At 44.6% G+C, this 71,892-nt stretch overlaps 3 protein-coding genes and 2 pseudogenes across 5 annotated transcripts; 1 reads left to right on the top strand and 4 right to left on the bottom strand.

Moving 5' to 3' along the window:
* Positions 1-7,081: 7,081 nt before the first annotated feature.
* On the bottom strand, positions 7,082-11,419 carry LOC109785318 (cell number regulator 2). The gene is made up of 3 exons (XM_040397529.2): positions 11,338-11,419; positions 7,705-7,776; positions 7,082-7,611 (listed from the first exon to the last, which is right to left on the bottom strand). The coding sequence occupies exons 1-3, from the start codon at positions 11,417-11,419 to the stop codon at positions 7,325-7,327; spliced, it is 441 nt and encodes a 146-aa protein (XP_040253463.1). The 3' UTR covers positions 7,082-7,324.
* Positions 11,420-32,215: 20,796 nt separating this feature from the next.
* On the bottom strand, positions 32,216-33,790 carry LOC109783632 (cell number regulator 2-like; annotated as a pseudogene).
* Positions 33,791-37,277: 3,487 nt separating this feature from the next.
* On the bottom strand, positions 37,278-44,629 carry LOC109783605 (uncharacterized). Of its 2 annotated transcripts, XM_020342204.4 has the most exons (5): positions 44,318-44,559; positions 41,796-41,857; positions 38,163-40,021; positions 37,998-38,081; positions 37,278-37,573 (listed from the first exon to the last, which is right to left on the bottom strand). In XM_020342204.4, exons 3-5 carry the CDS (start codon positions 39,964-39,966, stop codon positions 37,473-37,475), a joined length of 1,989 nt encoding a protein of 662 aa, XP_020197793.1. In that variant the 5' UTR covers positions 39,967-40,021; positions 41,796-41,857; positions 44,318-44,559; the 3' UTR covers positions 37,278-37,472. The 2 variants fall into 2 exon arrangements, with proteins under 2 accessions (XP_020197793.1, XP_020197786.1); XM_020342197.4 differs by lacking the exon at positions 41,796-41,857 and having other exon boundaries at positions 44,318-44,629.
* A 671-nt stretch (positions 44,630-45,300) lies between these two features.
* Positions 45,301-53,324, top strand: LOC109783620 (protein DA1-related 1). 2 transcript variants are annotated; one of them, XM_020342213.4, is made up of 12 exons: positions 45,301-45,843; positions 46,822-46,975; positions 48,409-48,499; positions 49,210-49,417; positions 50,244-50,364; positions 50,439-50,522; positions 50,820-50,939; positions 51,058-51,270; positions 51,357-51,419; positions 51,505-51,620; positions 51,968-52,026; positions 52,716-53,324. In XM_020342213.4, the coding sequence occupies exons 2-12, from the start codon at positions 46,856-46,858 to the stop codon at positions 53,033-53,035; spliced, it is 1,515 nt and encodes a 504-aa protein (XP_020197802.1). In that variant the 5' UTR covers positions 45,301-45,843; positions 46,822-46,855; the 3' UTR covers positions 53,036-53,324. The 2 variants fall into 2 exon arrangements, with proteins under 2 accessions (XP_020197802.1, XP_020197806.1); XM_020342217.4 differs by having other exon boundaries at positions 45,319-45,829.
* Positions 53,325-54,599: 1,275 nt separating this feature from the next.
* LOC109783595 (disease resistance protein RPM1-like) lies at positions 54,600-58,042 on the bottom strand (annotated as a pseudogene).
* Between the last annotated feature and the right edge of the window lie 13,850 nt (positions 58,043-71,892).

Raw genomic sequence — 71,892 nt, 5'->3', positions numbered from 1 at the left:
GGCCCAGGTGAACCAGGACTAATGCCTTAGCCGCACGAACCGGGACCAATGCTCACGTTAGTCCCGGTTCGTGACTGAACCGGGACTAATGTGAATATTGCCCTGTGACGAAAGCCCTGTTTTGTACTAGTGGGTTCCGAAGGCCTGCTCTCCCGTCCGGCCGTACACGCGGTCGATGGAATGGGATCGCCGTCCGGCAGCACAACGCTTGAAATAGTAGATGATGTCTAGGGTTGCACATCCATTAGTGACGCATAATTAATCCAAATTAATTGGAATTGTAGATGACGACTCGTCTCGGCTCATTCACGAAACGTGTGCAGGAGGGTTGCGGAGATGGAGCCCGCACAGGGCCGAGCCGGCAAAATCGGAGGCCCCGTGCAAACCTCTAAAATGGGCCCTATCTTGCAATACTAAACGCCTAATAGATGAGAAGAATATAATCAACTTCAAGATTTTAGTATGACTAAATAGCGGGCGTAAAGAAAAACTCAAAGTAAAGGGATCACAGGATCACCGGTTATTGACGCGAAGACGCTTAAAATTCGGAGATCGAAAGATGGCATGAACTTTCCTTGCCTTCAGAGTTCAGATGAATCAGGTCCTCCCTGCCGGCTGTTCTTTGGTCGGTCCCGCCCTCCTGTGTCCCATCTCCTGACTCTTGAAAAGGATCTACCAGGTTGGATTGAAACTGAAGTACGATTACTGAACCGCTCGACCATGGATTCAACACCAAGGAAAGAGGACTGCACGATAGCCCTAACCTACCGCGTCGAGTGTTAGAGTAAACCACGTTAGGTGACGTTCAGTACGGTACTAGCTAGTCAGGTGACTCGGTTAGTTAGTTAGTGCATGGATGAGTCAGTGTAGTTTGTGGAATGAGTCCAAGCCGGTGGCTCTTGGCCGTGTGTTGGTGGCGCATGGATATGAGTGCATGGCACAAGGTGCTTGAGTCCTGTATATATATACTGCTCTCAGTCAATGAAATGGAGGCTGTGAGGGCTGAGAAAAAAGATGCAGCGCCTGTGCTCTCACCGGGAGATATAAGCAAAGCTAGTAGTCTCCAGGTGAGGTGCGTGTGCGTGTGTATGTCCCCTTGACATGTGTTCTTAGAGAAACCATAGAAAAGATAAGAGAAAGCTGTGCGAGGCAGCTCGAGGTAGAAGAAGATCGGCGCCGGGAGGAGGCGGCGCCAACATCGAGCAATGGCCGCCAGCGCCAGACGAAGAGAGGAAGGAACCCCTCGTCGCTTCGCTCGTCTAGATCGAATCGAGGGATGGCCAGATCGTGGCTTCTTCACGCGGGCCAGACACAGGCTACAGAGGCCCATATCGAAGACTAAATCACTTAAAAGGCCCATCTATACAGAGGAGTAGTACATGTGCATAAAAATTTTGGGCCCTTGAAAACGGGGGGCCCTGTGCGGGCGCACAGGTCGCACCCCCTTGGGCTCGGGCCTGAGCCCGCATGAGCAACGGCTCTTCCTAAGCTCTCAATGGCAAGTGAAAAAGCAACCCTTATAAAAGGGTCTCAACTCTCATCAACTAATGAGGTGGTACTAAACTTTCCTCCACTTGTCATACACCTACATGGGCCTTAGAGATTAAACAGGGATTGTTGTTTATATGGGTCCCATCTATAATCTAACGGAAAGACCTATCTATAGTGATGTCCAGGCACGGGTGAGCATGATTATCACATGATTTAGTTTGCAAGAGCTTCACTTTCCCACTCTTCTGGAGTTCACGAGGATAGAAAATTTTAGAAGCAATATGCTTCGTAGATTACACTTGACATAGTCATTTGCATTTGTGTGAACTGTTGTCGTTTTGCCGAGGGAATATTTTCCTTGGATAGTGGGGAGCTTTAGTGGTCGATGGAGAACCTCAAATGTCTGGAATCTCTGGCTAGGCAGCCGGCCACATGTCGTTGCTAGCTACAGTATTTTCAGACAGATCATCATATCGTTACTAGACGAAAGCAAGTCCACTACAACTCCATGAGTACCTGGCAACAGGGTGTTTTTTCCTATCAGGATTTCCAGTAACCGACAAAAATGAAAACCATTTGAAATATTTGAATTTGAACAATCCGAGTAATGGTCAAATAGGCTGCGTATAAATGTCATACAGCGACCATGCACTTGGCCTAGTGGTAGGGCGTGTACCTATCAGGAGGTTCGAGTCCCAGTTTCAACAACAGGTATTTTTTTTGCCTTATTCAGCCTTACAAAAAAAAATTAACCCGCGACTTTCTGGTGTTTACCAAGCTCATAAAAAGATGTTGGTAGCGGTGCGGTGACATGGAGTCGAACTCGTGACCTCCTAGTTTTTTGCCTTATTCCATTATTCGAGCTTACTAAAAAATATTAACTCGTGACCTCCTGATGTTTACCAGGCTTATAAAAAAGATATTTATAGCGATGCGGTGGCATGGAGTCGAACTCGTGAGCTGCTAATGTTAACCAGGCATACTGCCCCATTTTTTTTCCGGAAAAACTACCAATCTATTCATCTTCAATCATGGTAGTATAACGAACACCAGAAATAAAAATTACATTCAGATCCGTAGACCACCTAGCGACGACTACAAGCACCGAAGCGAGCCGAAGGCGCGCCGCCGTCATCGCCCCTCCATCGCTGGAGCCGGGCACAACTTGTTGTAGTAGACAGTCGGGAAGTCGTCGTGCTAAGGCCCCATAGGACCAGCATCCCAGAACAGCAACCGCCGTCGATGAAAAATAAAGTAGATCGGAAGGATCCAAACCGAAGACACACGAACGTGGACGAACAACGACGAGATCCGAGCAAATCCACCAAAGATAGATCTGCCGGAGACACACCTCCACACGCCCACCAACGATGCTAGCCGCACCGCCGGAACGGGGACTCAGCAGGGAGACCTTTATTCCATCTTCAGGGAGCCGCCGCCGTCTCGCCTTCCTGAGTAGGACACAAACCCTAACAAGATTGAAAAAAATGACTAAAAACAACATGACCTAAAAAAATTATTGCTTGTGGTGTAGTGGCATGGAGTCAAACTCGTGACCTCTTGATGTTTACCAGGCTTATTGCTCATTAGACCAGAAGCAAATTATTGTCCGCGGTGCAGTGGCATGGAGTTGAATTCGCGACCTCCTGATGGTTTATGAATCGTACTGCACACTAGACCAGAATCATTTGAACAACATGTTTTTGTGCCTTATCCAGGCTTGCTAAAAAATATCGAAATATGTATATGGCAACCGTGTGGCAGATTGCGAAACTGCCACACTCTCCCGATTTCTTTCCTTTGCCGCACGCCTCCGGTCTCCTTCCTTTCCCGCACGTCCTCCCCTGATTTTTTTCCTTTCCCGCTCGCCCTCCTCCCCGATTTTATCGGGCACACCCGCTCGTGCCTTCCTAATTTTCGTAATCGTCAATTATGGCCCACGCGCCTTCCCGATTTTCGGCAAAAATAATGCTTGGGCTAGGATTTGATCTCTAGTCTGCAGGTAAACAACAAAGGGAGCTAACCACCTCACCTATGACACTCATTATTGAGCAAGCTAAGGGAAATACTGTTTTTGACATGTTCGTGGTAACTTTGATCATTGGAATAAATTTGTTGAACCCGCCCCCCGGTAATTTCTGTAAATAGCACGATAACATTCACGCCATAGACCTGATAATTTAGATACAAACATCGTGGTAACTTTAACCATTGGTGAAGACAAATGTGAAAAGATACCCGATAATTTATGTGTAAATAGATGGTAATATACGGAGCGCACATCTGATAACTGAGGTACAAACACCATGGTAACTTTGACCGTAGGGAATTTTTTTCCTGAAAAGATACTCCGGTATCTTCTGTGTAAATAGCACGGTAGTATACCTCCCTCCCCTGGCATTTTTATGTGTAAATAGCATGAAAACATATGCACTGCGATAACTAAACACCATGATATGTTTTTGACCCGTGGAGGGGGGGGGGGGGATTTGCTCAAACATACCCCTAATAAATCTTGTGTAAATAGCATGATATTTTAAGCACTACGGGCTTGATAGGTTACCTAGAATCACCATGATAACTTTTTGTCCCGGGAAAAAGTTGTTCAAAACATCCCCAATATTTTTTGTGTAAATAACATGATAATATAAGCACCGCATAACCGATAACTTGCAATATAAACATGATGGTAACTTTTTTACCAAAGGAAACTAAGTTGTTAAAAACATACACTCGCCTCGCGCGTGGGCCTCTTGGATGAACACAACACATGGCGTGCCACGGGAAAGTCACATAATGTTTAGTGTCATGAGGGGCACACGTGCTATAGGTGTGATAAGTTACGCAAAAACATTGTGGTAATTTTTTTACCTATGGAAAAAGCTATCGAAACACACCCAGGTTTTTAGGTGCAAGTACCATGATAATATACGAACTGTAGACCCGGTAACTCATGTACAATCCCTCATGATAACTTTGACCGGGGGGAGGTTGATGTACATATACCCTGATAACTTATGTGTAAGTACCACGGTATTTTACACATCGAAGACCTTATATATAACTTGTGTACAAAACACAGTGGTAACTTTGAAGGGATGTAGTTGTTGAAGCATAGATACCTGGTACGTTCTATGTAAATAGCACGGTAAGTTATGCAACATAGGCTTGATAACTTGCATACGAATACCATGGTAACTTTGTCCTGAGGAGAAATCATGTGGTAGACGTGAAGAAGTGGCAGTTTTCTCGGGGGTGGGCGCCCGAAATGTGCGGGAGAAGCAGGTTTCTCGGGCGAGCCTGCGAGGTCGTTTGGGAGGAGGCGAGGTCAAAGGACGAGGGATCGTGTGGTACTTTAAAATGAAAGAAGTGGAGGTGTGGCAGTTTTGCTTATATGGCACACGTGTGCCAAATATCACAGTCCAAAAAATATTGGTCACCGTGCGATGGCTTGGAGCCAAACTCGCAACATCCTGATGGTTATCGTGGGTACTGCCCATTAGCCCAGAACCATTTCAACAACAGTTTTCTTTTCGTTATTCAGGCTTACTAAAAAAAAGTATTGGTCATGGTGCGGTGGCATGAGTCAAAGTTATGGCCTCTTGATGGTAACGAGGCATACTGCCCATTAGACCAGAAAGTAGTTGGTGTGCACAATGTGCTAAAAATAATATATTTTAATCCTACATATTTTTGATTTTAAAATCCATTTGAAAAAATTGAACAAAAAAATCCAGAATTCCTGAGATTTTTCTCAAACCAGATGTTCCGACCATTCCCAAAAAAACCTGGAATCAGAATTAAGAAAAAAAATACCTTGACCGTCAGCCTAGCACCGGGCCATCCAGTTGGATTTAACTTCGACCTGGAGGCACATGATTTCTGTACTTCTTCCATTGCATATATTGTTCTATAATTTTGGAACCATGACAACAGGTCACCAACAAGATAAGAAGAATCGATACTCAACTAGGAAGATGGCACAGGCATTGCCATTTGTCAAAGGAATTGATTGAGCCCACCTAGGGAACAAAGCTTATTGCCTGCGGCTAGCTAGGCTTTAAGCACAAGAGAATATACTACCGATTCTATTTGCTTTAACGAGCGGCGAGTATGCTGGTGCTCATCCATCTCACGGTGCTGCCGCTGTCTTTGAGTGCATTTCGCAATACTTTGCCAGTCTTTTAATGGTGAAAAGAGGTACTCGCTAGCTGGTGGCCGGTGGGGAACAAGAGGTCGTTCCCACCCTGCCATTATTTTTCTTGGTTTTCAGGTAGGAGGTCTACCATGATAATTATTGATAGCAAAATTACTATCTTAACTCATATAAAACATTAGTTTATGATAGCAAAATTACTACCATGACAAATTTTTTCTTTGTCGAATATTGTTGGAACCTTAACGGTAAGGTACTTATCTCCTAGTTTCCTGACCACTCTCAGTCTTTTACCACTTTCATAATTTCATTAGAATTCTGCCAAGAATCAATGCTCAACTGTGAAGATGTCGTCAATTTAGGGAACAAAGCTTATTGCCTGTGGCTAGCTAGGCTTTAATCAAAAGAAAATATGGTAATGTTCCTGGTTTCTTAACGACCGGTGAGTAAGCCGGTGCTCATCCATGTCATGGTGTTGTTGTTGTCTTTGTAGCTTTTTGTGATACTATTGTAGTCTCTTTGCAGTGAACAGAAGCACTCGCTAGCTGGTTGCCGGTTGAGGAACAAGACGGCTGTTCCAATTATAATGGCTGATTTCCTCTTTGAATAGAACGTTCAATAGGCGCACCATCAAGGAACCCAATATGTATGGAGGGAAACGTGTAAGCTCTTTATTGTATGCTCTTTTCATTGTCTTCTCTTGTGAACTCAATTCAACTTATAAAAACTCTCCATCTCATGGCTTTTTATAGCCTAGCCCACCATGGGCATTTTAGTGATAAGCCTATATTTAACCTTTCGATATGTTGCAAAGGTTTCATGACATACTAATAATGACGCTAATTAATGTTTCTCTCACTCATAGAAATTGGTTGAGTAACATGCAACGGTTAATTTTTTTTAACCCCCTCCCCCGGCGTTTACTTTCAAACCCACATGCCTTGTTGAAAACGCCATACGAAAACCCAATATAAGAAAAGGGATGGGGAAAACAGTGCATTGCATGCATACATCTAGTTGCACTTGTTGCCTCGTCAAAACACCACTTGAGAAAACCCCTTGTCAGGTCGCACGAGTTGTCTTCGAGTTGGGTCCACACTATACTTGGCTGGCAGATTTACCGTGAACACACTGTTGGGCCTGGTGCAATTCACAACATACATTTTTGCACCTATGGCGCTCAAATATGGAACTTTGGGTCCCAAAACTTCCTCGCTTTTAAGCTTAGAATGGGTCTTTATTCAGTTAGCCGGTCTTACGCATCCGACAAGATCCACAATTTTCAATCCTTCAGAGGCTTTCATGTCAATGTCCAAGTCAAGTCGTCTATACAAATATGCGGTCACAACACCCATTAACTGCATTGAAGACTTAAGCTAGCATTCACGGATACAGTAACATGATTTCACTCATTACCGGCCGGGAGTATGTGTCTATTATTCCACACAAAGTTATGATAATACATCTTGTTATAAGTTGCACATAAACTACATGCCACATGGTGTGAGGTGGCAGGCTAGACGAAAAACGTCTTGCAATAGGAAAACACACTTGCACACTTTTTATTTTGATTTTGAGGGTTCACTAACACATATTACAGGGATCACAAGAAACAAGACTAGAATAGAAGCTGCATGTTGACTACTTGAATAGAAGTGTGCACTGCATTTGGATCGACTAACGAGTCATCCCGGAGTTCACATAGGGCGCGGCGGTCTTCCCCATCCTCTCCGCATTGGCTTCCCATCCCGCGCTCATGTCGAAGCCGCGGTTCTTGAGCTCGTGGTACTCCTGGGAGAGGCCGCAGAGGCCGCAGAAGAAGTGGACGCAGCAGTCGCCGCAGGGCTTCTCCGCGAGCCCGTGCTCCTCCCGCAGCTTGGCACGGTAGCAGCAGGAGTAGAAGCTGGTGCCTATCCCCGTCGTCATGGCCAGCAGCATGTACAGCGTCCCGCTCGCACAGCATGCTGGGAAGTGAGTAGGTAGTGAGTTACTCCTCCTTCGGCTACTATCAAGTGCAGAGACAGAAATTTAAAAAGATATAGAAATTAAAAACTCACATGTCGCCCCCTTATCGACGATCTCGGCGATCCTCCCGAAGGCAACGCACGGGCAGAAGAAGGTCAGGCAGCCTGCAGCAAGGTACGGTCTTACCACTACGCCAAGACTACTTATCTTACATTATGAGAGATCGATGCTACGATATTTGAACTACTTACTACTACAGGTCTAGTGTTTAAATTCAAATTTTGAACTACTATAGCTTGGAAAAACATCTTGCATTATGGGACGGAGGGAGTACAAGTTTGGCATTTAAATTTAAAATTTGCAAAAAAGAAAACATTGTTTTGCTCGGTATCTGCTTTTACCGTGGGGTAGCACTAGCAGTGAGGTCCGGACGTCCGGTTACCGGTCGATAACCAGATTTACCGCCGCGTAATGAACCAACGTGTGTGTTTGAAAAACCACTTTGTGCTGCTCATCACAAGCACCATATATAGCAGTGTCCTGTTTCTCTACTTGATCAGTAGGGTGGGAGGGAGGGATGAAGTTATAAGCTTACAGCCGCCGAGCGTCGTGGAAGCAGCCGCAGAGGCCGGTGGACCACGACGCCATGGGGACGTGCCTTGCCGCCGGTGCTGGGAGAGACTTGCGGTTTGTAAGAGCTCGCCGGACTACCTGCAGAAAGGAGCTCACCGACCGGACTTGTGTGAGTGGCCGTGTGTCCGGTGGGGCGCCTATTTAAGGACGGCCGGAGCAGGGTCGTCCCGGACTGTTTTTCAGGCGCGCCAGCCACAGATGTCAGGTGTCACGAGCTAACGTCATGGGTTGTGCATGCTGTCGCCTCTTGAGTGCGATGGCCGTGGCTTCACCACGCACTAGTAAGGAAGGAGTCACCGTCGACGTCTCTTTCTGCTGGTACGCTGGCTACCTAGCTACTAGCAAGGAATCTTCTTTCAGAGATGCCGACCCGACGTGTCGCTACAGGCTCTCCGTTGACATCAACAGCAACGACTCCCCATTAGTGGCTAAATTTCGTGTTTCGACCCTTTTTCAATACCTATTCGAAATTTGACCCTAGTTTTCGAGATCTGACCCTTTTGCTATCGTCAGGGTCCATGGCGGTAGGGTATAACTGCCTACCGCCAAGGTCCCTGGCGGTAGGGTTGCATGCCCTACCACGAAATTTTGCTAAGTATTGAACACAGTGCGTACTCGTGCCTACCGCCGAGCACCTTGGCGGTAGGGTTGTATATGCTACCGCCATTCTGGGATGCTTCCTACCGTCAAGGTCCGTGGCGGTAGGCTGTTACACCCTACCGCTATGGACCCTGGCGGTAGCAAAAGAGTCAGATCTCGAAAAAATTTCAAAGTAGGGTCAGATCTCGAATAGATATCAGAAAAGGGTCAAAACACGAAATTTTGCCCCCATTAGTAGTGCGTGGAGTCACTTTCAGACAAGGCACGGCCTTGCGTTCAAAAGGTTAAAGTCGTGGCCTTTTTTATGCTAGGAACATGTGCAAATATAGCCCGTCCAAACAGTATATTGGACGGTTCAAATTGATCGATACAATGCGACAAAAAAATGCAGTGTTCTTTTTTAAGTAACGGGTAAACTAGCAAGGTGGCCCTCGCAAATGTGAAGGCATCGAGTTAAATGCACAGAACCACCACATTCATGTCATTTTTTTAGAAAAGGAGGAGGAACTCCGGCCTCTGCATCTGAACGATGCATGCAGCCACTTTATTAATTATTCACATAAGACCTTACACATTCATGTCATGATTAGCAAAAAACCACTACTTTACAATTTGTGACATTTCACATCGAACCAAAATTCTGATGGTCGTGGATGAGCTCTTAGCTCAGTGGTTAAGTGCAGTGTTGCCTCCTAGCCGGCGTGGGTTCGAACCTCGGTTCTTACACAGGTCTCACATCTGCTTCTTTATTAAAAATCTGTAGGGACTTCTCCATCTACTGGTCTAGTTTTAATTTTTTGAAATTCTGACGGTGGCAAAAAAACACTGAGCCATTTTTTGAGCACGTTTTGACGTGGCTGATCCCTCACGGTCCGACAGCGGTGACGGCTCTGTCCGAAGTGACTGGGCTGGCCCAACCCAACGCCATTAACAACCATTAACGGCTCTGTCCGAAGTGACTGGGTTGGCCCAACCTGAGTGCTCCCTCAGCCACTCCCCTCCCTCTTCTCTCTCTCTCGCGCGGACATGGCGGCGGTGGCGGCTCGGGATCCATCGGTGAGGGCGTGGCGGGGACAAGGCATGGTGGACAGAGCGTGAAGCGTGGTTGGCCGGTGTGGCGGGGGGTACCTGCGGTGATGAGGAAGATTGTTGCGGCCACAACATATTCATTTCAGAGTATTTCACCATCGCCACTGTCGACGGCGGCAGATGTTGCCTGCGCCCTTACGGTGGTGGTCGAGCCCCTAGGTGAGTTGCCAGCCTCTTTGTATTAGCAAATTGCATTGCTGGAATTTCAGGGTTTCAAATTTGGAAACTAGGGTCTGCTGGAATTCTAGCAAATTTTGTTGTTGGTACTAGGTTAACTTAATCTTGTTGTTTCTGTTTGTGACTGAACGAACTGAAGTACTAAATTTAGGAATCTAAATTAACTAAATGTCCATGTTTCCTTTGACTGAATTTTAGGACTCTGAACTAACTGAAACATGTCCCGTTTAACTGAATTTAGGGTTCTGAAATAGAGTTTCAGTCTATCTAACTAGAGTACTCATCTAACTGGGTGCCATCAAATTATTAATTATTCTAGGGTTAGTTACTCTACTGATTGATAGATGTAGTTTGCATTTGAATTATTCTTGTGCAATGCAACTAACACTAAATGCCACTTCTGAAATTTGCAGGGTGTTGTGCAGTGGGTACATGAGTTGAGTTTGGGTTGAGTGGTGCAGTGGACAAGTTGACCACAGAGGACCGAGTCAGTGTACATGGTTTTAAATGATTTGACTGGTGCGAAGTGTTAGTATGTATGCTCAATTTACTGTTCAAACTGGTTTCAGAATTGTGTTGATTAAAGACAAGTGTAACTAACTAGGAGAGAGACAACTTGCAATATTCAGACTTGCAATGCTCAGATTTGCAATGTTCAGACTTTATTCAATCAAACTATGAGACACTACAAAATAGAAGAATTCTCTGTTTCATAACATTTTATCTTTGCATTGACACCTAGAGCACACATATAATCCATGGTAAGCTGACTGAAGAAAGTCTACACCTGTTCTTTACATTGAAACCTAGAGCACCAAAGTTTGACATTTAGATAATATGACCACCAAAGTTTCATCAGACATAACTATCTTACAATATTCAGATAATATGAGCACCAAAGTTTGACATTTATTTACATTACTATCTTGCAATATTCAGATAAAGGAGTTTCGTCAGACACAAACACACATGGTTGTTCAGACGCAAACACACTATAAAGTTTCATGAGACTCAAACATTTAGATAGATAGATAGATACATAGATAGATAGATAGATCTCATATATAAATGGGTTCTCTAGATAGATAAATATCATAGCACCATTCAGATAGAAAGCACACATAATTCTTCAGACACAATTAAGTTTAGAAACTAACTGAACCCATATATTGGTTCAGATCTTGCTGCAGAAACTAACTAAGACCTAGGTGCTGCGCTAAACTCACTCTTGTGGCAGCTTGAGAAGACGGAGTGATTGGCGGGCTGACCCCAGGATACAGGGCCTGTCTCCACCTCCTGCTGCACCATCTACGGTGGCTCCACCTTCTGCTCCATCTATGGCGGATCCATCTCCATCAGAGCGACAGGTAGCACCGGCACCACCCTATCGAGCTCGTAGTCCAGGCCGAGTTGGTCGCAGTTCTGGTACATGTACCAGCGTGACTGCTGGAATGGATCCGAGGAATCCCTGGCCTCCTTTGTCGCCCAGACCAAGTTCTCGATGAGTGGGCAGTGGAGGTCTCACATTTATGACCTCTCCTCATGCCTGGCGCATGCCCTCACAGTGCGTGTATGATTTTTCAGGATTTCAACGCCGGTGTACCAGATGCTCTCCTCCCACGCATAGGAGAGCTTGGTGATGTCGCCATCGAAGATCTTCTGCAGAGCCTGGTCCCATCCAAGGCCAAGCGCCATTGCGCGATGGAGATTTTCTTGTGGTGGCAGTGGAAGAGGGAAGTTGGATGGAGAGGCTAGTGGTTATCTGAGGGGAGAGTGAATGAATGCAATGTGGAAACTGGGGTTTTCTGGAAGGAGAAGCCGAACGTGGTAATTAATCTCTCGGACGATCATTTGTTTTTTTAGAAGAATAGAACGACTTCTTGGTTGGGTTTTGAATTGAGCAGACTGAACGCACCAGCCCAGTTGACGAACAAGCCCCGTAAACGAAAACGAGCGAACATGCTGGCCCGGGCCAGCGGCCTCATTCCGCGAGCTGAGATAAAAATGATGGCGTTAACGGACGTTAACATCGCGCCATCACCGCTGCCTGCTGCCTCGGGATCGGCCACGTCAAAATGAGATCATCTTTTACTTAGTGTTTTTTGCCACTGTCAGGATTTCGATTCGGTGAGAAATGTCACAAATCGTAAAGTGGTGGTTTTCCGCTAATTGTGACATGATTGTGGTAGTTCTGTGCATTTAACTCGGGGGCATCATGTTTTATCCTGTTGAAAGTGTTAAGCATTTTTTCGTCTTGTGTGATATATTTTTTAATTCATATTTTTTCTTTCTAAATACGCACAAATATGTGTATTATATATTTATGGAAGAGAGGGTAAAGACATGTTTTCTCATAAGTGTTGCATAGATTGAAGAAAAACGGGGAAGAATAGTGACCTTGCCTAGATGTACCTTCAACGTTTAAAGAAAAGATGTAGCTTCATTTTTTTTGAGAATCAAGGGGGGGGGGGGGGGGGGGGGGGGGGGAGCTCCCCACCTGAATATATTGCCCAAAAAACTGCCGGAGCAGCAGTACAAAATTACAAAGGCACGACGCAGCGTGCAGAGAGGTAGGACCGCCACGAGGAGACGTCCTCCTTGTCACATGTATCCATGAGACAATGTGACCAAAGGTCTAGGTCAGCTATGAGGGCTCTGAGGGTTATTACAGAACGTTGATCAATGTTCCTAAACAACATATCATTTCTCGCAGCCCATATCTTCCAGAGAAGAGACATGAGAATAAGAGGCCAGGCCTTGTGTGGCAGACGGTGAGGAATCGGCGCGTCCCAAAGGTCGATGATGCCTTCTGCTTGAGGTAGGATGCCAAGTCGTTGCCAAACACGGTTGGCAACGGGGCAGGCGAGGAAGAGGTGTATGGAGTCCTCTGGTAGGATAGCACAGCGAGGACTTTAAATTTTTTTTTTTTGAGAATCACGCGGGGGGGGGGGGGGGGGGGGGGGAGGGGGGGAGCTCCCCACCTGAATATATTGCCCAAAAAACTGCCGGAGCAGCAGTACAGAATTACAAAGGCACGACGCGATGACGGGTGCTCCAGAGGAGGATAACAACGACGTCGTGCTTCGGGCGGTAACAACTGCTTTGTGGTAGGGGGGTGCTAACAAAGTGTGTGGATGGAGATGACAAATTATTTCTAGTAGTTAAGAGATGCAACAATGACATCAAGGGATGCCGAGGATCTTGGTGGTGGTTCCGGGGCCAGGTAGAGGCGACAACTCTGATGGGAGAATGGTGAGGTGGCATGGAGGGAAGCTGGCGGCGGTTGGAAAGATGTAGGGTGGCGACGATTTTGTAGAAGAACGAGCGTTACTGCATAGCTCGAGGATGGAACTTCAGGTCGGGGTGCCACGAGGATGGGTGTGGCGACAGGAACATGACGTACGAAGGGGTTGGGAGGGGTACACGGTTTCGGGAAAATTGGCTGCCTAGCCGAAAAAGTTTTGTCTTTCACGCCCAGTGAAATTTTCCCACGGTCACGTTGCCACAAACGTCAGCTGTCACGGGCTAGCATTCTCCAGTCCGACATGCAGCCGTGGCATTACCTGATGATTCTGCTGATGCGACTCTACGCACTATATCGTAGTGCGGAGTCGCCGTCGACGTCGAAAACTATTCGGCCAGTCCGCTAGCTTGCTGGTAGCTAGGGTGAACCATGGACGTGTGACCAGGTGACACCAACGGTTAGTGCGTGGGGTCACTTCAGAAAAGAGGTATTTCATGACAGGGACGATGAGCAAATGTAGTCCGTCCAACCAGCAGATCCTATGGACCAGATTGATCGGTACTAGGTGGCCAAAGAAGTAAGACTACTTTTTCCTTTGCAGGGTGAATTTGGTAGGCAAAATCCACAATCAAATGAGAATCTGATTGCCTATGCACGCACAAAGATCCAACGACAGAGCCACACGTCCACTGCGTGCCCTAGCTACTCCCTCCGTTTTTATTTACTCCACATATTAGATTTGGTCAAAGTCAAGCTTTATAAACTTTGACAAAGTTTATAGACAAAAATATTAACATATACGATAACAAATCAATATCATTAGATTCATTATTGAATGTACTTTCGCATCATATAGATTTGATATCGTAAATATTTATATTCTTTTCTATAAACTTGGTCAAACTTTATGAAGTTTGACTTCAATCAACTCTAATATGCAGAGTAAATAAAAACGGAGAGAGTACTACTCTCTCCGTCTCGAAATAAGTGTCTCAACTTTGTACTATAAGTTTAAACAAAGGAAGTACTAGCCCCGCAAAAAAAAAACAAAGGAAGTACTAGGTAGCTAGCGCACTGACCTGAATATATACCTCCTGCCAAAAAAGAAAACCACATATTTCCAAGCCAGGCAGGTTCACCTGGCAGAGATCCACTGTTCTCCAACTCACCGTTTTTCAATTGCACTGGCGGCAGGAGGTTGTCATGAAGCATGATGGCTTGTCCCGATTATCTAATCTGTGTGGTTTCTGGAATGTGCATGTAGACTCGTAAAATTCCGCTAGAAAACCATCTGATTGGGGTGCTCTGTTATGTTACATTTAGAATCATGTTTCCCTCACTTATTCCCGTCATTGAAACCCAAACAATTCCATGTGTTTGGAATCCATGTTCATGTATGATTTGCAGTTTCAGGGTTGACTTGTTGGCGGCTTGACTTTGTCTATTGTTACCTACTAGATGATGCTCCAAAAAGAATATCACTACTCGTAAAAAGTGAATGATGATATTGATTTTTCTACGCCACACACGCCTAGCTCTAAGTCGCGGCTATATTTGCGAGCACACGCGCTGTATGAATCCATGGGTGGTGTAACGTAGCATGGTTATCCAAAGGGAGCATGAGAGCTCCCCTTATAAGATGGCGCAAACCGTTGTTCATGGGCGGAGTGAGAATAAACTCTACACAACCTCCACTCTCATTCTCTGAAATTCATGTGTGCCGAATTCAGTTGTGCTAAGACCAAAAGGGCCCATTAATTCCAGCATCACTTCATGGTCTCATGCATGCTCTGATTGGCATAATGTTGTGGCTAAAACTGACGTGAGGTTTGTGCATGGATCTAATTCCACCATCACTTCTTGGTCTCATCGATACTCTGCTCGGCAGAATGTCGTGGCTGAAACTAACGGTTTTGCATGGAGCTACTTGTTGGACATAACTAGGTGTTGCGCTAATCAAGGTGTTATGCATCCACTGTAGCAAGGCGCTTGTTTAAATAGTGACAAAATGAGATATACTTGTGTGTTATACTCTGACATATTACATTCTACTATTTTATTTTATTTTTTGCGGTTGACATTCTATTAATGTTGGAACTACTTTATTACTATTATATATAATAGATAATGAATGGCGCGCGTTGCTGCGCCCGTCTATTTTTCAAGTAGAATGATAGTAATTTCTACAAATATATAGACATGGAAGAACTGAATTCCTATTTCCAGTGAAAAACTTCTGAACCATCAGGTAGGCAAACCAAATATTCATGTAGGCAGACCAAATATTCATCATTTAACGTAACTGTCATCTTTGTCAAGTTAGCCATCTTCTTAGTATTATGTGTATCAAGATCCGAGTCCATTTCTTGGATCCAGGACTACGCTTGTTGTACTGATGTCATGATGTTTGAGATGACTTGTACTGACTTGTAGATCATTGACCCTTGATCTGGTCAATGATCTTGTTTTCCCTCTCCTTGCACCCATTCACTTATGTCTTGTTATCTGAAATATCTGATGTTATTATTGATTAGTCGATGTCACTAATTTTTATACCAATGGACATGTCAATATGCAAGGAGGGGCGGTTAGAAAGATTTAAGTGAAAAGAATCAATGCAGAGATATAATGGCGCGCGTTGCCGGACCCATCTGTTTCCCCAACAGGATGACAGGATCTTACGCAAATATACGGAGATACGAAGTATTGAAGTTGCTAAATGTTTGCTTTCTCAAATGAGTGTTGAAGACCCTACAAAAAAAACAGAAGTGTTTTAGGACAACAACGTGGGAAATGCAGGTTATCAAACCTATTGACATTCTTCTTCCTACGATGACATCATCAGCACCAAGATATTTAATCTAACCCAGACCTAGAAAAATTCAATTACACAAAAAAGTAAATAATAAGAAGAGAATGAAAGTAGTAATTTGAAGTACAAACAAATGATCATGGTCATGCATCATCCTAAGACAATGGTAGTCTTACTGATTTCAAGTTGCAATTGTATTGTACCTATCCCATATGATGTTGTTGGGCGAACTCCCTGCACTTTGGCGAACTAAATAATAGACTGAAAGATGATACAAGTCTCACCATTGTGGACAATAACATCACCTAATTTAACAAAGAATGGATGTCATGGCATGAGATGACATAACACCTACACTTGGAGCTAGCTTGACGATACAGAAGTACCAATTATTTATGTTTCATATTCTCAAAGCTAGTCATCTGACATGTTTTTTCAGAAATCTAACAAACCATGCTGAACTCCTCAACAGTTGGTTAATCAGGATAAAAATATAGAATCATTTATACGATGTTAAGTACGGAATGGACCACATCTACCAGAGCTTTCCTACCAAAAACAAATACATAGAATGCAACCAAATACTCCATGTTTTAGTAATAAAATTATTACCATGTAGAAAACTGAACAGACCCAAAATGGTGATTATGCATATCATTGTTCGCAGCAGAGGTAGATGCCTAGGTGGCAATGAGTGGATCCTAGTTATGGAGGACGTCGCCGGGGGATGGCCTTGAGCTGGCGAAACATCAGTCGGTACTGTCTTAACCCACCACTACTTGCACTCCTCCCGCCTCTTCCTCGACTCCACTACGGACAATTTTGTCACTGCATTTGGTAAAGTAACCTGGTATGCAAGTGGACAAAATCATTTGAAAACACAAACTCACTGATTTGGAGGATGAAAAGGGGATTCTCTGAAGTAAATAGTTTGTCCCTTCTGAACTTGTCTATTCTTAATGGAAGTAATGATCTTTTGTTTTGATTTCGTACCACTTCGTAACATTGATCTTGCACCAGCAGCAGTAGGAACCCTTTTCCAAAACCAATCTGAAGTTTAGAACCAAAACCTGATTAGAAATAAACATATAATATTTTATTATCGGATTTGGTGTTGATCTCTGCTGCCTTACATGATCCTAGTTGAGGTCTTATCTCTCACTGTATCAATGCTTCCTCATGCATCTCCACTCTCCAGGGATGCCTCCTGCATCTTAGTCCTCCATATTATTGCCCCTATTGACAACACAATAATTAATGATACAATGGTGTGAATGATACATATATAAAAATTGTGTTCGTGCTAAACTGAGGGATGCCTGAGAGCACAGAACTTCCTTGTATCTTCCAATTTGTCTCGGGGCAACTTCAAATTTGATAAGCGATTGCAGCAGAGAGGCGTTGAGGAATGTCTCACACTTGGGCAGCAGAACTTGTCCGGAGCAACGGCGGCCTGGATGCAAGGAATTACCTGGCAGCTTGATGCTGGCGACCAATGCCGTTGTGGCGCACGCAACTGCTAAGCAAAAACAATTCCAGTGCCATGCTCCAAAATGAAATCAATCGAGCACAGCTAGTATGAACGTCACCTGTACACACAATTTTTGGCATAAGAGGATAATCTACTTGCTTCGCACAAAAATGAATCATACAAGAAACAAAAAGAAATAGAAGGAACCCTACCAGAGCATGATGCCCAATCGGCACCGGAAGCTAGAGAGGATGAGCGAACAGTGTGGGAGGAAGAATATATAGACGTACCACTCTCGGCACCGGAAGGATTGGCACATCAATCGCCATGAATGCGTGCATAGAAACTGAAGTATGATTACGAGCAGTTTCCAGTAGATGAGGCGTCGGCCGGCCATCATCACCCACGTCCCCCCTTTCCACTTCGCAGGCGGATCGACCGCGGCGGCTGGATCGGTCGGCCCCTTGTTCATCCGCATCCTGCGAGTCCGCTGGATTCCCTCATCGACTGGACCAGCTCCCCTCGCGCGCATCGGCTGAACCCGTGTGGCGCTGGATCCACTCGCGCGCCTCCTCGCTCGCCTCCTCACTCGCCTCGGCTGGATTTGCTAGCGCTCGATCTCCTAGCGCGATTGGTCTCCCTCGAGCGCCTCCTCTGTTCGAGTCCCGCGCGTCCTACCGGCCGCTTATGTTTTTACGTACAAGGGACAGCTGCAGCGATTCAGAGACAGATCGGAGTGGAAATGGGCTGCCTCAAGCGGCCTAATTAACCAGAGGCCTTGGTTTTTTCTTCCAGAGTACCGGCCCCTAAGGACAGTTGGGCCAAGACGCTACATCAAGTAGATCTGACGGCCAGGAATGATGAAATCAGCAAAACGAACGGCCACAAAGCCTAATGGCGTGAGAGAGCTCGCTTTAGGCTCGGTTATACTGTCCTTAAATAAATACACGTCAGAGCTATTATGTTGCTACTCACAAAATATTACTCCCTCATTTCCGGTTTATGGGGTTTAAATCTGAAATCTCATCAACCAAGATAGATGGTCAGTGGAGGAATGTATCTCATAGTTTACAAAATTGCTCAAACTTTAATCTGCGTTAATTATAGTGTATGAATGGATGACCACTAAATGAGTAGGAATGTTACATACAATGGTTGGTTTCTTTTAATCCTCTCATGCATCAATTTTGATGCACCTTGAAATGTGAACATGTGGTGGAAAGAAGTGAAAATGAGACTTGTAATATGGAAAAACCGGAAAGGAGGGAGTATTATGTTAATAGCGTCGAACAGTCTCTGCCTTAGTACCTGAACTGAATCTGACGAAACATTAACTTTTGTGTTTTTTTGTCCGAACAAAGCATGTAATATACTGTTGGAAAGCTGTGCACAAGGTGATCACTTCTCATGTTGATCGGTTTTGCAGAATCCTCACGGGTTAAGAGCAGTTTTAGAAATGTGCTTTTCGTATTAAAAAACAAGAACTGTATTTTTTACCTCATTTTCTAATGGTTTATCGGAATGGCACAAACGACATGTCTATGGAAAGCTACTTCAAATCCACTCCTTTTTCATGTAGAATTTGTTTCCAACATTCCATATGGTTTAAGTTCAAATAATATTACCGTTGAAAAGACATGGAAATGTGAACCTTATTTATAAATATGTATTCTACATTATCTATAGCCAACCTTATAGTTAGCAAGTATAATAGTTTGATATAAACATGTACCATTTTATTGATACATGGCCCACTCCACTCTCTCACATAGTCCCTAGGAGCACATGCTGCAGCCGGCTGTTGATATGTAGCCCGCTTCTCTTCTCTCTCCTCCAAGTAAGCAAAAATATAATATTTAATGTCTTACAGCCCGCCTATGTCACCTTATTATACTTGCTCCAATGGTATCTTCAACGTGGATCACTCGGCGGGGCGGAACAGACAAAACAAATATGCTGCTCGACAATGCACAAAAATCTAAGCACAGATTTTGTTATTTTGTGTAGGGAACTCTTCAGGTATCTTTTGGCCACAAAAATTTGCAAGAGCCTACAACATTTGGTCATAACCGAAACTACAAAGTTTCAGAATTTAAAATATATTTTTATGCTATTTGTTTTAATTGTGCTGTTCATCATGGGGGTACCTGAGTGGAGAACAACCCCATTCATTACATATTTGTGTGTGTGTTTTTTTTGCGTAAAATACACAATTGTCATGCTATTGACACTGTTATGTGTGAAATGTTGTCTTTTTGTTAGGGAATATTTTCATTGGATAGTGGGGCGCTGTAGTGATTGGTGGAGAACCTCAAATGTTTGGAACCTTTGGCCACGTGTGCTTTCAGCATCATTGAGGTCGTTGCCAGCTACTGTATCTTCCAAAAGATCATCATATTGTCGTCAGAAGAAAGACAAAGTCCACTACTACCGTATACTCTCCGAGTACATGGCTCATGGCATGCATAACCCGTCAGCCTAGCGGTTGGCCATCCCGCTGGATTTGTCTTTAAGCTGGAGAGATTCCGTGGCACATGATTTCTGTACTTCTTCCCTTGCATATATTTCTGAATACATTTGAAACAGTAAGTCACAGGAAGATCAAGAATCAATACTCAACTATGAAGAATTTTTTTCCTTTCAAAAAGCTCAACCATGAAGATGGTAAAGCCATTGTCATTTGTCCAAGTGATTGATTGAGCCCACTTACTCCCTTCGTCCGCGAATAAGTGAACATCTTAGCTTTTGCTTTAAGTCAAAGTTTTAAAATTTTGACCAACTTTATAGAAAATAGTAGTAACATATATGACATCAAATTGATTTATCAAAGTACATTTCAAAACGAATCTAGTGATACTAATTTGGTGTCATAAATGCTTTTACTTTTTCCTAAAAAGGTGGTCAAAGTTTTAAAACTTTGACTTAAGACAAAAGCTAGATGTACACTTATTCGTGGACGGAGGGAGTAGGGAGCAAAGCTTATTGCCTGCGGCTAGCTGTAGGCTTTAAGCACAAGAGAATATGTTGTTGTTCCTATTTGCTAAGCGAATGGTGAGTACGCCAGTGCTCGTCCATCTCATGATGTTGATGTTGTCGTTGAGTGGATTTCCCGACATTTTGGCAGTCTTTTCATGGTGAAAAGAGGCACTCGCCATGTGTTTTTTTTTCTGGTTTTCTAGAAGGAGATCTACCATGACAATTCTTGATAGTAACAAAATTACAATGTTGACTTATTAACACCTTTACTTAATGAGAAGTGAGTAAGGTTTTTTTTGTCACGATTTCCAGTAATTTAACAGAAATCTTGTTGAACCATGAGAAACTATACCGGAAATATCATTGAACCTCGAGAAACTTTGGTATAGTTCAAAAAGATTCGGATAAATTTGAATCTAATTGTGTTCAGATAGTATAAAATAATACTTGCATGACTAAGTTAGAACAGCCCAGCTCTTGCCCTGGTGGAAGGGCTCATCGCGCTTAGAGAAAAAGAATTAGTTAGCAGTTTGGAGGGTTTAAACTCACACCCTTGGGGTATTAGGGCATCTCCAAGGCGGACCTGTAAACCTCCCGCAACCGTTCGCACCGAGCTGTCCCGACATGTATCGATACCTGGAGCGGTCCGGACGCGATTTCTCCCGCAAACTAGAGACAAACTTGGGAGTGGTTTGCGGGAGTAAGGACCGATCCCAAGCCCGTTTACTGACCGCCTTGGCCACCAAATTGTTGGGAATCGTAGCATAATTTAAAATTTTCCTACGCTCACCAAGATGCATCTATGGAGTCTACTAGCAACGAGGGGAAGGGAGTGCATCTACATACCCTTGTAGATCGCAAGCGGAAGCGTTCCAATGAACGTGGATGACGGAGTCGTACTCGTCGTGATCCAAATCACCGATGACCGAGTGCCGAACGGACGGCACCTCCGTGTTCAACACACGTACGGTGCAGCGACGTCTCCTCCTTCTTGATCCAGCAAGGGGGAAGGAGAGGTTGATGGAGATCCAGCAGCACGACGGTGTGGTGGTGGATTTAGCGGGTCTCAGGCAGGGCTACGCCGAGCTTCTGCGAGACGGAGAGGTGTAACAGGGGAGGAGGGAGGCGCCCAAGGCTGTTGTGTTCTGCCCTCCCTCCCCCCCTTTTATATAGGCCCCCGGGGGGGCGCCGGCCCCAAGAGATGGGATCTCAAGGGGGGGCGGCGGCCACAAGGGGGGGAAGGGGTTGCCTTGCCCCCCAAGGCAAGGGGGAACTCCCCCCCCCCCCTAGGGTTCCCAACCCTAGGCGCATGGGGGGAGGCCCAAGGGGGGCGCCCCAGCCCACTAAGGGCTGGTTCCCTTCCACTTTCAGCCCACGGGGCCCTCCGGGATAGGTGGCCCCACCCGGTGGACCCCCGGGACCCTTCCGGTGGTCCCGGTACAATACCGGTAACCCCCGAAACTTTCCCGGTGGCCGAAACTGAACTTCCTATATATAATTCTTCACCTCCGGACCATTCCGGAACCTCTCGTGACGTCCGGGATCTCATCCGGGACTTCGAACAACTTTCGGGTTTCCGCATACATATATCTCTACAACCCTAGCGTCACCGGACCTTAAGTGTGTAGACCCTACGGGTTCGGGAGACATGCAGACATGACCGAGACATCGCTTCTTCATAGTTCGAAGGTTCACCGTTGTCTAACAACATGATTTCCAGGACAGGGTTGCCGTACCACTCTGGTGCGGAACGTGTCCTTGTGGACCTACGAAGTTCAGTAACTTGATCTGAAGCTTCATGATCATCATCATTAACTTCCTCCCCAGTCGGTGTAGGCACCACAGGAACATTTTCCCGCGCTGCGCTACTTTCCGGTTCGGAAGGGGTGACTATCACCTCATCAAGTTCCACTTTCCTCCCACTCAATTCTTTCGAGAGAAACTCCTTCTCCAGAAAGGACCCGTTCTTGGCAACGAAGATCTTGCCTTCGGATCTGAGGTAGAAGGTATACCCAATAGTTTCCTTAGGGTATCCTATGAAGACGCATTTTTTCGACTTGGGTTCGAGCTTTTCAGGTTGAAGTTTCTTGACATAAGCATCGCATCCCCAAACTTTTAGAAACGACAGCTTAGGTTTCTTCCCAAACCATAATTCATACGGTGTCGTCTCAACGGATTTCGACGGAGCCCTATTTAAAGTGAATGCGGCAGTCTCTAAAGCATAACCCCAAAATGAGAGCGGTAGATCGGTAAGAGACATCATAGATCGCACCATATCCAATAGAGTGCGATTACGACGTTCGGACACACCATTTCTCTGAGGTGTTCCAGGCGGCGTGAGTTGTGAAACTATTCCACATTTCCTTAAGTGTGTACCAAATTCGTGACTTAAATATTCTCCACCACGATCTGATCGTAAGAATTTTATTTTCCTGTCACGTTGATTCTCAACTTCACTCTGAAATTCCTTGAACTTTTCAAAGGTTTCAGACTTGTGTTTCATTAGGTAGACATACCCATATCTACTTAAATCATCAGTGAGAGTGAGAACATAACGATATCCTCCGCGAGCCTCAACACTCATTGGACCGCACACATCGGTATGTATGATTTCCAATAAGTTGGTTGCTCGCTCCATTGTTCCGGAGAACGGAGTCTTGGTCATCTTACCCATGAGGCATGGTTCGCACGTGTCAAATGATTCGTAATCAAGAGACTCCAAAAGTCCATCTGCATGGAGCTTCTTCATGCGCTTGACACCAATGTGACCAAGGCAGCAGTGCCACAAGTATGTGGGACTATTGTTATCAACTTTACATCTTTTGGTATTCACACTATGAACATGTGTAACATCACGTTCGAGATTCATCAAAAATAAACCATTGACCAGCGGGGCATGACCATAAAACATATCTCTCAAATAAATAGAACAACCATTATTCTCAGATTTAAATGAGTAGCCATCTCGAATTAAACGAGATCCAGATACAATGTTCATGCTCAAAGCTGGCACTAAATAACAATTATTGAGGTTTAAAACTAATCCCGTGGGTAGATGCAGAGGTAGCGTGCCAACGGCGATCACATCGACCTTGGAACCATTCCCGACGCGCATCGTCACCTCGTCCTTTGCCAGTCTCCGAATATTCCGTAGTTCCTGCTTTGAGTTACAAATATGAGCAACCGCACCGGTATCAAATACCCAGGAGCTACTACGAGTACTGGTAAGGTACACATCAATTACTTGTATATCACATATACCTTGAGTGTTGCCGGCCTTCTTCTTGTCCGCTAAATATTTGGGGCAGTTCCGCTTCCAGTGACCACTTCCCTTGCAATAAAAGCACTCAGTTTCAGGCTTGGGTCCATTCTTCGACTCCTTCCCGGCAACTGGCTTACCGGGCGCGGCAACTCCCTTGCCGTCCTTCTTGAAGTTCTTCTTACCCTTGCCCTTCTTGAACTTAGTGGTTTTATTCACCATCAACACTTGATGTTCTTTTCTGATCTCTACCTCAGCTGATTTCAGCATTGAATATACCTCGGGAATGGTCTTTTCCATCCCCTGCATATTAAAGTTCATCACAAAGGTCTTGTAGCTTGGTGGAAGCGACTGGAGGATTCTGTCAATGACCGCGTCATCCGGGAGATTAACTCCCAGCTGAGTCAAGCGGTTGTGCAACCCAGACATTCTGAGTATGTGCTCACTAACAGAACTGTTCTCCTCCATTTTACAGCTGAAGAACTTGTCGGAGACATCATATCTCTCGACCCGGGCATGAGCTTGGAAAACCATTTTCAGCTCCTCGAACATCTCATATGCTCCATGTTTCTCAAAACGCTTTTGGAGACCCGGTTCTAAGCTGTAAAGCATGCCACACTGAACGAGGGAGTAATCATCAGCACGTGTTTGCCAAGCGTTCATAACGTCTTGGTTCTCAGGGATTGGTGCTTCACCTAGCGGTGCTTCTAAGACATAATCTTTCTTGGCTACTATGAGGATGAGCCTCAGGTTCCGGACCCAGTCCGTATAATTGCTGCCATCATCTTTCAGCTTGGTTTTCTCTAGGAACGCGTTGAAATTGAGGACAACGTTGGCCATTTGATCTACAAGACATAGTGTAAAGATTTTAGACTAAGTTCATGATAATTAAGTTCATATAATCAAATTATTTAATGAACTCCCACTCAGATAGACATCCCTCTAGTCATCTAAGTGAAACATGATCCGAGTTCAACTAGGCCGTGTCCGATCATCACGTGAGACGGACTAGTCAAAATCGGTGAACATCTCCATGTTGATCGTATATTCTATACGACTCATGCTCGACCTTTCGGTCCTCCGTGTTCCGAGGCCATGTCTGTACATGCTAGGCTCGTCAAGTCAACCTAAGTGTATTGCGTGTGTTCCGAGGCCATGTCTGTACATGCTAGGCTCGTCAACACCCGTTGTATTCGAACGTTAGAATCTATCACACCCGATCATCACGTGGTGCTTCGAAACAACGAACCTTCGCAACGGTGCACAGTCAGGGTGAACACTTTCTTGAAATTATTATAAGGGATCATCCTACTTGCTACCGTCGTTCTAAGCAAATAAGATGCAAAAACATGATAAACATCACATGCAATCAAATAGTGACATGATATGGCCAATATCATCATGCTCCTATGATCTCCATCTTCGGGGCACCATGATCATCTTTGTCACCGGCATGACACCATGATCTCCATCATCATGATCTCCATCATTGTGTCTTCATGAAGTCGTCACGCCAACGATTACTTCTACTTTTATGGCTAACGCGTTTAGCAACAAAGTAAAGTAAATTACATGGCGTTATTCAATGACACGCAGGTCATGCAAAATAATAAAGACAACTCCTATGGCTCCTGCCGGTTGTCATACTCATCGACATGCAAGTCGTGATTCCTATTACAAGAATATGATCAATCTCATACATCACATATATTATTCATCACATCTTCTGGCCATATCACATCACATAGCACTTGCTGCAAAAACAAGTTAGACGTCCTCTAATTGTTGTTGCAAGTTTTTACGTGGTTTGTAGGTTTCTAGCAAGAATGATTTCTTACCTACGTATGACCACAACGTGATTTGCCAATTTCTATTTACCCTTCATAAGGACCCTTTTCATCGAATCTGTTCCGACTAAAGTAGGAGAGACAGACACCCGCTAGCCACCTTATGCAACTAGTGCATGTCAGTCGGTGGAACCTGTCTCACGTAAGCGTACGTGTAAGGTCGGTCCGGGCCGCTTCATCCTACAATGCCGCCGAAACAAGAAACGACTAGTAGCGGCAAGAAGAATTGGCAAACTCAACGCCCACAACTGCTTTGTGTTCTACTCGTGCATAGTAACTACGCATAGGCCTGGCTCATGATGCCACTGTTGGGAATCGTAGCATAATTTAAAATTTTCCTACGCTCACCAAGATGCATCTATGGAGTCTACTAGCAACGACGGGAAGGGAGTGCATCTACATACCCTTGTAGATCGCAAGCGGAAGCATTCCAATGAACGTGGATGACGGAGTCGTACTCGTCGTGATCCAAATCAACGATGACCGAGTGCCGAACGGACGGCACCTCCGCGTTAAACACACGTACGGTGCAGCGACGTCTCCTCCTTCTTGATCCAGCAAGGGGGAAGGAGAGGTTGATGGAGATCCAGCAGCACGACGGCGTGGTGGTGGATGTAGCGGGTCTCAGGCAGGGCTACGCCGAGCTTTTGCGAGACGGAGAGGTGTAACAGGGGAGGAGGGAGGCGCCCAAGGCTGTTGTGTTCTGCCCTCCCTCCCCCCCTTTTATATAGGCCCCCTCGGGGGGGCGCCGGCCCCAAGAGATGGGATCTCAAGGGGGGGCGGCGGCCACAAGGGGGGGAAGGGGTTGCCTTGCCCCCCAAGGCAAGGGGGAACTCCCCCCCTAGGGTTCCCAACCCTAGGCGCATGGGGGGAGGCCCAAGGGGGGCGCCCCAGCCCACTAAGGGCTGGTTCCCTTCCACTTTCAGCCCACGGGGCCCTCCGGGATAGGTGGCCCCACCCGGTGGACCCCCGGGACCCTTCCGGTGGTCCCGGTACAATACCGGTAACCCCCGAAACTTTCCCGGTGGCCGAAACTGAACTTCCTATATATAATTCTTCACCTCCGGACCATTCCGGAACCTCTCGTGACGTCCGGGATCTCATCCGGGACTCCGAACAACTTTCGGGTTTCCACATACATATATCTCTACAACCCTAGCGTCACCGGACCTTAAGTGTGTAGACCCTACGGGTTCGGGAGACATGCAGACATGACCGAGACGCCTCTCCGGCCAATAACCAACAGCGGGATCTGGATACCCATGTTGGCTCCCACATGCTCCACGATGATCTCATCGGATGAACCACGATGTCGAGGATTCAATCAATCCGTATGCAATTCCCTTTGTCAATCGGTATGTTACTTGCCCGAGATTCGATCGTCGGTATCCCAATACCTTGTTCAATCTCGTTACCGGCAAGTCTCTTTACTCGTACCGCAATGCATGATCCCGTGACTAATGCCTTAGTCACATTGAGCTCATTATGATGATGCATTACCGAGTGGGCCCAGAGATACCTCTCCGTCACACGGAGTGACAAATCCGAGTCTCGATCCGTGCCAACCCAACAGACACTTTCGGAGATACCCGTAATGCACCTTTATAGTCACCCAGTTACGTTGTGACGTTTGGCACACCCAAAGCACTCTTACGGAATCCGGGAGTTGCACGATCTCATGGTCTAAGGAAAAGATACTTGACATTGGAAAAGCTCTAGCAAACGAAACTACACGATCTTTTATGCTATGCTTAGGATTGGGTCTTGTCCATCACATCATTCTCCTAATGATGTGATCCCGTTATCAATGACATCCAATGTCCATAGTCAGGAAACCATGACTATCTGTTGATCAACGAGCAAGTCAACTAGAGGCTTACTAGGGACACGTTGTGGTCTATGTATTCACACATGTATTACGATTTCCGGACAATACAATTATAGCATGAATAATAGACGATTATCATGAACAAAGAAATATAATAATAACCTTTTATTATTGCCTCTAGGGCATATTTCCAACACAAATACACCTCCCCCTCCCGCGCGCGCTCCCGCCCGGCGCTAGCTGTCCGCATTCATGCCGCCGTAGAGAGCGCTGCTCAACATTGAAGGCGGCTCAGGGTGGATGCAACTTCTCACTCCCTCCACCATTGAAATGGCGTGCCGGCCAAGGGCGCCACTCGCGGCGCGTTGATGACCCACAAGTATAGGGGATCTATCGTGGTCCTTTCGATAAGTAAGAGTGTCGAACCCAACGAGGAGCAGAAGGAAATGATAAGCAGTTTTCAGTAAGGTATTCTCTGCAAGCACTGAAATTATCGGTAATAGATAGTTTTGTGATAAGGTAATTTGTAACGGGTAACAAGTAATGAAAGTAAACAAGGAGCAGCAAGGTGGCCCAATCCTTTTTGTAGCAAAGGACAAGCCTGGACAAACTCTTATCTAAAGGAAAATGCTCCCGAGGACACATGGGAATTATCGTCAAGCTAGTTTTCATCATGCTCATATGATTCGCGTTCGTTACTTTGATAATTTGGTATGTGGGTGGACCGGTGCTTGGGTGCTGTCATTTCTTGGACAAGCATCCCACTTATGATTAACCCCTATTGCAAGCATCCACAACTACAAAAGAAGTATTAAGGTAAACCTAACCATAGCATGAAACATATGGATCCAAATCAGCCCCTTATGAAGCAACTCATAAACTAGGGTTTAAGCTTCTATCACTCTAGCAACCCATCATCTACTTATTACTTCCCAATGCCTTCCTCTAGGCCTAAACAATGGTGAAGTGTCATATAGTCGACGTTCACATAACACCACTAGAGGAAAGACAACATACATCTCATCAAAATATCGAACGAATACCAAATTCACATGACTACTTATAGCAAGACTTCTCCCATGTCCTCAGGAACAAACGTAACTACTCACAAATCATATTCATGTTCATAATCAGAGGGGTATTAATATGCATAATGGATCTGAACATATGATCTTCCACCAAATAAACCAACTAGCATCAACTACAAGGAGTAATCAACACTACTAGCAACCCACAGGTACCAATCTGATACTTTGGGACAAAGATTGGATACAAGAGATGAACTAGGGTTTGAGAGGAGATGGTGCTGGTGAAGATGTTGATGGAGATTGACCCCCTCCCGATGAGAGGATCGTTGGTGATGACGATGGCGATAATTTCCCCCTCCCGGAGGGAAGTTTCCCCAACAGAACAGCTCTACCGGAGCCCTAGATTGTTCCGCCAAGGTTCCGCCTCGTGGCGGCGGAGTTTCTTCTCGAAAGCTTGCTTATGATTTTTTCTCGGACGAAAGACTTCATATAGCAGAAGATGGGCACCGGAGGCCTGCCGGGGGCCCACGAGGTAGGGGCGCGCCCCCCACCCTCGTGGCCAGGGTGTGGGCCCCCTCTGGTACTTTCTTCGCTTAGTTTTTTTATTAATTCCAAAAATGACTTCCGTGAAGTTTCAGGACTTTTGGAGGTGTGCAGAATATGTCTCTAATATTTGCTCCTTCTCCAGCCCAGAATTCCAGCTGCCGGCATTCTCCCTCTTCATGTAAACCTTGTAAAATAAGAGAGAATATGCATAAGTATTGTGACATAACGTGTAATAACAGCCCATAATGCGATAAATATCGATATAAAAGCGTGATGCAAAATAGACGTATCACGCGTCTCCGGTGTCCGCGCCTGTTCAATGCCGGAGACGTGTGACTGGACGGGGTAGGACGGATATCTACGGCGCCCGTTCAATACCGATGTATGGTCGTCTGCCGCCATTAAGCAGGCTCGCCGGCCGAGAAACTCACTCCGGTGTCGCGCATTGACGCACCCGGATGCATGGCCTCACCGGAATCCACTATATAAAGGCGGCCACACCCGGCTAACACCAGGCCACAACACCAGCCCCTCCACATCCTCCTCCCTTGCATTGCATCCGCCATGACCGCCAACGGGAAAGCCCTGTGGGACAGTCTGTCACCGGAGATGAAGCACGCGGTGGCCGCCCTTGCCGCCACCTGGCATAGCCGCTGTGCCAAGCAGTGGCCAGCTCGTTCGAGGTCTCCGACGACGAGGACAGCACCACGATGGAGACGGGCTCCGACGACTCCGCAGCTGCTCCCGCGCCTGCTGTGCACGACGGCTTCACCATGGAGCAGGCGCAGTTTAACACCATCATGGTGGAGGTGCAGCCTGCGCCGGCGCCTTTGTCGGTGTTCCCGCAGGCGCAGGAAGAACAATGGTACAACCTGGTCCTCCTGGAGTAGCACCGGCTGGCGGAGGGGCAGATCTACGGCGAGCGCGCGAGAGAGGACGCCATAGCGTCCATGGTCGCGGGCGAGGAACCCAAATTTCATCGCGGAGCAGCATGCCATCTACGATGCCGTCCGCGCTCAGGCCGCCGCTCGGCAGGAAGCGGCAGCCGTGGAGGTGCAGCTACATGCGATCGCGAAGGAGAACATAGCCAGTTGCGCCTCCTACGTGCCGCCGACGAACCATCAACCAGCCTGGGGAGACATAGCCAACGCGCCACCATTTCCCTCGTGGACCTCATGTCCACCGGCGACGGACAAGACGCGGACTCCTCCGAGGAGGAGTAGGCCACGGGAGGAGGCGAGGCCTGGTATCCCATGTGGACCGGTCCGTCTCCCATGTTCTACTCTTCATTGTCGGAGGCCGCACCATCACTTCATCGGTCTTACCGCCGGTGCTCATGGAGATGGCGGAAGCCGGAAGGAGGACGACACGGGCTTGGACGCCGGGCACCACCGCTGTAGGATAAGTTTAGGGACGGGTCTCTTTTTTGTTCTAAATCTTCAAAATGTAGTTAAATTCGCCGTGTTTGTATGAAATCCGTCATGTTTGTATGAAATCCGCCCGTGTTTGCATGAATTTTATTCGGTTTGTTGAAAAATAGTTTGAAATGTATGCAACTAGCGTTGGCTATTTGCATTTATGCAACACAAGCGGTTTTATCATCATAGATATTTGTGTGGGTATTATCATCATAGATATTAGTTTGATGCTATATATTTTTGAATTCAAAATTTATTTGAAAATTTTGAACGAAAAAATACAGATTTTTTGGAAACCGGGTTTTCCGGTTCATCCCAAAAAACCCGGAAACGGAATTAAAAAACCTTGCCCAACATAACCGTCAACCTAGCGGCCGGCCATCCCTCTGGATTTAACTTTCAATTGGAGAGACTCCGTGGCCCATGATTTATGGACTTCATCCGTTGCATATATTGTTGAATACTTTTGGAACCTTAACAGCAAGTCACCAACAAGATCAAGAAGAATCAATACTCAACTATGAAGATGGCCCAAACATTTCTATTTGTCAAAAGAATTGATTGAGCCCACATAGGCAACAAAGCTTATTGCCAGTGGCTAGCTAGGCTTTAAGGACAAGAGAATATGCTTCTGTTCCTATTTGCTTAACAAGCGGTGAGTATGTCGGTGCTCATCCATCTCATGGTGCTGCTGCTGTCTTTGAGTGTATTTCACGATATTTCGACAGTCCTTTCATGGTGAAAAGCGGCACTCGATAACTGGTGGCCGGTGGGGAGCAAAAGGTCGACCATGACAATTATTCATAACAAAATTACTGTGCTGAGTCAAAACACCCTTGATGAGCAGTGAGTAAGGTTTTAATTGCGGTCAGAATTCCAGTAAGATACCGGAAATCTCGTTGAACCTTGAGAAGCTTTGGTACTTTTCAAAAATATTTGGATGAATTTGAATCTAAGCGTTCAGATAGTGTCAAATAGTACTTGTATGAATAATTTAGCACAACCCAAACCTTGGCCGGGTGGAAGGCCTCGTCGTGCTTAGAAAAACAAATCCTAGTAGCTTGGAGGGTTTAAACTCGCACCCTTAGGGTATTAAAGGGAGTGTGCTCACAACTAGAGCAACAAGTAGTTCATGTATACGACGGAGTTTTTAAGAGGGTGAGATTTATCCATATTAAATCTTTGAAGAACCCTTTCTATATATGCATACTAGTGAACTAAACCTCTTTCCGGAAGGTGGTCAAGTTGTGCCCCAAGAACAGCTTGTTTTTACCCCCCCCCCCCCCCCCCCCCACACAAGTCTATCATCCAAAGCTCTAACGTAAGGTAAGAACTAGATTATTCTATCCCACTATCATTGCTGATCATATTTATATATCAACATAAATTGAGATAATATAGGATTGTTTACGAGATCTCTTAATAAATGCGCAAGGACAATCATCATGATTTGTGTAACATCTTTTCACGAGAAATTAATTCACTTAGCTGGTTGTACCACATTATACAAGACTATTTTAACCCATGTAGCAACCTCTGCAATTTGACGTTGTGCATTATGGTTTGTTTTGGGATCCCGAATATTTAATTCTTCAGGAACACATATATAAATGGCCCTGAAAAAACACATATAAATGTCCAAACCATGCGACCCATACAAATACGTGTGGTCACTACATCCATTAATAGCATTTGGAGATTTAAGGTTCCCTCAACAAATTTTTGAAGATTGAAGGTAGCTGCCATAGATATTACATACCCAAACGTGATTGCACTCATTACCGGGGCGAACCTCTGTTTCTTCTACACAAAGATATGATAACATGCCTTATTGGTTGCACATAGATTTGACACATGGTGGGAAGTGACTGGTTGGATGAAGAACAACTTGCAACAGCTAAGCACACCGACACATACATGGATAAAAAAGTAAGACTGAACGAGTAGCTGGACGTTGACACCCCTAGCCAGGATATATAGAGAAGAGTAACCGTCTGCATTGCTCAATTGACTAACGAGTCATCCCCTGGTTCATCTGGGGCGCGACAGTCTTCCCCATCCTCTCCATGTTGGCATGCCATCCCGCCTGCATGTCAAAGCCGCGACCCTTGAGCTCGCGATACTCCTGGCAGAGGGCACAATACCCGCAGAAGGTGTGCAGCAGTCGGCGCATGGCTTCTCCTCCAGCCCGTGCTCCGCCCGCAGCCTGGCACGATCGCAGCAGTGGTAGAGGATGGAGCCTATCGCCGACGTCCCCAAGCCCTGCAGCACATGCATCGTCCCACTCGCACAGCATGCTGAGGAGAGCAATAGTAGAATTCATTCATTCATTGATACGGACACCCGATCAAGTTATCGTTCAACAATTAGTGAAAACACAAGTATATAGTTGTATTTTTCTTGTGGGGGGCATAGACAAACTCACATATGGCCCCCTTGTCGACGATCTCGGCGATCCTTCCGAAGGTGATGCACGGGCAGAAGAGTGTCAGGCAGCCTGTAGGTTGCACATGATGCACGAGCTGTTAAAAGAAGCCCACTTATCTTAGATTTTATATAATTTTATTAGCTTTCTTTTCTTGTTTCTATCATCGGGCATGGTTTTTCTACTGTGCAAGGGATATCCCATGCATCGGCCTACAGTCCAGCGCTGCTGTGAGATTTATGCTTTTGTTTTGTTTTAGCCAATATTTTGTCTTGTTTCGGAGTGCTACATAATGTTTTGCTTGCAAAAAAAAAATCTTTTCCTAAGGCGTACCTTAAGATTTCGTGTGTACCTATAAATAAGAGTGCACTTGTTTTAGATTATATTACTAGTGCACAACGGTACCTCGCTAAAACATTTTGATAGAAACTACGAAACGTCCAAACCTGAAAAAATACAGCACGAATCTCAAATCACGCGGTGGACGATGGATCCCTGCATGAAATATTCGGTGCATGGTAGAATTGCTTGCATGAGTGTATCTTCTTTGTCCATGATAGTGATCTAAACGCTCTTTATATCTCTCTATGAAGGGAGTACTTATTATGTTGTACTCCATATTACATATCAGATACCAGCGTTGCTCTGAATTAATGAACCGGAGAGATCAAACTAAGCTTACAGCCGCCGAGGTCGTCGAAGCAGCCGCAGAGGCCGGAGGACCAGGAGACCTTGTTCCGGTGGCCGGCCATGGGAACGTCGGGGCAGACGGTCGCCTTGTCGCCGGCGCTGCGGTCACAGGCCTGGCACTATCACAGCAGAGAAGCTCGCCGGAGACGTGTGCCCAGTGAGCGGCCGTGTGCGCGGTATTTAAGGACGGCCGGAGCCGGGCTACTCCGGGCCGTTTCCCACGCCCGGACACACAGGTCGGCTGTCACGGGCTAACGTCCTAGGCTGCACGCGCTGTCGCCTCCTGACCGGATCGAGTCCGACGGCCGGCCATGGCTTTACCTGGGGTGACCCCACGCACTACGTAGTGCGGAGTCGCCGCCGTCGACGTCTCCTTCTCGCCGGAAAATATTTGGTCAGTGCGCTAGCTTGCTGGTACCTTGCCGGACGTGTGTGACACGGTGACTGGACCCCCCCCCCCCCCCCCCCCCCCCCCCGCCCTTTCACCGGCTAGAGCCCGAATTAGCGCTGATGGACCCAGTCCGAACCCACCGCGCCCGCCGCCCGGGGAAACGAATTTGGCAAAAACAAAATCGTACAGCATGGACCCGCCGAGTCAGCACTGGGCGACACCGAGAACAGTCGTTGTCCTCATCGCCTAGGTTCCCGGGGGAATCAATGCCAAGGCTGCCTGCCAGTCAGCCTTCCATTGATTCACGGGCGGCGCAGTGACGGCGTGTCGCCGCGCGTCCAGCCCCCTCCCGCCACGCGTCCACACTGCTACCATCCGCTCGCCGCCCCTCGGCGCTATAAAAGCCACCCTCCCTCGCCGCTGGACGCAGACTTGCCTCGCCACAGCCTCTCTCTCTCGCCGCCGACGCCCTCTCTCTCCCCCCGTCTCAAGCCCGCAACCGATGGCGTAGAGGATCCCGACGACGGAGCGGCGGCCAACGGCTTTGGCCGCCGCCATCTACACAAGTGGGAGGCGCGCCTCCCCTAAGAGGCCAACTACCCGGCACCGCCCGACATGCACGTGCCGGGCTCGTGGAGGCTCAGCGCCAGCGGCGTCCCCATGCACCTGCCGCCCTCCGACGCCGAACGCCGCGCCGAGATCGCGCGTATTCGGGCGGCGCTATCGGAGGAAGCGCGGCAGCAAGCGAGGTACGCCTCCGATAGCCACGCACTATGGACGGCGTACTTCCAGCGCCGCCACGCCGACCAGCTCGCGTCCACGAACGACGCGCTGCGCTGGTGCCACGGGGGCGCCACAACTCCGACAACCGCCTTCAGTGGTGGGGCATTCCCGGGCGCACGCTTCACGCCGTCCTCGAGCACATCGAGGGCGGCAATGCGCCGGCGCTGGAGTACCCGACGCCATGTTTCTCGCACCGGAGCGGCAACTCGTGGCTACCGCAGCGCATGGCGGGGGCGTCGTCCTCTTCCTCCAACACGACGACGCCGCTCGCCGCCGTCAAGGACGAGCCCCAGGAGACGCCGGAGCGCCGGCGCAGCCGCGGCAGCTGCCTCGTCATAAGTGAGGGCTGCCGCCAACCTTCCCCTCCTCCTCGCGGCCATCTTCGCCTGGTCAGGCCAAAGAAGGAGCCGGCGACGCCGCCCGTCGTTGTCAAGCAAGAGCATGTCGACATGGCCGCCGACCTCAAAACCGGCCTCAAATGGGCGTGGGACGACTACGTTCAAGAGAAGATGGAGCGCCAGCGCCGTGCTCTCGGGGAGATAGCCGCTCGGCGCCGCGGCCGCGAGGAGGGCGGCACCATCGTCCTCGAGGACAGCGATGAGGAGGCGGCGCCGGCGCTGACCAACCTCGTCCGCCACGGTGACCCAGGACAGAGCTGCGGCAAGGATGGCGGCGGCGTGCAGGACGACGACGATGACGGTGACAGCGGCGACTACACCGCCTTCTTCAAGCTCCTCTGGTTGCAGTAGGCTCGGGGCGGCGGTGGCGGCGTAGTTCTATTTTTCTAAGTTTTTAGTATAAATATCAATGAAAACCGCCTAAATTTCATTGAAATTCGTGCACGCCGAAATTTGTGTTTGAAAAAACGACGTCACGCCGAAATTTCCGCCAGTTCGCCCCCAAGCGGCGTATTTCGAGTCCGGGGGGAACGACTGCAGATGCTTTAACAGTTCTTAGTTTGACACTAACGGTTAGTGTGTGGGGTCAGTTTAGATGAACACCTTTTCACTATCGGACGGGCGAATACAGTCCATCCAACCAGTTGATCTGATGGTCCAAATTGATAGACACTAGGGGATGAAATAAGTGCTCTCTCCATTTTCAGAATATAAGGTGTATTCTTTTCTTTCCAAAAGTCAAGCTTTTCCATCTTGAGCAAGTTCATGGAGGAAAATATCATGTTTTCCCTATATACTTGGCCAAACATAAATTAGTTTGACTTTTTAAATACTAACTAGCAAAAGGGCTCATCAGTTGCAACGGGTGAAAAAAAAATCATAATCTCCAATGGCCATGATCACATTTGCTGAGATAAACTATCACTCTCAATTTCGTGAAATCATGAACTTTTTTTAAACTCGTCAACATATCTGAAATCGTGAACATTTTTCAAATTCATAAGCACTTTTACAAATTTTCGAACATTTTATACTATTTACAAACTTTTTTAAAAATTGTGAACATTTTTTAACAATTTTTTTGAACCGTGAACATTTCTAGAATGGACGAACATTGTTTTGGAAATTGGTGAGACAATTTTTGAAATACGTGACCATTTTTTGATTTAACGAACATTTTTTGAAATGCATGATCATTTTTTTAATCAGCGAACATTTTAGGAATGAATAAACTATTTTGTAAGTCACAAACAGTTCTTGAATTTTCAGGATATTTTTTCATTCACGAACATTTTTCAGTACGTGAAATTTTTAAAAAATCATGAACATTTTTTTATTTCCCACGCATATGTTTTCAAAATTTTGAACATTTTTCTGAATAAGCAAACATTTTTTGCATGCACACATTTTATGATTTATTGAAAATTTATTTCAAAATTCTCATATTTAAAATTTTGGAACTTTTCTGAAGTCCCATATTATTTTAAAGTAGAAAAAAAGAAAAAAAAGGAAAAATTAAAGACGAAATTTAACAGTCGCCCGGAGATGGGCTGGCCCAAATGGCACAGGGAACACAACGGTGAATATGGCTCATAATTTGAACAGAAACTTGTCAATGTGTTGATCTTGTTTCAAAGCCAACAGCACAAGGAACACAATGGCGAATATGGCTCATAATTTGAACACCCGGTTCAAAAGTTTTTTTAATTTAAAATTTGAATATTTGAAGAAAAAAATGCACAGGCAGAACCAGGAGTCAGTTTCGCAAAAAAAAAAAAATCCAGTTAAAATACCAACTGACAGTACATGTCAAGCATGCATTGTGCCACATGCCACCATCCAAGGCATATGCTAACGACATAATCAACCAGACAAAACTGTCACCTTATCAGATTTTTTTTAGCAAACTATCTGCACAAGCACAGCATAACAAAAGAATAAATCAAATTGCTCAAAAAAAAAGGAAAAAGAATATCAAATTCCAACTCAAAGAAGGAAGAATAAATCAGATGGTACGCAGGGGTATAAACTGGCCATTAAGCCTGACAGGTTTATCCAAACAAGTTGCTCTTTTAATTACACCATATAACAACATACCCACAGCACAGCGCCGAGTATATAGGTAAAAAACGAAAGGAAAAGGAAAAAAAAACCCGAAAAGAAAAGTTCTGAGCAGAACATGTCCTTTCTGCAATGTATACATGATGCATATATTTTTGGCTCTACAGAGATATCTTCAACCGTCTCATTTCTGGCACGGCCGCTGCAAGGGATCCTGCTTCGAAGGGCCGTTCGGAGAAACTTTCCCCAAAACATTCAAAGCCTTCATCCGTTGCAGCTCTTTACCTGCGCGATTTAGTGTTAACGCACGCAGGATGTAAGTTCTTAAAACAAATATACAAGAACTGATTTCGGTAACATGTCGGCCCGATAAATACTTGCCGAATTGGGCCATAATGAAAAGATGGCAAATGCATGACTCACAGATTCAAACAATTAATATCACTCAGGACTTGTAGCGTTGAGATTGCAGAAAACTAAATTAAAACATATATTTATCGATGTTGAAACATATTCAGGCAGAGTGTTCCATTATTCAAATAGAGATACCATGCATCAGATGCTACCCATACCAATAAGGTTACCACAATATCAAGCTACTGAGATTTTGCAGCATAAATATGCAAATTGATAAGACAGTCCAATATGACGGCTGAAATATAAGCTTCAAGAATGATAAGAAAGCAAAATAAGGCAAGTGAAGTATCACCTTCCTCCACTAGGAGGTGTATTGCCCTTTTCTCCAGCTCAATCGCATGCATGCTTCGACCGGCTGCTGAGAGTGACCTAAGCACTGTAATTAGGAGGAAGAAGTCAATACCCTGTGACAGAAATAATTTCATAAATAACTAAGGTTGCTACCCAAATTTCTTACTTCGCATATAACCCTCCTGGGGTGACCGATCACAGTTCTCCAAATATGTCTGTAATCGATCATATCTCTCACTCCAGTACGGGTTTTGGTTGCCTGGTCTATGGATATCACCTTGAACGGTGGCACTAGGAGCGACCGGTGGCTCGTTAGCAGAAGCAATCGGCAGCTCATTTATCTTTGGTACAGTTTCTGCATGTGTTTCTTCAGGAGATTTAGATGGCTCTAGCCCTCCAGATTCAGACATTTCAGATGAGACTAGATCTACAGATTCAGCAATAGTAGGTGCCACTTCTGGTTTATTGACCTGATCATGTTGTACCATTTGCGGTTCCTCCTGCTCTGTTATCCTAGGTTCAGCAACAGGAGGTGCCACTTCTGGCTTATTGACCTGATCATGTTGTACCATTTGCGGTTCCTCCTGCTCTGTTATCCTAGGTTCAGCAACAGGAGGTGCCACTTCTGGCTTATTGACTTGATCTGGTTGTACCATTTGCCGTTTCTCCTGCTCTTCTATGCAAGATTCAGAGATAGGAGGTGCCACTTCTGGCTTATTGATCTGATCATGTTGTACAGTTTGCTGTTCCTCCTGCTCTTTTATTCCGGTTTCAGCAATAGGAGGTGCCATTTCTGGCTTATCGACCTGATCATGTTGCACCATTTGCTGTTCATCCTGACCTTTTATTCCTGGTTCAGGAATAGGTGCCATTTCTGACTTATTGACCTGATCATGTTGCACCGTTTGCTGCTCATCCAGCCCTTTTATTCCAGATTCAGCAATAGGAGGTGCCAATTCTGGCTTATTCACCTGATCATGTTGCACCGTTTTCTGTTCATCCTGCTCTTTTATTCCAGATTCAGAAATAGGAGGTGCCACTTCTGGCTTATTCACTTGCACCGTTTGCTGTTCATCCTGCTCTTTTATTCCAGATTCAGAAATAAGAGGTGCCACTTCTGGCTTATTGACTTGCACCGTTTGCTGTTCATCCTGCTCTTTTATTCCAGATTCAGCAATAGGAGGTGCCACTTCTGGCTTACTGACTTGATCACATTGCACCATTTGCTGATCCACTTGCTCTTCTATTTTTTCTCCTCCATTACCCTTCAACTCTTTAGAAGAGCTCACTTTACTATGTTCAGTTTTCACTTTCTGTTCCTCCTGCTCCTTTGTTTTCTCGCTTCCACTACTCTTCAACTCTTGAGAAGGGTTCACTCTACTATGTTCAGTTTCCATCTTCTGTATCTCCTGCCCTTTTGTTTTCTCACTTCCACTACCCTTCAACTCTTGAGAAGGGTTCACTTTACTATGTTCAGTTTTCACTTTCCGTTCCTCCTGCCCCTTTGTTTTCTCGCTTCCACTACCCTTCAACTCTTGAGAAGGGTTCACTTTACTATGTTCAGTTTCCATTCTCTGTATCTCCTGCTCTTTTGTTATCTCACTTCCACTACCCTTCAACTCTTGAGAGCAACTCACTTTACTATGTTCAGTTTCCACATTTCGCTGTTCCTCCTGCTGCTTTGTTTTGTCCTTGCCACTAACCTTCATCTCCGGAGACGAGTTCACTTTATTTTGTTCTGTTTCCACCTTTCGCCGTACATAAACATTATGATAAACGGGGCTTGAAGGAGCATCAGTATGCAGCCGTTTTGTGCCCACAGCCTTGAAAGGTTCTTCAGCAGCACCTTTATCCTTTGGCGGCAGAGAAGTGCCTTGAGACATATTTATGATGTTTGTACCTTTGTTTAGCAGCTCACGAGATGCTGCTGTTTTCACCGAGAATGCTAATTGCTTGTCGCTAGATGGCATGACTTCTCCAATACTTTTCTACATTATACTTATCAGTTATCAATGTTGATGAAACCTGTAACACATGAAATGCTTTCCATCAATAAGATGAACATGGACCACAGAAGATAATTGGGAAAAAAAACCAACTGTTCAAATAATGGCAGGAAAGAATAACACTTCAAGGTGACAGTTCAGTGATGTAGCGTTCATGGTTCAGAATTCAGACTTCTGTCTCTAGTTTGTTGCGGGTTCATAAAACTGAAGGCACTTTGAATGGGGCTTTAATTTCAAAAAAATGTGATAATGCTGGATGGTTACATAGAACAACATTTTAATAATTGTTCAAAAGGAACATATACATTGCAACAGTATGCAGCAAATATTTAAGCATTAAAAAGTGATACTAACATAGCATCTAATACATCAATCGCATGGTTTAGTTCAACCAAATTCCAGACAAGGTCATTGTAGTAAAGAACGGGTGAAAGGCATTTACAAACCCGTTTCATTAAGAAACACAATAGGCACAAGAGAAACAGGGCAACAAGTGACCACGGTGTCAGCATGCGAAAAGGAGCAACACATAACACATATACTAAACCCTGCTCCTCATGGAGGTTCAGCTCGTACAACCTGGGGTGGTAACCCTGTCTCCACCACTCGACCAATTTTCATACCATCCCCTATATAGTTAGAATACCATGGCTCTCATCTTGGAACAACCTGCTGTTTCTTGTTTCTTGCTAGACCCTGCTTCCAACATTGACCATACATGTAGCACCAGTGGTAGTCAAACTCCTGGCTTTTCTTTGGGATTTGCTTGTGCCATTCTATCAACCAGGTGACAGTCCACTAGGGAGTCGCCCGTCGATGCAATGCTGCAAACATGGCCCAGACCACTGTAGGACGAGCAGCCAGAGCTGCCAAGCCGCATGGGCAACTCATGAATAGATGCTCAGCTCACTCCAGCGCTTGTAAGAAAAGAGGACAGGTAAAATGGCTAGGGAGGCTGTGGTGCTCAAACCTATCAGCTGCCCAGCAGCGATGCTCGAGAGCAAGGCAAAGTAAGAACCTGCCCTCTAGCAGAGCCCTACCTATGCAAAAAATGCAACTATACGAACATGAAATCATGGGCAGGGGCAGATCTAGAGCCAAACCTCCCTGATGCACCACTTTTCCATGGCTTAAAAATTTCAAACAACAATGTACTGATTTACCGAATAATGGTGTATTTCATGAATTATGAAAGACAATGTATTGTATTAAAAAAAATTCAAATGGCAACCAAAATGATTGATATAATGGTGAAACAAAGGATAAAATTATATGGAAAAGAGGCACGTGGAATAGAGTAGAATGGCCTAAGCTCAAATGAAAGCATTTAATTAGCTAAATGCATGCACATTACCTTCTAGAACATTATGTCTTTTAAATCCATGAAACACACAACCATTTGAGAATAAATAACTGACTAACTGAATGCCGGACACATAATCAGATGCACAAATACAATGCATCAATACCCAATTAGATAGTGAATTATGAGTTGTAGCAACCCTGATCATTAACAAATTAACCAAGTACTCCAATGCCCACAAATTAACCAAGTACTAGAATGCATCAATGCTTCTAATGTAGATGTGCATTCTTGATAATTTCCAGGATATTTGATGAGGCCTTAGGTACTAGTGCCCAACAATTATTAAGTGCAAGAATAATTTCCAGACATCGTGTATCAGAGTTAGCCGACAATAATATAAATCAAGGAAATGCTTCGGGTCCTACAGTACAGCTAAAAATGTGGGGCGATAACATATTCAGTATCTTGCTAACATGAAAACACTAACCAGCATCAGGTATTAACTCTTCTTGAATTAAGACATCGCCTCGAACTAAAATCCTTCTCGACCTTCATATTGTGTAAATTCACTTATCTGTTAATTTAAAGATGACTAACATTTCCAAAGTGATAACAGAGAACGTGTTAACTGAAAAGACAATGCATGCATCTCCAATTTGGATTAGCTTTTGAAAAGACGGCTCATTAGTCATTCCACATATAATGAGGAAGAACCTTCATATTATGAAGTTTCAGTAAGATGTTACAATAAAAATGGAAGTTTGATGGTTAACTTTTTTTACCATACTTTGTTACTTGTTAGTGCAAGTAGCTAGAAATGAGGCTCACACAAATAACTTTCAAATCGAGTATGGTAGTATGAAACCACCTTAGTGTCATAAAACACATATGTTATTGGACTTGTTACTGAACAAACATTAATAAGATTTTGGAACCCACAGGCGGCAGAAATCAACAGAGAGAGTACAATCAAATAGTCCCTCTGTAAACAAATATAAGACGTTTCAGATCACTACTTTAGGGAGTAGGACATTACTAAATGAATGCACAATCATACTGCAATCACATTGTTTAGACAGTAATCAAAAGACAAAAGTTACACAAATATATCCAGATAGAATCTAGTTCACATGTTCTGTTAGATACTAGCTTCTATGTATAAAAGTTGTTTTGATTCAAACAGCATAAAAGATCAATCTCTTTAGCAGGAACTTGAGAAGATAGACTTCTGGTAAGTAAAAGCAAAGCCAGCAAGATCTAGCAAAGTACTCATCAAAATAAACAATGTAACAAGTTTTAGATCTAGTCAAAATGAACAACCATATTTATATATCTAGTGCAGACTGCAGTAAACCATGAAAAATTAATCACAATGACTTTATTCACAATAAATATTAAGTCTTTTTGTCTCATTTTGTTTATGTTGAAATGGCATCTTGTATGATTTTCAAGTATGAACCATAGCAACTTATAAGCCAGCATGAGAGAATAGTAACTTCAGCGATTTTTACAATGATATCATGAAGATCTTTTCATGATACCCTGAACTAAATGAAACAGAACATAAAATTCTTCATGCACAATTAATACATGTAGTATGATCAAGTGGCGCTATAAGCAGAAAATCCCCATCTTTATTTTTCTTAATGACCTACGGCAGCTGCTACCTAAAATAGCATCTTTCCACATGCACAAACAATTAAGTCAGATAATCAAAGGGGAAACCATACCAACGCAGATTATTACACTATAATTGTTGGATAATAAAATGGAGATAAGTGGGAAATCTCGACTGTTTGAAACTAAACTTACAATATCTGATGCCATCCCTTATGGCAGGTATCAACTAAAATGGCATCTCGTTCATATTCACAAACAATTAAGGGAATCATAACTTGAGCAATTTTTTACCACGAGCCAAGCTATCCTTTATCTCCTAGTGACAGCAAAGGACCAAATGCAGTACTAGTACTACAAAATTTGAGGCCTTCAGTCTTCTCACGATCTTTTTCTTGGATCTAAGGTAATTTCATGATATCATTGAACTAAGCAAAACACTAAATAACTGTTGTCAAAACATAAGTTGTTTATGCACAATTAATTACATCTACTATGATCAAGTGGCTTTATAAGCAGCAAATCCCCATCTTTATTTTTCTTAATGACATACGGCAGATGCTTCCCAAAATAGCATACGTACACATTCACAATCAATCAAGTCAGATAAACAAAGGGGGAACCACACTGATGCAGGTTATTACACTAATAGCTGGATACTAAAATGGAGATAGGCGGGAAATACCGCCTAAAACTAAATTTATACCATATCTCATCACACATCCCTTATGGCAGCTACCACCTAAAATGGCATCTCGTTCACATTCAGAAACAATCAAGTCATGATGATCAGAGGGTGGAAACACCAGCAATTAAGTCACGACTGAATTGCTGAATGGGCACCGGCATGGATCGCACGGTGCTTCAACAACCCCCTTCCTAGTTCGGAGGGATTAAATCTGGAACTAACACAGCATGCCTGCCTCCCCACATTTACTCACTTCCATATACTACTTACCACCATCAAGGATTTGCTTCTAGGCGACATTAGTAAATAAAATGTAATGAAGCCCGGCAGTAATGTCAACTGGCACTTGGAGTAACCACAGTGTGTGCGCGCGCTGAGCAAAACCTAACCAAGAGCAGAGCAAATTGCTATCCATCCGACTGCACACTTTGGTATTCAACGGAAGCAGAGGGATGGACGGTGCTAGCCCGTTGGCCCGCCGGAGGGGACAGAGCTCCCCGGGGATCGTCCGTTCGTGCTAACAGAAGCGGAGACTCCGCCGCTTCCCCTCAAAAAGGGCGCACGGAATCTCTACACTACACGATTCTAACTGTCAGCCCCAATCCCTACCAACGGAATCGCGGGAGAACCGATCGGCGGGAGTCCAAATGCGGTGGCGGGGGGGAGCCGGCCCGTAGGCGCGGGGGCGCGGGAGGAGGACTCACCCGAGATCGGCGGTGCCGGTGCTGGTTGCGCCGCTGGGAAGAGCCGTTGCCCGGGCGCGTACTGGACGGAGACGCGCGCAAGTGCTGGTGGGTGGCCGGAGGGAAGCCGCGGGGGGTTGCCGGCGGCGAGGTTGCGGCGGAGGAGGCCGGGCGAGCGGGCTGATCGGCGGGGAGAGGGGTGGAGGATTCGAGGAGGAGGAGGAGATTGGAGTCGGGTGAGAGAGAGGGAGAGAGAAGCAGATGCGGTGGTGATGTTGATCCGCGGGCAGGGAATCCAACGGAAAACTGTTGGGTGGCGATGGCCGTCGGATCGGGGAGGTCCGGGGATCGACGGCTGAGGGTGGTTTTACCGGCTAGTGTTATGGGAGGGGGGCGATTTGATGGCATGCCTTGTTTGGATCGCGGTTACACTTGTTGATTATGCTAATTTAGTGAGTAATTTATTGTTGGGATTGCAGTTACGCTAATTAACGCGCGCACGCATTTTCGCCCTCGGGTGTAGGCGACGGCGGCGGCGAATAGAAGAGGGAACCGGGATGGAGGTGACGCCGCGTTTCACCTCATACCAGCGAAAGTTCGCGGGAAGATGGCGATCACAGCAACCTGCTTGAATTCTGTTTTCGTCATGAAATTCCTATGCTTACAAACTAAAACTGCCATCCTTGAATTGCCAATAAAAATGTTCGCAATCGCCACCCCTCTCGATGAACGTTAGCCGAACGACATTACCGTTGCCTGCTGCCCGCCGACAAGACGGCGCCACACACGACGTCACAGGGAGAGAGAGAGACGGCGTTGTTCTCGGGCTACGACAACGATGGCCCGCGGCTAGCAACCCGGTGTCGAACCGCGGCGATGGTCGCACCGGCAACGGTGCGGCCCGGGGGGACTGGGCCGCCGTCGAAGGGAAGTGGGGGCCACGGCGTGCCTGTGGGAGAGAGGGTGGGGCGAAGGGGTCAAACGCGTTGACAGAAGAAACGGACGCGAGCGAGACGGTCGTCGTTGGTGTGCGCGTAGACATACGACACGGCGACGCGTACGATACGATACAGGCAGCCCCGCCCCGCCCCCCTTCCCCTTCCTTCCCGTCGGTTTCTTCTCTCCTCGCGCTGCCGGTACAGAGGAGAGGAGAGGCGGAGGGGCGGGGGCTCGCCGTTCGCCGTTCGCCGGCCCAATCCCGCCGCCCGCCGCGGCCCGGAGCGATCCACCGCCCGCCCACCTCTTCCGCCCCGCCGGCCGACCCCGCGGACGGGCCGCGGTCGGGGTGACCGAAATCGGGGCCATCCTCTCCCTCCCTCGCGGGTCCAGTTCACACCGTTTCTTCCCCGGGCGCGGCACCCGGCGGAGGCCCCGATCTGTATCCATCCGTCTCCCCCCGCATAGCACCCGGCGCGTCCCGCCGTCGCCGTTCCCCGCGCCGACGCCGGCTGCCCCCCTCCCCACCGGATCGCTCCGCCGGCCGGCGCCGCCAGCTGCCCCTCCCGTCCTCGGCCGCGGGACCCGTCGTGGGAGGTTGATCTCGCTCGGTACCTTCCGTTTTCCTTGTGCTCGCCTAGTTTACCTGTCGGACCGCTGTATCTGTGCCTGCCTGCGTTCAGTACTTGTTCTTTACCTCATCTGTTCTATTATTGCCTCTCCCTGTTTTTGCTAGCTGTGTCATTGTGCTCTGGTGACAACGAGAAATCTTTAATTTGTCTCTAGTGGTCAGTAGCTTCTGCAGCTTGTGATCCAAATGCAGAAGGACCCTCCCTGTAATCTGTCAACATGCAGGGAACAAGTAGAACCGCCCTGGTTTCCCCCAATCCAAAAAGGGAAACATTAGATTCCATATTCGCGCTGCACTAGTTCTCAGTTATTTGGTAGCCGTTAGCGATTGGTCGCCGTGCTGCTCCTCGTGTATTTATTAAGCAGCGGTCTCTTACTCTTCTTTCTGTAGCTCCGCTGCTCGACGATCAGTAGCCAGAGTAGAAAACAGGGCTTCACATGATCCAGGGACACGCTACGGTTTTCAGGTGGGCAGAATGAAAATCCCAGAGAAGGGATGCAATCGCTTAGATGGAGAACTGCTGAATCCTGATTATACATCTCTCTTGGTGGCAAAGTGTTGAATTGAATCATGTAGTATAATAGCAGCACATCCTTAAGTCCTACTCTTCAAGGTCTCATATAACATACTACCTACCTTCCTAAGCTTTAAGTTCTGGCAGGGTGCTGCTAGTGATAGAAAACTTCAGCCTTGAGAGTACCTTCTGATAAGTTGGATTGGCTCTGCAGGAATCCTTGCTTAATCGCTATCCGTCCTGCTAGCTATATTCTGTGACCTGGATGGTTATTTATTGGTTAGCTGTGTGAGGGCATTTTAAACAGTTGTACATTTTACAAGATAAGCAATCCACTAAGTTGACTAGCTTTGATGATTGTTTGCCATCCTTGTCCATAGATTATGTGTACCAAAATGTGTAGCTACCATTTTTGTGTGTCCTAACATGACCGGTTGATTGCAGATAACGGTGTTCCTTCATTGCCATTTGGGAAAATATGGGTTGGTTGACCAAATTTTTTAGAGGTTCAACCCACAACATCTCGGAAGGGCGAGAACAAAGCAAGCCTGCAGAAGAGACAAGATGGAATGAACCCTCCACTTCCACTGTTGTGATTGTAAGTACTTCAGTGTGATACACTACCCTCTCGGCAAAAAGGGTTCAACGGTGTTCCAATGTGCGATGCACTACCCTTGCCATTTTATTTAACTGAATGGGCAAAGGAGACACGTATGAATTGAGCTTTACGGAAGCTCGAATGGCACCCATGTGTATAGTAAAAGGATATTTCGCTTTGCTGGGCACTCTGTTTAAAAGTTATATGCCACTGTAATACATGTATAATTACCGTTCCCAAATATGCTACATCTATATACTTAATGAAGTCTTGACCACTCATTTTTTTATAGCGGCCGTTATGTCTATGGAAAATGTTCCGAAATTACAGATAATCTCCCACAAAACTGCAACTATCGTATTATCCATATATAACAACAAGACTTACAGCACTTCCATCACAGCTTAATGAATGATAAACCTTGTTACTGATGCAACGAGCACGCATCAAGGGAGATATGAATCTATCCTTGACCAACAGCAATAGATGCCTCACCTTTAATCGTTTGGTAGCTTGTGCAACGTAGAGTGCAGCACCATGCCTTTAGTGGTGTATTCACGAGCGCCACACAGGTGCCGTTCGACTTGCTGGCATTGCCATTCATGGCTGCTGGTCTTGACAAACCAGATATCCCTGAGATGTGGTGTGCGATAGAGGCAGTGGACCCTGTCAGGCCCACTCCTTACGCGCTGCCCATGATAACAATTCTTGCACACCTGTGATGCTCACCATCTGCCTGATTTAGTGTTTTTAAGGGGTCTGCAGGTTTATTGTATATGTAGTTCTAGTACTTTGGAGGTGTATAAATGCAATTGCTCCTTGTTTTAGAACACGTCATTACCATCAAAGGAAGGCCAGCTTATTTGTCGTTTATCTGTCTCACTAAATGATATTAATTATTTTCCACCTGCCATTGGTAAATGTACTTTGACTGAGATGCATCCATAAATATATGAACCAGCCAATTTCTAAAGTGTTTTTAAGGAGTATGCAGGTTTATATATGTAGTTCTAGTACTTTGGAGCTGCATAGATGCAATTGCCCCTTGTTAAAACACATCATTACCATCAAAGGAAGGCCACCTTATTTGTCGTTTATCTGTCTCACTAAGTGATACTACCTCTGTTCACTAATATAAGACGTTTTGACAGTTTAAAATGAACTGCCAAAACATCTTACATTAGTGGACAGAGGGTGTATTAATTATTTTCCGTCTGCCGTTGGTAATTGTACTTTGACTGAGATGTATCCATAAATATGCGAACCAGCTAATTTCTGTGTGACTATACCTCTAAATTCTTGTTTGAGCACTAATTAATTTGGAATATACTAAGTTTATATATTGTTATGTTGGTATTTAAAATTTAAGTTTAAAAGGAAATAAAGACCATGCTTTGACTATGTATCTGATCCAGTTTCCGCACTTGATTTAGGATCCCCTTTCGGAATTTGATAATGAGGATATTGACCGTGCTATAGCACTTTCTCTATTAGAAGAGGAACACAGAAAACCAAAGGAAACAGGTTAGTATTGTATCTCTATTACACGTGCTGCTGAAATGCTTATTGCCCAGAAGCGTGCTTTGTCATTGGTGTTTATCCTCTTATATTTTTCATTTTTTTCTTATGCCTTAATTTCTGCTGAGGTTCTACTACTACTAGTACTACTACTACAAAAGTTTTTTGGGCTAGTTTATTGCAGATTATTCTTCGCATTTGTTGTTTCAGAGCTTGGTTGATCTTTTACCAATTTGCATGTTTGAATAAGAACGCAGTCAGACTTACCTAGTGTTTAATGGACAAACTTTCTTATAGATGTCCTTGGACTGTGGATGTAAGTAAAATCCAACAGAGCATAAATAATTCCATATTGTAATAAGGCACGTGGTTAATGTATTTTCTTATGGCAACTACTTGATTGATATAGGCAGTTTATTTCTCACATAATTTGGAGTAAATTGTGGTGCAAATTCTATTGCTCTAGATGTTGCAATCAAAATTCCTTGGATAAACATTTGCATATATTTGTTAATATTGTTTTGGACTGTGACTTAGATCACTGAGACGTGAGACCGTAGTCAGAAATAAAAATGATGTGTTGTTTGGATGTTCCTTTCAAGCTATTCAAGCTCATTGTATTCTCCAGTCTTCCATTGCCTTATAACCGTACATTTCAAATGAATCCATGCATTTAGTTTGTAATACTTTCTTGTTTATTTGTTTTTTCCTTTTAGGAAAGGATCTGCATTTAGATGAGGATGAACAACTGGCAAGAGCTATTCAGGAAAGTTTGAATGTTGAATCACCCCCTCGTCCTCATGAAAATGCCTCACCCCCTCGTCCTCGTGAAAATAGTGCACACCCTCGTGCTCGGGAAAATGGCAATGCCAACGGCGGCAATTCGTATCAACAGTTACCATTTATGTTTTCGTCTGGATTCAGGTTTGTAGTAGTCTGTTACTTTAACATGCTAAGATTTTATTTGTATGTGCTGTTTTGAGTTGATTTATGTGAAGTGCCACACATTTGAACTATTATGAGAATTAACCAGAAAGAAAGTATTATAAGTAAAATCCAAATCCATAGAAGCTGTCTGCTAGACATACTATGATGTGAAATGTCATGTTGATGTTGTTAACTCATTCCATGAAATATTGTATTTTGTTTAAGAGTTTCACATGACCATCTCAGTGATAATGTGTATTGGGTGAAAACTTACAATTTGGGTTTGCATATCCGCTAGGGGAAATTAAAAGGCCACCCCCATCCACCCACCCACACACCATGTTTTCTGAAAAAAGAAATGCAGTCGAGTAGTTTTTATCCGAATTTTGAAATTTTGCATTTAACTTATACAATCATTTGATCCTTCATACACTGCTTCAAAATGTCCTTTTAAAAAAAATCAAACTGTGGTTTGAAATTTAGAGCTCCATCATATAAGTGAAAGAAAAAACTCGTCAGACTTAGTTTGCCACCGTCTTTATTCGATAAACCATTTCATGTAATTGTTGAAGCGTAGAAATACACCATAGGGTGCGATACTGTGATTATATCTTAACATGAAGTGCCTGGGTGTGTGAAGTCTGCTGATGCTGTCAAAAGAATAGAACATGATACCTGGTAAAAAAAAAGAACAAGAGAGTGTGTATAATTTGTTACTAGGAGAATGTTGTGTCGGTCCAGAACAGTCTGTGATTGCAAGCAATTATGGGAGTTATCTGTACTCTGTGGCTATATTTGATGTTATATACACGTCTTTTCTCAGGACATGTGCTGGATGTCACAATGAGATTGGCCATGGACGTTTTCTTAGTTGCATGGGAGCTGTTTGGCATCCAGAGTGCTTTTGCTGCCATGCTTGTAATCAGCCAATATATGACTATGAGGTAGCTCTTTGTTGTTTTGTGTACCAATTAAGCAGTTGCATTGGTATATTGACCTTACCAAAAAAAACATGCAGTTCTCCATGTCAGGAAACCATCCATACCATAAAACTTGTTACAAGGAGCGCTTTCATCCAAAATGTGATGTCTGCAAGCAATTTGTAAGAATCGCTTCATTATCTTTTCTTATCTGTTTGCATAAGACGATTCTCTCTGTTCTGCATTTTATATGGCAACCTTTGCAAAAAAAAAAAAACTAATAAGTACCAAATTTCCTTCCAAAAATAATGTGTTTTGAACGAAGTGATCAATGCTTCATCTGTCATCATTTATTACAATTATGTAAGCCTGGAAGCATGTAGACAGTGACAACATTCTAGATATCTTGTGGAAGTTTTTTGTTTATCGGCTTTGAATTTTGATTTTTATGCACCATCTTGTGGTTCCTTCTTGTTCAGATTCCTACAAATATGAACGGCCTTATCGAATATAGGGCACATCCTTTTTGGTTACAAAAATACTGTCCATCACATGAGGTGGATGGTACTCCAAGATGCTGTAGTTGTGAAAGAATGGAGGTATGTTCAGCTATCTTGTTTGCTTCTAGAGTTTTGATCTTGAGCATACTTGGTTAGATAAGTTGCTGTCTCCAAATCTTGGCTCACTTCATTCCAATATGGTTCATTTATTTATCAGCCAAGGGAATCAAGATATGTATTGCTTGATGATGGTCGTAAACTCTGCCTGGAGTGCCTTGACTCTGCAGTGATGGATACAAATGAGTGCCAGCCTCTTTATCTCGAAATACAGGAATTTTATGAAGGTCTCAATATGAAAGTGGAACAACAGGTTCCTCTGCTTCTTGTAGAAAGACAGGCTTTAAATGAAGCCATGGAAGGAGAGAAAACTGTATGTCTGTTGAACCAAACTACCATGAATTCTTCTGCTTTCACTTTCCTATTAGTTGTAGTTAATTTGTTTTCTGTGGAAACCAGGGACACCACCACCTTCCTGAAACCAGAGGTTTGTGCTTATCGGAAGAACAGACTGTCAGCACGGTGAGAACTGTTCCAAACACAAGATAACTTGTTCTTTCATCATTTGACCTGCTGGGTTCTGACCATGTAATAATGTTATTTTCAGATATTGAGGAGACCAAGAATGACGGGAAACAAAATTATGGAAATGATAACAGAGCCGTATAGGTTGACACGGCGATGTGAAGTGACTGCAATTCTCATTCTATATGGTCTCCCAAGGTGAAGCATTAATTTTCTGCTTCATAATGTCAGAATTGTCTCTGTAAAGAAACAACAATGTTATAATCAGCAGCTTCCAGTTCAAAAATAGTTCTATTTCAGTATACTCTTTTGTGTTGTCAAAAAGATATGAATTACATGGATTATTTGAAGATATTCTGGGTTACAGAACTTACTGAAGGGAGCAAATGATCAAAAACATTAATGTTGTGCTTCATCAGTGGATCTTCTCCTGTTACTTAAAGAATCATTGTCTCATCATCTGCATCTTTTATTGTTTGAACCTGCTGAACTCTGAATGTGTTGACATGACTTTGCGAGTCTCTAATGAGTTCTTGTTCTTGCAGATTGTTGACAGGTTCAATTTTAGCTCATGAGATGATGCATGCGTGGTTGCGTCTTAAAGGTTGTCTTTAATTCTTGTGGTATTTAGTTATTGTGTTTTTACTAATAAAATAGCATACTGACTCATAGTACACTGAAAGTCGGAGTTCAGAATATAACCTACTAAATACCACGTCTTCGTTCTTATTAAACAGTTACTCTAAGGTAATCAAAATGGGGGAAGAGAGTACCAGCCTGAATCAATGGACAACCGGTCTTACATCAGTGGAATTATTATGCACTTTTTTGCTGGTTATGCTCTCTTTGGTACATGGTTTCTATTTTAGCATGTAAAGGTATATTTAGTAATGAATCTGCTAGTGCTTTGCTTACAGTAAAGACTAAATGTCAGGATTGGTTCAACTACCAGAAGCCTTGATTCTCTAGCTTAGAAGTCAGGGCCAAAATCTTGTATGGAGTATTACATTCATGTACCTTTAGAACCAAGAATTAGCAACTGGGATTACTGAACTACTTTTAGATTTATTGGGCTTGAAGTCGTGTTATCTTGCTATGAGACTTTTAACCAATTAATGTTAATCTCCACTCGAGAAGTCGAGAACCATTAGTATATTGGCAATGACAAGACAATCAATACTGATTTATCTACCAAGAAAAGTTTGCATCAGCTTCTTATATCATTTTATTATCTACTGTCTAATGGAGTAAGGAAGATGGACATTCCATGCTAATGAGTATGTGCATTCACAGGATACCGCACACTCACTCCAGATATAGAAGAGGGCATATGCCAAGTCCTTGCCCACCTGTGGATCGAGTCGGAGATCATGGCAGGATCAGGCAGCAACGCCGCATCGACATCCTCATCCTCTTCATCATCCACATCGTCGAAGAAGGGCGGGAGGTCTCAGTTCGAGCGGAAGCTCGGTGACTTCTTCAAGCACCAGATCGAGTCGGACACCTCCGTTGCCTACGGGGACGGTTTCAGAGCTGGGAACCGGGTTGTTCAGCAGTACGGCCTGAAGCGCACCCTCGAGCACATCCGGCTGACAGGGACCTTGCCGTTCTGAGAATGCCAGAGATCCACCTTTTCACCGGAAGCTATATACCGATTTGTCATCGAGAGTCCATTTACAGGAAGAAAGAAAAGAAGGAAATGAATTTTGAAATGCACAAATTGTACAAACGTCTGGTTGATATTTTTTCTTGGAAGGGCTGAGCACAGTATATTATTAGAGATGCATTGAGGTGGCTTGCCCTGACCAATCTGTTGTATTGAGGGAGATCAAAGATTGAAATGGAAACAGTGGTATTTCTCATGTGATCTTAAAGTTAATAAGGAAAAGTACACTCCATATATATATGTCGTGGCCTAGCGGGTGATATTTGCGCGTCATCTTTTCATTTGCGATTACAAGAATATACATGTACTCCCTCTGTAAAGAAATATAAGAGTGTTTAGATTACTACTTTAGTGATGTACTCCCTCTGTAAAGAAATATAAGAGTGTTTAGATTACTACTTTAGTGATCTGAAGCTCTTATATGTCTTTATGGAGGGAGTATCTTGTAATGTTAGCAAGACGGAAAAAAAGATAAGGCTATCTTGGGTAACTATTTGTCCCCTCTACAAGCCTACTCAATAGATGAAGTGGAAAGCGTCCCTGGTCACCTGGCAATGTCCTATTCTGTAACTGGATATTACTATGTATGTGCAGAAGCTGCTGCAATAATGCTCATACACATGACTCTCGTCAGGATTCTGCAATCTTAGCAACAACCGGAATTCGTCGCCATGGCTCGCCGTTTCGTTCAGGGATATCCGCCTCGGATATGGCGAAGGTCGTCATCGCAAACTACTAGTACGTAGTTGATTGACAATCGACTCATTTGTATAGCTAGGCTGAAGGCTTTTTCACATGAAAATTGCAAGAATGGACCTCGATATTCCTCCTCATCGTCATCAATGCTAGTATCATTTATATATGCGTAAAGCATCCATTGCTGAGACTCGGATTTGCAGATGAATTAAATTATATACATGCCATACTCAATGAAAATTCTTACACAAATGGTTTATTTATTTAACAGGCACGACCAGAATATACAGTATCGATTAAAGTTTACAAGCCCACACGAATAGAATACACACAATAGTTGAACGCACAAATTCACACAAATGGTTTAGTTATTCAACACGCACGGCCGGAATAGACAGTTCCGATCATAGTTTACAAGCTCACATGGATAGAATACACACAATAGTTGAACGCATTAACGCGTAAAAAGTGATCGAGCAATTCAGTTTTGCGGCACAAGCAGGAGGTGTCTTGTTATTTCAACGCCACAGACGAAATCAGTAGGAACTCTCAATATCACACTTCACAAGCAACCAATATAGCAGCCCAGTCTTGTACAACAGCAGTAGAACAGGTATCCAACCGAGGCGCATATATCTTCCTTTTTCTATGGCGGCCTACATAACCAGCAAAGTGCACTAACATGCTGAGAGTGATGTAAGTGATAATGCCATTTCACAGTCGAGAGTGATCAACTTACATGCAAGTTCTGGGAGGGATCACCGGTCATCGTCGTCATCGTCGCGGAGAGTGTGTTGCCATTGTGTACAAACAAGTTAAGGACATTGGTAAAACAACTTGAGGAAGTCGTGAGTAATTTGGAAGAAGCCTAGATACTGGAGGGGCATGAGAAACTCAAGGCCAGGTGGGACCTCCGCCATGCTGTTTAGGCTGCCTAAGGTAAATGATTCCAGAGTCGCCATGGCACCTTGCTTTATCTCTAGCCGCTTCAGGTCAGGCATGTCTCTTAGAGAGAGATGCTTCAGGTTGGGAAACCATCCCGTGAGAAACGTCAGCTTCTCTCCATTGTATGCTCTAAAGAAATGAAGAACTGTCAAATTCACCAACTGGGAAAGGGATGGCAAAGGGTCTTCTCTCAACTGCGACCAAGATAGGCGTAGTGAATACATGTTCTACTCCACACCTTGAAAGAGAGGAGACCCCCTCGAGAGTGTCCCTTCCGGTAATCTTCCGTTCAACCTTAACTTTTGCAGGCTAGTCGGGAGGGTCATCATGAGAAGTTCATTCTTATCACTTGCACCCACATATAGGTAGGACAGAAATGGCATCTGCACTAGACTCGTGGAGGTGTTCACAGTAGATTCCCTTCACATTGCATATCTTCAAGCTTCTGAGTTGCCTTAGCTCCACTAGTTGCTTAATGGATTCATCTTGCACTTCCAACGCTTGTAGAGTCTGCAGGTTTGTTAGGTTTCCAAGCCCAATGGGGGATGCATACACCACTGCTAAGTCGAAAGTCTCGTCCTAACACAGTTTCTTTCTCAGCAAATAAGTGCCTAAGCTTCTTCAACTTGACAATCCCTCTAGGCAACTCATGTATGTCAGATCTACAGAGGCCCAGTGTCAACAAATTCAGAAGCTTCTCGATGGATTACTTCACTTTTGAGTCCCGCAAACCCAAATGGCGGAGATTAAAAAGATCACCAATAGCATCGGGAATCTTCTCAATAGGTAGACAAGTTAATTCTAGCACTGTCATATATCTTGAATTTTCAGATAGTAGAGGTAGCAGGGTTAATGGCGGCATGCTTTTGTCCAGTGTAATGAAAGTTTGAGGTCCATGCATACTACTCCCTCCCTTCCTAAATATAAGTCTTTCTAGGCATTTATGGACTACATACGAAGCAAAATGAGTGAATCTACACTCTAAACTACGTTTATATACATCCGTATGTAGTCTATATTAAAATCTCTAGAAAGACTTATATTTAGGAACGGAGGGAGTAGAAAATGAATGATGAATACCCTTCTTTAGTTTGTGCACTACCAATCGCCGTCCATCCCTATGAAGAGATTCCCCGCATATATAATCCTCACATTAACACCAAAACGATAGTTCTGGCACAAATCAACTGCCAATTCACGTACGATATCATGCATTCGGAATCTTTTCATCCTACCAAATGCGTTCCTGCGAACAAGTTATAGCATGTTCCTGTTAACCAACTCCTTTAGATAGCCTTCTGCCACTTCTTCTAATGTGCTTACACCCTTCTCCATGATGAACCCCTCCGCCGTCCATAACCGTACAAGAATTTTTCTGCGGAAAAGATAGTCTTCTGGAAATAGGCTGCAGTACAGGAAACAACACTCTTCAAGTATGTTGGAAGGTAGATGAAGCTCAGGTGCAAGTTTAGCAACTTCGCCTTCTCGTGTTGGGATCATCAATCTACTGCCATTACCATTGCAAACAAGTGTCTTAGCAAAGCCATAAAATGCTTCTATGGAGCAAACATCGTCTAATATGATCAAATACTTCTTTTGCTTAAGAAATTCCTTCAGAGTCTCTTCAAGGTCTATGATTCTCATAGCCTCAATATTTGACGCAACACTCTTCAAGGTCTATGATTCTCATAGCCTCGATATTTGATGGAACACTTACTTTACCATGGAATAGTTCCTTGATTATATTTCTCAAAACATCTTCTCTAGAATAAGTTTGAGAGATGGAGACCCATGAGTGGCATTGAAATTTCTCTCTCTCCTTATTATAGACATTTGCAGCTAAAGCTATCTTGCCAAGCCCTCCAATTCCTACTAGTGTTATCACATTATGTTCTAGATCATCACCTTGCAACCACTCCTTAAGTTTTTCTCTATTTTCATCCACCCAAGCTAGATCTTCCTCATCAAGGGAACGTGAAATGTTTGCCAGATCTTGGGATTTATTGATAATTTAATTCAAGCTGCTAGTATCTCCATTATTTATCATGGAAACCCAACGGTTTTTCATCTCTAACAGGTGTGTAAGGTCTTTCTCTATTTCCTTCACTTTGGAAGCAATCTGATTCAAGGAAATAAGAGATCTTGGTTTTCCAAGCTTTTCTTCAGGTAAAAGCAACACCCAATATCATGTTCCCGACCAACTTGATACATATACTCATCCACCATATCCTCCATCCCATGTGCTACCTTCCGCACCTCATCCAACCAGCCCTCGTACACTTGATTGTTGTGGTTTCGAATGTCCATTTGACATAGAACATCATGAATTATGCGAAGCTCCCTAACAATGCAGCCCATGCTGCCCTGTAGCTCTATTACTCGGGTCCCATACTTGGAAAAATGAGCACTCGCCTGATTTGCTGCTCCATTTGCTAAGGCGAGTCCCATCTTTTCAATGACTAGAAGAAGCACAATTACAGCCATTACTTTCTCTCGTTGAGTTGCTAATGCCTCACTGGTTGGTGGCCTAGGTGCATATTTTCCTCTCTGTCTCTAGGTGACCATCTGCATAATGAAGCGACAGATGCATTAATTTAACTATTTTTATATTTTTTGCTAATAGCAAGCACTTGCCAAAAACTCTGCATGAACAGCTGAAAAGTGTAATTAAGTAGAACCTCCCAAATTAAGCAACCCTCTTATTTCATACTTATACCCACAAACAATAAGAGTTATTTTACGGTACATCTTACTACAGATTTTAAGGTGTAGAATATAACTGATCCAATGGTTATTATGGTTGGACCCAAAGTTTGGCTCAAGGAGAGTTTGGTAATTTCCTATTTTCTGACAATGGCTAGCTAGTTGTGGTAGATTTGTACTTCCATCTGTAATTACTCCTAATTAATCTGTTCCCCATAACAAATGCTAATGAATCTATAGTAAACTCTAATTAATAGTTCATATTAATTATTCACATCTTGCATGGGACTATGGCTGCAAACGAGTCTACTATATCATTAAGCTCCCTAGGATTGGTAGCCTCTCATTCAATTGATGACATTGGATTTGGATTGGGTTTCTAATTTTGATCGAATTGTGGTAGTTTTTTTGTTAAACACTCAACAAATCATGTGCTAATTAACAGGTTAAATGTGCCTGTAATTAAAATCAAATTGATGAATGAATAACGATTTGAAGGTCAAATTATGAGGAATCGGTGCTATCATCTCAACATCACAAGGGAATCAACCTTCAAAATTTGAGATTTCAACAACTAGCTAGAGTATATGTCCTTCTTTCGAAAAAGAATGGAAACACAAGATCCTACCTCCTCTTATGCCACGGCACACGGGTGCAGGGATGAGATGAAGGTGAGGCGGGGTATGCGGTCCGGCGGCGTTTTGCAGGAGGCGAAGCATGACGTGTGAGTTGGGGAAAATGCACCTTGGGTGCTCCTCATTGCATTGCTATGAATGTATAGCTGTTTTACATGTACACGTCACTTCAACGCAGGAGAAAGAGAGAGAGAGAGAGAGAGAGAGAGAGAGAGAGAGAGAGAGAGAGAAGGGGAAGTGCGACGTGGGCAGGGTGAGTGGGGATCGTGCATGGCATGCAAGCCCATGCATACGTGATCGCTGACTGCGAACAGGTGCCGTGGGAGGCACACCACTAGGAGCACCGCCCGGAGCGCCGTAGTGCGACGCCGTGTCGACAAAGTGATGAGCGCCGCCGGGCCGGGGCCAGAGGATGCCCGAGCACGGATCATGCGGCTTCCGTGGCATGGGCCATGCATGGACCATGCCGGTCCAGGGTGTAGGAGCAGGGGTCGAGGTGTGGAACCAGCCCTGTCAGAGTGGGATGCACTACTGGAATCAGAGAACTTGCCATCAACCAGTTCTTTGCCATCTGCTAGCTGACGGCAAAGAAGGTCTTTGCCGCCAGCTTACAAAAAACAGACGGCAGTTCTTTGCCGTCTTTTTGTTGTAAGCTGGCGGCAAAGATACTATTTGCCATTAGCCAGTTCTTTGCCGTCCGCTAGCTGACGGCAAACATTCTTTGCTGTCAGCTAGAGGACGACAAAAAAAGAGGTGGGCCCCACTAATGACCTGCTTACAAAAACCCTAGCGGCCCCCCTCTTTGTTGTCTGCTAGCAGACGACAAAGACGGGGCGGACGGCAAACGTTTGACTTAACAAACGGCCGCGCCCCCACCCCGACCCCTCTCTCTGTTTCTCTCCATCCCCGACGACCACCGCAGGCTGCCCCCCCCCCCCCCACCCGCCGCCACCCCCGCCGCCCCACCACCCCGCCGCGCGGCCACTGGTGTTGGTGTGTCCCGACGCCCTAGCCACATGCGGTCTCTAGTGGGTGATCCCCGGCATGCCGGCTCTCCTCGAGCATGAAGAACGCGCGGCAGTGGAGGAACGTATGGAAGGGTGTCTGCATAGTCAGGATGTGAATAGCATAATGATACGTCTTCAACGTATCTATAATTTTTGATTGTTTCATGCTATTATATTATCTGTTTTGGATGTTTAATGAGCTTTAATATGCTCTTTTATATTATTTTTGGGACTAACCTATTAACCGAAGGCCCAGTGCCAGTTTCTGTTTTTTTACCAATTTCAGTGTTTTGCAGAAAAGGAATACTAAACGGAACGAAACCTTCGCGAGGATCTTTCTTGGAACAAACGCAATCCATAAGACTTGGAGTTGAAATCTGGAACACCGCGAGGCGGTCACGAGGCAGGAGGGCGCGCCCAGGGGGTAGGCGCGCCCCACCCTCGTGGGCCCCACGGAGCTCCACCGACCTATTTCTTCCGCATATATATTCTCTTATACCCTAAAAACATCAGGGGGAGCCACGAAATTAATTTTCGACCGCCGCAACCTTCTGTACCCATGAGAACCCATTTTGGGGCCTTTTGCGGCGCTCCGCCGGAGGGGGAATCGATCACGGAGGGCTTCTACATCAACACCATAGCCTCTCCGATGATGTGTGAGTAGTTTACCACAGACCTTCGGGTCCATAGTTATTAGCTAGATGGCTTCTTCTCTCTCTTTGATTCTCAATACAAAGTTCTTCTCGATGTTCTTGGAGATCTATTCGATGTAATACTTTTTGCGGTGTGTTTGCCGAGATCCGATGAATTGTGGATTTATGATCAAGTTTATCTATGAATAATATTTGGTTCTTCTCTGAATTCTTATATGCATGATTTGATATCTTTGCAAGTCTCTTCGAATTATCGGTTTAGTTTGGCCTACTAGATATATCTTTCTTGCAATGGGAGAAGTGCTTAGCTTTGGGTTCAATCTTGCGGTGTCCTTTCCCAGTGACAGCAGGGGCAGCAAGGCACGTCTTGTATTGTTGCCATCGAGGATTAAAAGATGGGGTTTATATCATATTGCTTGAGTTTATCCCTCTACATCATGTCATCTTGCTTAATGCGTTACTCTGTTCTTATGAACTTAATACTCTAGATGCATGTTGGATAGCGGTCAATGTGTGGAGTAATAGTAGTAGATGCAGAATCGTTTCGGTCTACTTGACACGGACGTGATGCCTATGTTCATGATCATTGCCTAGATATTCTCATAACTATGCGCTTTTCTATCAATTGCTCGGCAGTAATTTGTTCACCCACCCTAATACATGCTATCTTGAGAGAAGCCACTAGTGAAACCTATGGCCCCCGGGTCTCTTTCCTATTATATTACATCTCTTTTATTTACATCGCATCTCGTTTACTATTTTGCAATCTTTACTTTCCAATCTATACAACAAAAATACCAAAAATATTTACTTTACTATCTTTATTAGATCTCACTTTTGCGAGTGATCGTGAAGGGATTGACAACCCCTTTATCGCGTTGGTTGCAAGGTTAATGATTGTTTATGCAGGTACTAGGCGATTTGCGTGTAGTCTCCTACTGGATTGATACCTTGGTTCTCAAAAACTGAGGGAAATACTTACGCTACTTTGCTGCATCACCCTTTCCTCTTCAAGGGAAAACCAACGCATGCTCAACAGGTAACAAGAAGGATTTCTGGCGCCGTTGCCGAGGAGATCTACGCTCAAGTCAAGACATATCAAGTACCCATCACAAAATCTTCTCCCTCGCATTACATTATTTGGCATTCGCCTTTCGTTTTCCTCTCCCCCACCCCTAAAACGAATTTCGAAAACCCTTTGCCTTTGCCTTTTCTTCGCCTCTTTCCTGTTCGTCTCTTTTCGCTTGCTTCTTGTGTATCCGTGTGTTAGATCGTCTGCTTCATTGTCATGGCTATTCCTCCTATCATTGTTAATACTCCCGATAATGAAGTTCTCAATTTTAAACAAATGGAGGGAGAAAATTTAAAAGATGCTTGGTATAGAATTTGCAATGCTCAAAATAGATCTACTAAAAAGCAATCTACTTCCGTTCTTCTTCGCAATTTTTACGTAGGCATCACTCCTTGGAATAGATATATTCTTGACACCATTACCGGAGGTAATTTCTTGGGAAGCCACACTTTTGATTCTTATAATGCTATGATAGATTTGTTAGGCCCACCACCTCTTTTGGTCAATGGAACTATTTTAACTCTGGAACATGTGATGCAAAGGCTTGATATAATTGAAAATAAAATTGCCACTGTAGATTTGATTGAAAATTTGGATAAAAAGATCCATAACCACATTACCCAATATGGATCTAAGGTAGGCATTACTCTGAATTTTTTTAGTGAAAAGGAACCCATAGTTAATGAAAAAATAGATCAAGATTCCACTAGAATTGATAAACTCGAAAATATTATTACCAACTTGGGATCCGCTTTTTCTGCCATTAAGAATACCTCAAATCCTCCTCCTACCAAAGTTGCCAAGTTTATCTATGTTCCGAAAAATAAGGGTGAATCCTCTAGTAAGAAAAATGAAGACCTTAAATCAATAAGTGTTCAGCCCAATTTTTTTCGATATCATTAAGGAACCTTTTACTACAAATGAATTTCTCGATTTCTTGCCTAGGAGTTTGATCATTAGTAAAACCAATGAACCTCCTAAGGGTCATATATGTTCAATTGAAGAATTGCATGCCAAAGATGACAATACCTAGATCTATTCTTGTTTTTATGCCTAGCTAGGGGCGTTAAAAGATAGCGCTTGTTGGGAGGCAACCCAATTTTATTTTTGTTCTTTACTTTTTGTTCCTGTTTAGTAATAAATAATTCATCTAGCCTCTGGTTAGATGTGGTTTCGTGTTTTAATTAATGTTTGTGCCAAGTAATACCTTTAGGATAACCTACGGTGATAGTTAATTTGATCTTGCTGAAAAACAGAAATTTTTGCGCGGACGAGAATAATTTTCATAAATCACAGGAACGTGCTTTGCAGGTTATTGTTTTTGCGGAAGATTAATAAACAAATTTCTTAGTACTTCCTAATTTCTAAGGATTTTTGGAGTGACATAAGTATTCGAAAGTTACAGATTGCTACAGACTGTTCTGTTTTTGACAGATTCTGTATTTCGTGTTGTGTTTGCTTATTTTGATGAATCTATGAGTAGTATCGGGGGGTATGAATCATAGAGAAGTTGGAATACAGTAGGTTTAAGACCAATATAAATAAAGAATGAGTTAATTACAGTACCTTAAAGTGGTGGTTTGTTTTCTTATACTAACGGAGCTCACGAGATTTTCTGTTAAGTTTTGTGTTGTGAAGTTTTCAAGTTTTTGGGTAAAGATTTGATGGATTTTGGAATAAGGAGTGGCAAGAGCCTAAGCTTCGGGATGCCCAAGGCACCCCAAGGTAAAATTCAAGGACAACTAAAAGCCTAAGCTTGGGGATGCCCCGGAAGGCATCCCCTCTTTCGTCTTCGTCTATCGGTAACTTTACTTGAGGCTATATTTTTATTCACCACATGATATGTGTTTTGCTTGGAGCGTCTTGTATGATTTGAGTCTTTGCTTTTAGTTTACCACAATCATCCTTGCTGTACACACCTCTTGGGAGAGACACATGAATCGGAATTTATTAGAATACCCTATGTGCTTCACTTATATCTTTTGAGCTAGATAATTTTGCTCTAGTGCTTCACTTATATCTTTGTAGAGCACGGTGGTGGTTTTATTTTATAATCCCTCTGTTCCTTGATATAAGGTGTATAGATTTTCGAGAAAAAGTCTGAAATATAAGGTGTATTGCGTTGCACCACTCGTTTGGATAATTTTTTTAGGGATTTGATTACATTTCCTTATATCATGTAAGCTCCTCTATTTTCTCATGTCAATTAGTCATGTGTAATTTCACTCAAAACTTGTGAAATTTTCCCTCCACATGCGTTCTTTAATTTCCGTGCCAAAAACTATACACCCTATATCTAGGAACGGAGGGAGTAGAAATTATTGATCTCTCATGCTTCACTTATATTATTTTGAGAGTCTTTTAGAACAGCATGGTAATTTGCTTTGGTTATAAAACTAGTCCTAATATGATGGGCATCCAAGATGGGTATAATAAAAACTTTCATATAAAGTGCATTGAATACTATGAGAAGTTTGATGCTTGATGATCGTTTTGAGATATGAGGATGGTGATATTAGAGTTATGCTAGTAGGGTAATTGTGAATTTGAGAAATACTTGTGTTGAGGTTTGCAAGTCCCGTAGCATGCACGTATGGTAACCGTTGTGTGACAAATTTGAAGCATGAGGTATTTCTTTGATTGTCTTCCTTTGTGAGGAGGTCGGGATCGCGCGATGGTTAACTCCTACCAACCCTTCCCCTAGGGGCATGCGTGTAGTACTTTGTTTTGATGACTTGTAGATTTTTGCAATAAGTATGTGAGTTATTTATGACTAATGTTGAGTCCATGGATTATACGCACTCACACCCTTCCACCATTGCTAGCCTCTCTAGTACCGCACAACTTTCATCGTTACCATACACCCACCATATACCTTTGATACGTCCATTTTGCATCATGCTTTTAGATTGATATTTATTGCATTATGGGCTGTTATTACACATTATGTCACAATACTTAAGCCTATTCTCTCTTATTTTACAAGGTTTACATAAGGAGGGAGAATGCCGGCAGCTGGAATTCTGGGCTGGAAAAGGAGCAAACATTAGAGACCTATTCTGCACAACTCCAAAAGTCCTGAAACTCCACAAAAGTTATTTTTGGAAATAATAAAAAATACTGAGCGGAAGAAATACCAGAGGGGGCCCACACCCTGGCCACGAGGGTGGGGGCGCACCCTACCCCCCTGGGCGCGCCCCCTGCCTCGTGGGCCCCCTGTTGGCCCTCCGGTGCCTATCTTCTGCTATATGAAGTCTTTCGTCCGAAGAAAAATCATAAGCAAGCTTTCGGGACGAGACTCCGCCGCCACGAGGCGGAACTTTGGCGGAACCAATCTAGGGCTCCGGTAGAGCTGTTCTACCGGGGACACTTCCCTCCGGGAGGGGGAAATCATCGCCATCGTCATCACCAATGCTCCTCTCACCGGGAGGGGGGCCAATATCCATCAACATCCTCACCAGCACCATCTCCTCTCAAACCCTAGTTCATCTCTTGTATCCAATTCTTGTCTCTAAGTCTGGGATTGGTACTTGTAGGTTGCTAGTAGTGTTGATTACTCCTTGTAGTTGATGCTAGTTGGTTTATTTGGTGGAAGATCATATGTTCAGATCCTTTATGCATATTAATACTCCTCTGATTATGAACATGAATATGCTTTGTGAGTAGTTACGTTTGTTCCTGAGGACATGGGAGAAGTCTTGCTATTAGTAGTCATGTGAATTTGGTATTCGTTCGATATTTTGATGAGATGTATGTTGTCTCTCCTCTAGTGGTGTTATGTGAACGTCGACTACATGACACTTCACCATTATTTGGGCCTAGAGGAAGGCATTGGGAAGTAATAAGTAGATGATGGGTTGCTAGAGTGACAGAAGCTTAAACCCTAGTTTATGCGTTGCTTCGTAAGGGGCTGATTTGGATCCATATGTTTCATGCTATGGTTAGGTTTACCTTAATACTTCTTTTGTAGTTGTGGATGCTTGCAATAGGGGTTAATCATAAGTGGGATGCTTGTCCAAGTAAGGACAGCACCCAAGCACCGGTCCACCCACATATCAAATTATCAAAGTACCGAACGCGAATCATATGAACGTGATGAAAACTAGCTTGACGATAATTCCCATGTGTCCTCGGGAGCGCTTTTCTCTATATAAGAGTTTGTCCAGGCTTGTCCTTTGCTACAAAAAAGGATTGGGCCACCTTGCTGCACTTTATTTACTTTTGTTACTTGTTGATCGTTACAAATTATCTTATCACAAAACTATCTGTTACCGATAATTTCAGTGCTTGCAGAGAATACCTTGCTGAAAACCGCTTATCATTTCCTTCTGCTCCTCGTTGGGTTCGACACTCTTACTTATCGAAAGGACTACGATAGATCCCCTGTACTTGTGGGTCATCAACCTTCCTCAAAATAACCACCATACCTACCTATTATGGCATTTCCATAGCCATTCCGAGATATATTGCCATGCAACTTTCCTCCGTTTCGTTCATTATGACATGTTCCATCATTGTCATATTGCTTTGCATGATCATGTAGTTGACATCGTATTTGTGGCAAAGCCACCATTCATAAGTTTTCATACATGTCACACTTGATTCATTGCACATCCCGGTACACAGCCGGAGGCATTCATATAGAGTCATATTTCGTTCTAGGTATTGTGTTGTAATTCTTGTGTTGTAAATAAATAGAAGTGTGATGATTTTCATTATTAGAGCATTGTCCCATGTGAGGAAAAAAAGAGAAAGAGTCTCCAAAAAAAGAGGATTCTCCAAAAAAAGGGAAGAAAAGAAAAAAAAAGAAAAAAATGAGAGAAAAAGAGAGAAGGGATAATGTTACTATCCTTTTTCCACACTTGTGCTTCAAAGTAGCACCATGATCTTCATTATAGAGAGTCTCTTATTTTGTCACTTTCATATACTAGTGGGAATTTTTGTTATAGAACTTGGCTTGTATATTCCAACAATGGGCTTCCTCAAATGCCCTAGGTCTTCATGAGCAAGCAAGTTGGATGCACACCCACTTAGTTTCTTTTGTTGAGCTTTCATACATTTATAGCTCTAGTGCATCCGTTGCATGGCAATCCCTACTCACTCACATTGATATCTATTGATGAGCATCTCCATAGCCCATTAATATGCCTAGTTGATGTGAGACCATCTTCCTCCTTTTTGTCTTCTCCACAACCACCATTCTATTCCACCTATAGTGCTATGTCCATGGCTCACGCTCATGTATTGCGTGAAAGTTGAAAAAGTTTGAAAATACTAAAGTATGAAACAATTGCTTGCTGAAACCGGGGTTGTGCATGATTCGAGTACTTTGTGTGACGAAGATGGAGAATAGCCAAACTATATGATTTTGTAGGGATGAACTTTCTTTGGACATGTTATTTTGAGAAGACATGATTACTTTGTTAGTATGCATGAATTATTATTTTTTATGTCAATATTAAACTTTTGTCTTGAATCTTTCGGATCTGAACATTCATGCCACAATAAAGAAAATTACATTGATAATTATGTTAGGTAGCATTCCACATCAAAAATTCTGTTTTTATCATTTACCTACTTGAGGACGAGCAGGAATTAAGCTTGGGGATGCTTGATACGTCTCCAACGTATCTATAATTTTGATTGTTCCATGCTATTATATTATCTGTTTTGGATGTTTAATGGGCTTTAATATGCTCTTTTATATTATTTTTGGGACTAACCTATTAACCGAAGGCCCAGTGCCAGTTTCTATTTTTTGCCTTTTTTAGTGTTTTGCAGAAAAGGAATACCAAACGGAACAAAACCTTCGCGAGGATCTTTCTTGGAACAAACGCAATCCATAAGACTTGGAGTTGAAGTCTGGAATATCGCGAGGCGGTCACGAGGCAGGAGGGCCCGCCCAGGGGGGGTAGGCGCGCCCCCCACCCTCGTGGGCCCCAGAGAGATCCACCGACCTATTTCTTCCGCCTAAATATACTCTTATGCCCTAAAAACATCAGGGGGAGCCACGAGGCCGATTTTCCACCGCCGCAACCTTCTGTACCCGTGAGATCCCATCTTGGGGCCTTTTTCGGCGCTCCGCCGGAGGGGGAATCGATCACGGAGGGCTTCTACATCAACACCATAGCCTCTCCGATGTTGTGTGAGTAGTTTACCACAGACCTTCGGGTCCATAGTTATTAGCTAGATGGCTTCTTCTCTCTCTTTGATTCTCAATACAAGGTTCTCCTCGATGTTCTTGGAGATCTATTCGATGTAATACTTTTTGCGGTGTGTTTGCCGAGATCCGATGAATTGTGGATTTGTGATCAAGTTTATCTATGAATAATATTTGGTTCTTCTCTGAATTCTTATATGCATGATTTGATATCTTTGCAAGTCTCTTCGAATTATCGGTTTAGTTTGGCCTACTAGATTGATCTTTCTTGCAATGGGAGAAGTGCCTAGCTTTGGGTTCAATCTTGCGGTGTTCTTTCCCAGTGACAGCAGGGGCAGCAAGGCACGTATTGTATTGTTGCCATCGAGGATAAAAAGATGGGGTTTATATCATATTGCTTGAGTTTATCCTTCTACATCATGTCATCTTGCTTAATGCGTTACTCTGTTCTTATGAACTTAATACTCTAGAGGCATGCTGGATAGCGGTCGATGTGTGGAGTAATAGCAGTAGATGCAGAATCGTTTCGGTCTACTTCACACGGACGTGATGCCTATGTTCATGATCATTGCCTAGATATTCTCATAACTATGCGCTTTTCTATCAATTGCTCGGCAGTAATTTGTTCACCCACCCTAATACATGCTATCTTGAGAGAAGCCACTAGTGAAACCTATGGCCCCCGGGTCTCTTTCCTATTACATTACGTATCTTTTATTTACATCACATCTCGTTTACTATTTTGCAATCTTTACCTTCCAATCTATACAACAAAAATACCAAAAATATTTACTTTACTATCTTTATTAGATCTCACTTTTGCGAGTGACCGTGAAGGGATTGACAACCCCTTTATCGCGTTGGTTGCAAGGTTCTTGATTGTTTGTGCAGGTACTAGGTGATTTGCGTGTAGTATCCTACTGGATTGATACCTTGGTTCTCAAAAACTGAGGGAAATACTTACGCTACTTTGCTGCATCACCCTTTCCTCTTCAAGCAGTGGCGGAGCTTTGTGGGGGCCAACCTGGGCCATGGCCCCCCCAGCTCACAAGAATACATGTATGTATTCTTTTGTGTTAAGTCCATTTTTCACTAAAAATCAACTAAAAATAATCATTTTTGCCCCCCTCCACCCCATGGCCCCTCCATGATTTCTACTCAAGCTCCGCCACTGTCTTCAAGGGAAAACCAACGCATGCTCAAGAGGTAGCACATAACAAAAACGCGGGTGCAGCCCACGAAACATATTCATCACCTATTCGCGGTCGGTAACGGACGCGCCGAGATCGGCAAGGCGATCGGCAAGGCGATCGGCGCAGTCTTTGAGCCGAGCGAAGTATGCGATGATGGACGACGACCCCTGCTCGATGCGTTGGAAGTCCGTGGAGAGGAAGATGATCTGGTGCCTGCTGTTCTCGAGGAAGAGAGTGCAGATGGAGGCCCAGACATCGGCGGCGGAGGCACCGCGCTGATGCATGAGCCCAAAGATTTCTGCGCTCGCGCTGTTGTACAACTAGGACACGATGTGGCCGTCGTCCTATGCCCAGGTTGGGTCAGCGGTGCACGGCGGACCGGTGATGTGGTCCTGGATGGCGTACTTCTGGAACATCACCTCGAACAACATGAGCTATTGGGAGAAGTTGGGAGGGTTGAGGGAGAGCACCAGTGGTACGTGCTGGTTGATGTAGACAGTGGCTTGCGCCAGTGGAGTGAGGAGAAGGCACTGGGGTCGGGGACGAACAACGGCTCACCGATGATGCCGCGGGAGAACACCGAGGGGGTGAGAAGGGCTTGGATGGTAGGATTCGGGCACTGTGGAGGGCCGAAGCGCCAACACTACTAGGGAAAACCTTATACACAGAATCATAGCGGTAGCGCTGGATAAAATGAAGTAGCAGTAGCGCGTGGCAGTAAAAGGCGCTACTGCTATCCTGTTAGCAGTAGCGCGTGTTAGCAAAACGCGCTGCTGCTAAGTTTGAACTGGGCGCACACGGCTAGCCCCACTTAGCAGCAGCGCATGTCCTTATCCAGCGCTACTGCTATGCTCCTTAGTAGTAGCGCTTTTCCTCAACCTGTGCTGCTACTAACCCTACCTTATCGTCCCCGCGCGGCCGACCCTCTCACTCCCTCTCATTCACTCTCCCCGCATCCCCCGTCATCGCCGCCGCCGCCGTTCCCTGACCACCATCGTCGCCCGCCGCCGCAGACGCTCCTGCTCCTCCTCCACTGAGGTACTCCCTCCATCCCTCCTCCTCCCTCCTCCCTCCTCCCCTCCCTCCTCCTCCCACCGCGCCCTCATCCCTCCTCCTCCCACCGCCCCCTCCTCCGGCCAAGCCCTTTGCCGGCAGCCCTCCTCCCACCGCCCCCTCCCCCTCCTCTCTCCTCCCTCCTCCCACCCCCTCCTCCCTCCCTCCTCCTCCCTCCTCCGATCCCACCGCCCTCCTCCCCCTCCTCCTCTCTCCTCCCTCCTCCTCCCTCCTCCCACCCCCTCCTCCCTCCATCTCTATTTTTTACTATAGTTTTTTTACTATTCTATAATATAGTTTTTTACTGTTTTTAGTATGTGTTTAATAGAATTAGTAAGAAAATTAATAGAACTAGTTGAACTAGTTTATTTTTAGTAAGAACTAGTTTATTTTTATTTAGAGTAAGTGCTTAGTTGAACTAGTTGAATTAATAGAACTAGTTTATTTTTAGTAAGAAAATTGAGGTATATATATGAGATTTGATGATCTAATTAAAATTTTGCTATAGAACTAGTTTATTTTGAAGTGGACATGCCATATTTTGAACATGTCACATTTGTTGTTATTTTTTTAGTTAAAGCAATTATTCCCGCATCGACGTCGACGATGCCTATCCCGCATCCTCGTCGTCGACTCGGCGGAGGAGGCCTGCTTGATCAGAGGGTCCATGTCCGGGACTGGGCTCCGCTGGGCTGGTACTGGGAGGTGCTACCTTCCGGGGGGCGTAGCTTGGTGAGGAGCCAGCCCGCCGTTGACCCGAACCTTCTTTGGTGGCGGTCGCGTGGGACAGTTATGGTGCGGAGGCTTCCGTCCCCCGCGGAGGTGGTACGTCACCGTGTCAGCGAGGAGGACGAGCACGTCCTTCGCTACATGGTTGCGTTGGAGGACAGGTTCAACAATACCTGGCAGGTTCTTCAGGGATCTCACTGGAGCTATGATCCTGTGATGGTTCCTTCTCTTTGGGTGTCCACTACCCGCGCCGATACCAGTCGTTCGCTAGGGTTTTAGCTGTATTAGTGATGTTATATGTATGATACTATTCGAGATGTATTAGTGAAAATATTCGATGATGTACGAACGCAAGAGATGATTTAGTATTGCTTATTGAATGCATGCTAATTTGAATACTAATTTATTTTATGATTTAGTTTTGCTTATTGCATGCTCAAATTTGAGAACTGCTCAAATTGGAGAACTACTCCTATTTTGAATGCTCAAATTCGAGAGCACTATGCAAGGCGTATGCATTTGATTAGTTGATAGCTTATAGGGTTTTTGTTATTGCAGAAATCCAGGAGCCCCTTGATGACCCACAAGTATAGGGGATCTATCATAGTCCTTTCGATAAGTAAGAGTGTCGAACCCAACGAGGAGCAGAAGAAAATGACAAGCAGTTTTCAGTAAGGTATTCTCTGCAAGCACTGACATTATCGGTAACAGATAATTTTGTGATAAGGTAATTCGTAACGGGTAACAAGTAACAAAAGTAAACAAGGTGCAGCAAGGTGGCCCAATCCTTTTTGTAGCAAAGGACAAGCCTAGACAAACTCTTATATAAAGGAAAGCGCTCCCGAGGACACATGGGAATTATCATCAAGCTAGTTTTCATCATGCTCGTATGATTCACGTTCGTTACTTTGATAATTTGATATGTGCGTGGACCGGTGCTTGGGTACTGCCCTTCCTTGGACAAGCATCCCACTTATGATTAACCCCCCCCCCTCGCAAGCATCCGCAACTACGAAATAAGAATTAATGTAAACCTAACCATAGCATGAAACATATGGATCCAAATCAGCCCCTTACGAAGCAACGCATAAACTAGGGTTTAAGCTTCTGTCACTCTAGCAACCCATCATCTACTTATTACTTCCCAATGCCTTCCCCTAGGCCCAAACAATGGTGAAGTGTCATGTAGTCGACGTTCACATAACACCACTAGAGGAAAGACAACATACATCTCATCAAAATATCGAACGAATACCAAATTCACATGACTACTTATAACAAGACTTCTCCCATGTCCTCAGGAACAAACGTAACTACTCACAAATCATATTCATGTTCATAATCAGAGGGGTATTAATGTGCATAAAGGATCTTAACATATAATCTTCCACCGAATAAACCAACTAGCATCAACTACAAGGAGTAATCAACACTACTAGCAACCCATAGGTACCAATCTGAGGTTTTGAGACAAAGATCGGATACAAGAGATGAACTAGGGTTTGAGAGGAGATGGTGCTGGTGAAGGTGTTGATGGAGATTGACCCCTCCCGATGAGAGGATCGATGGTGATGTCGATGGTGACGATTTCCCCATCCCGGAGGGATGTTTCCCCGGCAGAACAGCTCCGCCGGAGCCCTAGATTGGTTCCACCAAGGTTCCGCCTCGAGACGGCGGCGCTTCGTCCCAAAAGCTTCCTTATGATTTTTTTCAGGGCAAAAGACACCTTATACCAGAAGATGGGCATCGGGGGGCTTCCAGGTGGCCCACGAGGGAGGGGGCGCGCCTAGGGGGGTAGGGCGCCCCCTCCACCCTCGTGAATGGTGGGTGGCCCCCCTCTGGTGCTTTCTTCGCCCAATATTATTAATATATTCCAAAACTGAGTTTTGTGGAGTTTCAGGACTTTTGGAGTTGTGCAGAATAGGTCTCTAATATTTGCTCCTTTTCCAGCCCAGAAT

Source organism: Aegilops tauschii, chromosome 2 (assembly GCF_002575655.3).
Source record: "Aegilops tauschii subsp. strangulata cultivar AL8/78 chromosome 2, Aet v6.0, whole genome shotgun sequence".
Lineage (NCBI taxonomy): Eukaryota > Viridiplantae > Streptophyta > Magnoliopsida > Poales > Poaceae > Aegilops > Aegilops tauschii.
The sequence above is the reverse complement of the archived record's forward strand: the minus strand, read 5'-3'. Positions and strand labels throughout refer to the sequence as shown.

Bases quoted from the DNA above. Each gene is read 5' to 3' on its own strand.
- LOC109785318 (XM_040397529.2), bottom strand. From the start codon at position 11,419: ATGGTGCAGCAGGAGGTGGAGACAGGCCCTGTATCCTGGGGTCAGCCC. The intron at 7,777-11,337 runs GTGAGTTTAGCG...ACCTTGCTGCAG, and splicing joins CTTCTCAAGCTGCCACAAGA to GCTGCCTGACCTTCTTCTGC. The intron at 7,612-7,704 runs GTGAGTTTTTAA...CTCACTTCCCAG, and splicing joins CGTCGATAAGGGGGCGACAT to CATGCTGTGCGAGCGGGACG.
- LOC109783605 (XM_020342197.4), bottom strand. From the start codon at position 39,966: ATGCCATCTAGCGACAAGCAATTAGCATTCTCGGTGAAAACAGCAGCA. The intron at 38,082-38,162 runs GTAAGAAATTTG...TCCTAATTACAG, and splicing joins CCAGGAGGGTTATATGCGAA to TGCTTAGGTCACTCTCAGCA. The intron at 37,574-37,997 runs GTGATACTTCAC...TAAATCGCGCAG, and splicing joins ACACCTCCTAGTGGAGGAAG to GTAAAGAGCTGCAACGGATG.
- LOC109783620 (XM_020342213.4), top strand. From the start codon at position 46,856: ATGGGTTGGTTGACCAAATTTTTTAGAGGTTCAACCCACAACATCTCG. The intron at 50,940-51,057 runs GTATGTTCAGCT...TTTATTTATCAG, and splicing joins GTAGTTGTGAAAGAATGGAG to CCAAGGGAATCAAGATATGT. The intron at 52,027-52,715 runs GTTGTCTTTAAT...GTGCATTCACAG, and splicing joins TGCGTGGTTGCGTCTTAAAG to GATACCGCACACTCACTCCA.